General features: G+C 46.9%; 1 protein-coding gene across 2 annotated transcripts; it reads right to left on the reverse strand.

Annotated features, from left to right (window-relative positions):
• Nucleotides 1-13,774: 13,774 nt before the first annotated feature.
• On the reverse strand, nucleotides 13,775-37,061 carry LOC109778291 (uncharacterized). Of its 2 annotated transcripts, XM_020336847.4 has the most exons (5): nucleotides 36,611-37,061; nucleotides 29,773-29,810; nucleotides 29,298-29,565; nucleotides 14,476-14,756; nucleotides 13,775-14,404 (listed from the first exon to the last, which is right to left on the reverse strand). In XM_020336847.4, exons 1-5 carry the CDS (start codon nucleotides 36,887-36,889, stop codon nucleotides 13,972-13,974), a joined length of 1,299 nt encoding a protein of 432 aa, XP_020192436.1. In that variant the 5' UTR covers nucleotides 36,890-37,061; the 3' UTR covers nucleotides 13,775-13,971. The 2 variants fall into 2 exon arrangements, with proteins under 2 accessions (XP_020192436.1, XP_073359353.1); XM_073503252.1 differs by lacking the exons at nucleotides 13,775-14,404; nucleotides 14,476-14,756 and adding an exon at nucleotides 21,516-24,028 and having other exon boundaries at nucleotides 36,611-36,908.
• Nucleotides 37,062-72,089: the final 35,028 nt, after the last annotated feature.

The following is a 72,089-nucleotide window of genomic DNA, read 5'->3' on the forward strand; positions in this document are numbered from 1 at the left end:
CATCGGCCTCAGGTGACGATGTATCTTCTGGTATATGTTGATGACATTATCCTCATTAGCTCCTCGGATGCTGCTGCTGATCGTCTGATATCTTCCTTGAGTGGTGATTTTGCGGTGAAGGATTTAGGAACGTTGCATTACTTCCTTGGCCTAGAAGTTTCACGTTCTTCTGATGGCTTGACACTCACGCAGCATAAGTATTCGCTGGACCTGTTGCGACGGGCAGGTATGCTGAAATGCAAACATGCCATGACTCCTATGTCTGCTACTGACCGTCTGCCTGCCTTTGATGGAGATCCTCTCACCTCTGATGACGCCACTGAGTATCGTAGCGTTGTTGGTGGCCTGCAGTACTTAACTATCACTCGGCCAAATATCTCATATGCAGTCAATCGTGTCTGCCAATTTCTTCATGCTCCTCGGACTTCTCATTGGATAGCGGTGAAGCGCATTCTTCGCTATGTTTGCTTTACTGCCTCATATGGTTTACTCCTTCAGCCAGCACCGTCTCCTACGCTCTCTGCTTTTTCAGATGCGGACTGGGCTGGTAATCCAGATGACAGGCGATCCACGGGGGGACATGTTGTCTTCTTTGGTCCTAACTTGATCGCCTGGGTTGCTCGCAAACAAGCTACAGTGTCCAGGAGTAGCACTGAAGCTGAATACAAAGCAGTTGCAAATGCTACAGCTGAGATCATATGGGTACAGTCCTTGTTGAGAGAGTTGGGAGTTTCTCAAACTCAGCCGCCTGTTCTTTGGTGTGACAACATTGGAGCTACATATCTCTCATCTAACCCAGTGTTTCATGCTCGGACAAAACACATTGAAGTTGACTATCACTTTGTACGGGAACGTGTTGCACAGAAGCTACTCCACATCAAGTTCATCTCCTCCAAAGATCAACTTGCTGACATCTTCACGAAGCCTCTTCCACAACCTCAGTTTGTAGGCTGCAGGCGCAATCTTAACATACTTTGTACTTCAGGGCATAGTTAAGATTGAGGGAGGGTGTTAGACTGTATTTACATATAGCTTCTGTATATGTCTTGTACATTGTATCGTACACCTTGGTGTACCCTTTATATATATGAGATAGCCACACCCTTAACGGGTGTCGTGCAGTTTCTCAAAAACCTAAGTCTTACAGAATGCTTTTCTTTTCCCCTCACGCTGTGTGCAGATCCAGATTCTAGACAAACTCATAATTTCTTTGATATTTTTCACCATTGGAGGGCAATGACGATTGAGAAATGAAGTGACATAAGAGATCCACCTCCGGCGACACCGGTGAGAGCCAAGCGGCAACTTCGATGGTTGCCATTGATTTTCTCGGCAACGGGCAACATGTGGTGGCGCACGACCAATTGGTGACTACGTCTGCACTGTGGTGATGCCCTACAACCAAATATGGTCGTACGACCTATTGGTGACTACGTCTGCACTGCGGTGATGCCCTACAACCAAATATGGTCGTTGGTGTCTGCTTTCGCACGGTGGTCTATGGCTCATAGGGCGATGACAACGACGTACGATTGCAATATAGTTGCTCGCTCAACTTCATGGATGAGAACACGACCAAAACATTCATGGATGGCCGACGCCCACGATGTATATGACTCGCATCACGTTTGAATGCCTTATGTACGACTACCAGGTCAGATCATGTACTTCATACTAGATGGATCGATTCCAAGTACTCCCTTCATCCTAAAATACGTGACTTAACTTTATACTAATTTTAATACAAAGTTAGTACAAAGTTGAGTCACTTATTTCGGGACAGAGGGAGTATATAATTAAACAATATACTCTATCCGAAATGAAGAATGTATATTTTTCATACTCCTTTTATTTTGGTTCAAAAGATGGATCGACGGAGGCCCACATATACATCATCCTCGCCGGCCGGTCGGCCGGCCATGCACATATACGCTCTTTCATGATATACTCCACAATCAATAGTACATAATTGGATTCTCAAAAAAAATACTATATACTCCATGCAAAAAGTTCAAAAAAAAAACATACTCCCTGCAAAAAAAACTACATACTCCATACTTTCCTAAAAAAAGTACTCCATAGTCCATACTACATACTACATACTCATATTTTGAGTTTACGTATGGCGATAATTATGGAGATATCACCACATACTCATCGACGCCGGCAGCGCATTACACTCACGTATATGATTACTCCAAACTAATTGTTTTTTGCATGGATGATATACTACATACTTCTTTAGCGGGTTAATGATATACTACATACTTTTTTTTTGCAACATACTACTTAGACCTTACTCCATACTTTTTATTTTCAAATACAACATACTCGTTTTCGCCAAAGAATACAATAAACCCTATACTCTCCTCTTAAATATACTCCATGCACATGACTTGTTTTAAAGAAACCGAAACACACTCTCTTACAATAGTATATGCTCCTAAAGAAATATGATCGTAAATGAAACCATGCCATGCTGACGTACTTCACATATGTATATCGGTTGTAATCCATACAGTACTTGAAATATTCCATTCCATGAGAATAGCTGTAGCAAGTCACGTGATTATCCATCCAATGATGGTTCGCTGCGGCTTGCCAAGAATCAAGGGAGCCGTTCAACAAACACCTTAATTATCTGAATTGGGGGTAACTACTTTTTTTCTTCACTCGCCTAATTAGGTACAGGCTGCTAGCGGGTTAGAGGGTCCTGCCCACGTTCGCTACCCCAGCGCACCCGGTTGCCGGCGCCGGACCGGCCAGACCACCCGCCACGGAATGGGGGTAGGTAGAGGTTGGAAGGAAGACTATACCTGGCCGGACGTGGAGGGTCGCCGGAGCGAGCCGCGAAGGCAGGAGACGGCGGCCAAACCCTGGTTGCCGAGCGGCTGGGAGTTGCGCAGGTTGAGCGGGTTGCGAGTTGTATGTGGAGAGAATTCCTTATTTAACAATGTGCTTAAATTTTATGCCCTATTTGATATTGACAAATAATTTTTTCCATATCTAACAACGAGTCTAAATTTTATGCCTTTTATGATACCTCCATCCATTTTAAGCATAAATGACACTTGGAAAGACCATTTTATCCCTCATGTGGTATGTTTGTGCGCGTGTGTTGTTCGATGATTTTTTATCATCTTTATTAACAATTATTATATTATTATTTGTTGTGGATATTCGTTTCGGAGCGCAGGCTCAGATGCTCCCTAAATCTCTGCCGTCAGCTGACATGAGGATCTGTGCCTGGTGGTGTATTCATCTATGTATATGAGGTGTATGGTAAATAAATAAAACCAGCAGCTAGATGCATTAAATGCATAGACAGCCGTTGGGGCGCAGGCTTTTTGACATCCACCAGCCATTAACTCTGTACGCAGTTCTAATTTTGAAATCCAAGGCATACAACACATAAATCCAATCCAAACATGTGTGTAGAAATAAATGACATTATCACACCACCCCAAACAATTTTTGTTTTTTGAGAATCCAACCCGCCCAAAACCATTTTTGTTTTCCACCCAATCCGGTCCAAACCATTATTCATGTGTGGGCTTGCACAACCCATCCAACAACCACAAACTGTACATCAGTTCATCACATAGTTCAACTTCAAAGAAATTATGCATCAAATACACATCGAGATCCAGTTCACATTACGTCACTGTTTACAGTTCACCCATTACTTTTCCACTTATCACAATTCAACCATTGCTCTTCCAGGTTCACATCCCACTTACATAAATTGCCTTATAATTTTTGATGTAGAATCAAGTGCCTCGTGCAACTGCCACGTGCCCGGTGGGCCCACGCACTCTCCATCTTATCTTCAGAGACATCGCCCACCACGATTCTGCCAGCCCGCACCACTGATGCTGCAAAGCAGTGCCATGGCAACGACCGCTGCAAGTTGTTCCTGCGAGGAGTGCTGCATCCTGGAGGGCCGGCGCCTACCACCACCACCACACCCCCGCGCAACATGCGACATGTTGAAAAGCAGGGGGCACCACAGCATCTCTGATGCATCTGTCACCACAACACCCGCCATGTCGCAAATCGTCGGCATGGCGGGAGTGGCGGCGATGCTCCAAAGCAGCATCGATGGTGCTTCTCAACTTCTGATGTCCAATTCATGTACCACAATACCTCCGAATGAGTTGGCTGAAGCGTAGTACATGCCTTGAAGTAAAGAAGCATGATGTAGAACATGTCAGATTGGAAATGTAAATTCAATTCAGTGCATATGTTAATTCAAACTGCCATGACGCCATCGAGAAATACCAGTAGCAAACTTATCAAAAAAGAAAATTTACCAAGGTTGGTAAAATTAATCAAACTTAACAAAAAAGGGTATTTTCACCAAATTCCTAGACTGATTGATCTGAAGCCTAGTATCGTACTACTACCAAGTGCATCCAACCATGGACATGTTTGGATTGGATACAACACATAAATCCAATCCAAACATGTGTCTAGACATATAGCAATAAACTGATTACATAATCTAGTAGAAATTGACTCATGGAGCACAAGGATCAACACAAGAAAATGTGTGAAAAAAGTTAAGAGATAGGTAATATGTGAGATCGTAAGGCATTATTGCCCTCATCAGTACCAAGGAAGAAGAAAAAACTAAAGGACCTAGAACAACAACACCTGCATTCTCTTCTTACTGATTGCTACTGAGTGTTAATTTTTCACATGCTTTCTTTTACCAACTAGCCACGGCACAGCCAGACGAGCAGCAACTGTAAATATATGCATGTGTGTGTCCTCTAATGACAAAAAGGGCATCCTACTGCAGAGTAGTACTCAAAGTTCATGGAGCAGCAGGTTGTGATGCTGATTGATTGGTCTTTATTTTTTGCAGATGGGCAATCTTACAATTTTCTTTTACCTTTAGTGTCGTTGCCATCTTAAGTTGTGGTATGCTACAATTCCGTATGCATAAATTCTGAACATTCCATATCATAACTTGGCCACTGTAAAGAAAAGCATGCATATATAGCTGACCAACAGATATCATTTAGTAGACATGAAAAACCGGCAAAGAATCTTGTCTTGATATACAAATCTAATTAGAGGTGAATTGGCAGATGTGAAGTGGAAAACATTTTCCTTCTTTCGTGGATGAAAGTATGATCACTCCATGGCCAATTTGATCTTCATTGTACAATTTACCCTCTGCATTTATCATTTATTATCAAGTGTAATTTTAATAGGAACGTGATTAGGATTAATATGTCCACTAATTACTAGAGAAAACATCAAGATGTAACCTATTGTATCCCAGACTTTTATTATATTGTGATGCGGAAAGCACAAGAGAATAGTATTGGCTTATCTACTGTTGGTTTGCCTCCTAATAACAGATAAATTATCCAATAACGTTGCATGGCAATTAAGAAACTTGTGCTAATCTAATATACACGATACTGACAAAGAAACAAGTATTCCCTCCGTTCCAAAATAAAAGATCATTTTTGACACTGTGTTAGTGCAAAAAATGATCTTATATTTTGGGACGGAGGGAGTATGATTGGTGTCCAGATGTCATGTTACACAAACCTGTCTAAATCTGCTTGTATGATTTTGGACCCAACCAACAGCAGCTACTGCCTACTTAGGTACTGTATACTTGCACTTTCCAACAATTAAAGATCAACATGATAGAAATATTGAGAATTTCACAACAAGCATCAACAATCTGGATCATGATGTCAGACCCAAGGAGGACCTGATGAACTAGATTCAGAGAAACAAGTCTGAACTCGGCTATTTCATTCACTTTCGGAGGGAAGATTAGAGCATTCAAGCTTCTTACAGAGGAACCTAGCCAGCCAGGAACACTGGCGGCGCAAAGGGGGAAACCCTAGAAACTGGAAGATGGTTCTCGCGTCTCCAAACACTGGCTTTATAGCCTTACAAGCCAAGAAAAGGAAAGAGGGAAAATGGATACAGAGTGGTTGAGGCTGCAAGCCTTTTGCCGGAAAGTGAACAGCGACGCGTCCAAGTCGGGGAGCCGTCCGATGCGTGATCCACGGTGTCAGCTTCATCATAACCAGCGAAACGGTACGCGTTAAGGGGAGACGTTGGATTCGTGATGGACAACTCGGCTGTCTTCGGGCGCTCGCGGTGGCAATTCAAATTAACTGAACTTCGTCTTCAGGTGTTGATAAGTTGTAGATGGGTCCTGACAACTCCCCCCGATGAGACCAAGCCTGTCCTCAGGGTTGGAAGTGAGGAAAAACTCGTTGGATGAACGTTGCATCCTCCCATGTTGCTTCTTCCACCGGCAAGTTGCTCCATTTGATTTTCCACCTGACCACAGGGATATCGATATCCCCTTGTTTACGAGGAACCAGTTTGTGCTCCATCAGTAGTTCTGGTTCGAGCAGGATTGTTCCATCAGGGTTAAGCAAGGGAAGTTTGGCGTTAGGTATTCCTGCTGGGCCAATGTGCTTCTTCAGTTGGCTGATGTGGAATGTATCGTGCAGCTTGCAGTCGTCTGGTAGGAGAAGTTTGTAGGAAACATTACCAACTTTCTGCAGAACTCTGAACGGTCCGTAGTACTTGGAGTGCAGCTTGAAACACTTGTGAATGCTCAGTGTAGTATGTCTGTAGGGCTAGAGCTTCAAGTAGACCATATCACCCTCTTGTAAGGTTCTCTCAGATCTCTTCTTATCTGCAAAGTGCTTCATTCTGTTCTGAGCTCTGAGAAGATTTTCTTTGATGTGAGCAGCAGTTTGCTCAGCAGTGAGGACAGAGGGAAGGTTGGCAGTGTCCTCAGGTGGATAAAGAGCTGCTTCAGCTATCATATTGGGTTTTCTGTTGTATAGTGCTTGAAAGGGAGTGATCTTTAGTGAGGTGTGGTAGGATGTATTGTACCACCACTCAGCTAAGGGTAGCCAGTAAAACCATTTCTTTGGTTGCAGAAAGGCCATACATCTCAGGTAGTTCTCCATGCATTGGTTCACCCTTTCAGTTTGCCCATCGGTTTGGGGATGGTAAGAAGTACTCAGATGTAACTTAATGCCCATCCGTTTGAACAAACTTTGCCACAGCTGACTTGTGAAGATTTTGTCCCTATCGGTGACAATAACAGAAGGTAGGCCATGGAGTTTAAATATGTTTTCCACAAAAGCATTGGCTACAGTCTGCACTGTGATGGGGTGTTTCATGGCAATGAAGTGACTGTACTTGGTGAATCTGTCCACTACCACCAGGATCATATCCTTGTTTTGAGAAACCGGCATTCCCTCCACAAAGTCCATACTTATGTGGCACCAAGCAAAGTCAGGCACAGGTAGTGGCTGCAAGAGACCAGGGTACTTGCAGTGTTCTGGTTTGTTGATCTGACATGTTGGACACTGCTTGATGAAGTCAATAATGAACTGTTTCATGCCAGGCCAGTGGAACAAGAGTTTGACTCTTTGATATGTGGCTCTGTGGCCAGAGTGACCTCCCAGCTCAGAATTATGTAATGCAGACACAAGTTTGGTCCTCAGTTGTGTCTCACTGCCCACTACAATTCTATTCTTATATCTGAGTATACCCTGCTTTAGGGTGTAGTTATCTACAGCAGAGGGGTTAGTGACCAATTGGGCCATGATGGTCTTGCACTTAGTGTCATTGTTGTAACTGGCAACTACTTCAGAGATCCAAGCAGGTACAGCTGTGCTTGCAATGAGGCTGTTTATTTTGTACTGCACTCTAGAGAGGGCATCAGCTACTCTGTTTTTGTGTCCTTGCTTGTACTCAACCCTGTAATTGTAGCCCAGTAATTTGACTAGTAACTTATGTTGAATGCCTTCAGTTAACTTTTGTTCCTGAATATATTTGAGGCTTTGCTGATCAGTTCTGATAATGAGAGAAGATGCTGCAAAGTAGTGTTTCCAATATTTCAGAGCTTCAATGATAGCCAAGGCATCCTTATCATAAGTGGAGCTAGCAGCAGCTCTAGGACCAATAGTTTTGCTGAAAAAGGAAATTGGGCTGCCTCCCTGCACGAGGACTGCTCCAATGCCATAGTTGCAAGCATCAGTTTCAAGAACAAATGGTTTGGAAAAATCAGGTAGGACCAAGACAGGGGCCTCTATCATTCTGTGCTTCAAATTGTTGAAAGCATGTTGTTGTTCAGTACCCCATGTGAAACTGTCTTTTTTTAGTGAGTTGAACAGAGGTTTGCAGATAAATCCATAGTTTTGGATGGACCTTCTGTAATAGCCAGTTAATCCTACGAAGCTTCTCAGCTGAGTAACATTCTCAGGTGCTGGCCACTTAAGCACTGCCTCAATTTTTACAGGATCTGTAGCAACTCCATCTCCTCTGATGATGTGTCCTAGATATTCCACTTGTGGCTGGGCAAAAGTGCATTTGCTGAGCTTTGCATACAGCTGGTGTTGTTGAAGGGTTTCAAATACTTCTTTTAAATGTTCTATGTGTTCCTGCAGGTTTCTGCTGAAAACCAGGATGTCATCAAAGAAAATCAAGACAAATTTTCACAGATATTTCTTGAAAATTGTATTCATCAACTTCTGGAATGTAGCAGGAGCATTAGTAAGCCCAAATGGCATAACTAAGTACTCATAGTGCCCACAATGAGTGCTGAATGCTGTCTTTTCTATGTCATGTTGCATCATCCTGATCTGATGGTAACCACTTCTTAAGTCTAGTTTAGTGAAAACAGTGGCTCCATGTAATTCGTCCAGCAGATCTTCAATTACTGGCACTGGATATTTGTTCTTGACTGTTTGTTCATTGAGTTTCCTGAAATCATTGACAAGTCTCCAGGTTTGATCCTTCTTTTTCACTAGGAGAGCTGGAGAGGAGTAAGGACTAACACCGTCCTTAATTACTTTGTCCTTAATCATCTGCTGGATGATTTGTTCCATTGCATCTTTTTGGTGGTGAGGTAATCTATATGGCCTCTGGTTTACTATTTTAGCTTCAGGCACCAGAGGGATTGTATGATCTATTGCCCTGACAGGAGGAAGGCCAGTGGGCTTTGAGAAAATGTTGTTATACTTACTTAAGAGCAATTTCACTTGAGGATGCATTGGTTGTTGAGGAGGAGGAGGAGGAGTAGGAGGAGGAGGTGCCACAGTAACAAAGTTAAGCAGGAGTATAGCTCCACATACCGGGTCCTGTTCTAGTTCTTCCTCACTGTCCATCTCAGGTACAACCATGTTGGGCAGGCTCTCATCCTGGAAGATGACCTTTTTGCCTCCTGGCATGGTTATCTTTACCTGCATTTCCTCAAAGTCCAGTTCTATAGGATTGTGAGCTTTCATCCAGTCAGCTCCTAATATCACATCATAGCTTTGGAGCTGTAAGACTCTGAAATCTGAAGTGAATTGTGTCCCTTGGATAGTGTAATTGCACTGTTTTGCCATGAATTCAGTCCAGAGCACTCCACCATTTGCCACTACAACCTTTCTTTTTCTTGTAGGGGAAAGCTTGCACTGAATTTTGTTTGCAATACTGGGGGAAACAAAAGTAGCAGTACTTCCACTGTCGATAAGTGTTGTTGCAGGGGTATCTCCAAACATGAGAGTAACAGTAAATGAGTACTTGGTGGCACTCAGGCCCATCAGAGCATGCATTGAAATTTTCAGTGTCTGATCAGCACTGTTTTCTGCTTCTTCATTGTCTGTTTCCTCAATCTCTTCAGAACTTGCAGTGTAGTAAACCAGCTCTGCATCATCAGGGCATTGCTCCTGTAGAGCTTGTATTTGAGCTTGGTTGACCAGCTTGCAAACTTTCTTGTGTCCTGGGAACCAACGCTCCTTGCACTTGTAGCAGATGCCCTTTAATCTCGCTTGTTGGATAATATTAGCAGTATTGTTAGCAGCTGGTTTGCCAGGGTCAAACTGAACCTGTCTTCTAACAGGAGGCTGCACTGTTTGGGGCCACTGCTTCTTAGGTGGCTGTGCTTGTTCCATTCTTCGAGCCAACCAGATAGCCTTCTACAGATCTTGAGGTTCATGACATTGGACATAATGCTGAATGTTGTCGTGTAAGCCAGAAATAAAACTGGTTTTGTAGTAATCTTGCGGAAGAGCAGGATTGTCTCTTCGCATTAAATTCATAGCTTGCTCAAACTTGAGTATATACTCATTGACAGATCCTGTTTGGGTGAGTGCATGAAATGATCTCACATTATCACAGACAGATGTCTCAGCAAATCTGTCACCCAGGAGTCTACAAAATCTATACCAGGGCAAAGTGTTAGCAACTATTGCAGTGCCTCTCCACCACTCAATTGCAGGGCCTTTCAGGTATGTGACTGCAATTTCTGTTTTCTGCTCCAGGGGTGTTCTAGCAGCCTCAAAATACAGTTCAATAGTCTGGATCCAAGAGTCAGTGCCACTTCCATCAAATTCAGGAATGTTGTATTTGGCTGGTTTGACGAGTGCCATAGGTCTTCTGTTATCCTGTAACTGGTCTCTCTGCACATTTCCTCCTCTGGCTTCCTGTTGAGGAAGTTGCTCATCTAGCTCCAGGTCAAGCTGTATTGGCTGCTGTGTAGTTGGGCCCTGGTTACCTGCAGTAGGTGCTCTTGCATCAGGAGCAAGATTTTTGGGTGCATCAAAATGTGGATGTCTGTAAGGGATTTTGTTGCTGCCATCCAAGTTGAGCTCTTTGCCTGTGTTCTTGTCTACTAAAGTTGCAGATCCCATAGTTGGAGGGGTTTGGATGACCACAGGAGTTGCATGGTTAGGGCCCTGAGGTGTTTGCTGTTGGCCACTGCCTTGTGCAACATCTTGGGGGCTTCTCTAGGTTTTGGGAACCCAGCAATGAAATTGGATAGTGAGCCGTGTAACTCTCCCAAAGTTTTCTGCAGGGACTGAAAGTTACTGGCAACGTGCTCTCTGAAATCTTCGAAGTCTCGTCTGTCAGCCTCTCTGTTTTGCTGCAATTGTTTGACATCCAGTTGTAAGGATTGCAGCTCTAGATGGTCCGTGGACGAAGAACTTTCAGGGCCCGTCATACTGGAGTGGGGGGACAACAGGGAGGGTTTTTACACTTAGCAGGGAGCCAAGAACCTCTCTGCGTGTGATCAACCAGCGAAGGAGGGAATTTTACAACAGCTTGAGCTGCAACCCGGCCTTGGCCTTCGATCCTGCCGCCGCCTGCACCGTCGCCAACGCCGCGCCACCGGGAGTACACCGGATCTGGGAGGGAGGGAGGGATTTTACCACAGAGACGGTGTGTCTGTAACCTCTTCCCGTACCCCAAACCTGTGTACCGAATTATCTCACCGCCGCCTGTCGCCGCCTGAAATTCACCGCCGCCCAAGGTCACCGGTGAGAAGTGGAGGATTTTACGGCTCCTCCAACTCCACCTCGGCACCGGATCTCGCGCCGCCAAGGAGAAAACCTTGCTCTGATTACCACTTGTCAGACCCAAGGAGGACCTGATGAACTAGATTAAGAGAAACAAGTCTGAACTCGGCTATTTCATTCACTTTCGGAGGAAAGATTAGAGCATTCAAGCTTCTTACAGAGGAACCTAGCCAGCCAGGAACACTGGCGGCGCAAAGGGGGAAACCCTAGAAACTGGAAGATGGTTCTCGCATCTCCAAACACTGGCTTTATAGCCTTACAAGCCAAGAAAAGAAAAGAGGGAAAATGGATACAGAGTGGTTGAGGCTGCAAGCCTTTTGCCGGAAAGTGAACAGCGACGCGTCCAAGTCGGGGAGCCGTCCGATGCGTGATCCACGGTGTCAGCTTCATCATAACCAGCGAAACGGTACACGTTAAGGGGAGACGCTGGATTCGTGATGGACGGCTTGGCTGTCTTCGCGCGCTCGCGGTGGCAATTCAAATTAACTGAACTTCGTCTTCAGGTGTTGATAAGTTGCAGATGGGTCTTGACACATGACTCCATGGAAATGAAGATTAGGGAACTGGATTAGTTACCCATGGTCTCTAGTGGAGGCTGCCGGACTAGAGATCTCGTGCAGACGACCAGTACAGGAGAACGAGATGCCGTCGACCAGTACAGGAGAAAGACGACATCGGCGAGCAGCTGTCCAGTATAGGGGACCAAGGCAGAAAGGAGCGCCGGCGAGACTGAGATCTAGAGAGCAGCGGTGGCGTCGGGGTCGACGGCGATGGCGACTGGACAGTCGCAACGGCGTCGGCGGCGATGCAGCCCAGCGGCCATGGACGGACGGAGGAAACCTAGAGTGTCCTGAGTTGGCTGCTCCAAGCTGTCCGCGAACTCCTCCCTGAGTGGGAACCTTGAAAAGCACAGCAGAGTAAGCGGCGGCGGCGGGGAATCCATCGAAGCACGAAAATCCTGAGGTGAGCGCTGCGGTAGAGAAACTCACCGGTCAACTGGCTCTAGTAGGAACTCCATGCCATCGAAATCCAGCGCCGCTCCGCCACGCCCACCATTACCGTGAGATACCTCCCCACCAGCGCTCGATCTCATTGCTCGTCAAACCGCCCGTCCCGAAGCGCTCGACATGTTTGCCAGGAGGACCCCACAAACAGACGTGCAGTACAGAGACGGATAAGCACAAGTTCTGAGCCACGGCTCAGATGCCGGTACATTCTGGGCCCACGAATGCGCTATTGTACTCTACTGTATTCCACCGCACGCCTATTTTTCCACACTCCGCGTCAGATGCGTCCGACGAATTTTGCGGATCCCAAGCCATGAACAGACGTCGAGGATTTCGGGTGCATCTGGGCTCGGGCACTAAATCGCCGTATTTGTTGGATTTTCTTATGGAGCTCACGTAATATATTTTGAATGTCCGAGTTTTTTAGTGCAGGATCTCCACGGAAGAATATATGTACATGTAGATACATGATATAGTAGATGCATACACTAGATTCACCCGCAAAAAAAAAATGCTGCATACACTAGATGGTCTATCATTAGCTTTGTACGTGGTGCATGGCAAAATTGCCCACATACAATTACATGCATGCATCGAAGGCAATGCACACGGCAGTAGCATGTACGTGGCTTATGGCTCTAGCCGGTGTATGCATACTCTTCTGAATACCCATACGTCTCTGCTGCATGTACACAATACACATAGTCATGTATGTATATTTGTTCCGGTATTCGTGTACCGGCTGCCGCGCGGACATATACATATTTAAATACCTGGGCTAGCTAGCTATGTGCTCTTACAATGGGATCAATGAAATACTTGTTCGGGTATTCGTGTACCGGCTGCCGTGCGTGTGTGCTACAGTGTGTGTGTGCGTATTGCTGCTGCGTGTTTGCTACTGTCGATGCGCGTGTGTGCGCTATTGCCCCACCTATGTTGTGCGTATGCTACTGCCCTGCAGACACATATATCATATGAGGGATAAAAGAGTCTTTTCAAGTACCATTTAGACTTAAAATGAATGAAAGTATCATAAAGGGCATAAAATGTTAGACTTGTTGTTAGATAGGAAAGAAAAAGGTTTTCAGCGTTAAATAAGGAAACAAAATTTAAGATAATGTTAAATAAGGAATTGTTTCTTGTATCTGTGGTGTCGTTCGTTTCCTCTGATACTAGGAGAGAAATAGAATGAACGGGTATGACTTGGATTGGTAGTGGTGGGTAAATACATTGCAATTTTCAGGGGACGGCTAAAAACGCCATGCTGAAGTGATGCACCAACTGCTAGAATTGCACTACGGAGAAGATACAACTTTTACATTCTTTGCTTCTCATTTTCTCCCTTTGGTTAGCTTATAGCATTGAAAAGCAAAAAAAAAATGGCTGCAAAAGTCCAACTAACCACAGCCTAAGACCCACTGGCTTCAACTTTCTCACTAATCTCATTCCAAGTTGATTCAATAAATTGTTATCTACAAGTTTGCATAGACAGCACTCCAACTAATATCTGGAACTAACTGCAACAGTAAATGGTTTTGTTTTTTATTTGGACCGTCGCTTATACACTACTGTGTTGTTAAACTTCATTTCCCCCCCTTTTTCAGACAAACTCTTTGTCAAAATGGAGCACTAAATTGATCAATCCAGGAACCAGCCAAAGATGCCCAATTCAGACTGCTTTCCACGAGAAACTCCCAAAACCATAGATCCACTGCAAGAACTGAAGAAAAGATTAGCAAAGCAAGTGTTTCATATCTATTCAGAGGCCACCCTGAAACCTCAGCCATCGTCTTCAAAAATGGAAGCGATTTTTTATCTAGCTCCCGGCTTCTTATTGACCATGCTGTGACCCATTGCACATTGGATGGGACCATATTTAGCTCTTCTCGAAGACGTCTTCCAAGGTCTGGCATATGCCCACCTCCGTACAGAACCGCTATTCTCTTGTACCCTCGGTTTACCGCACCCTTTATCTTCTCAGTTGCAACTTTGTTCCTTTCCCCAATTATAACTGACTTATCCTCAGCAGGTGCAGTCATAGCATTGAAACTGCATACGAGAAAAGGAAGAATTAGTAAATAAAGAACCATAACTAGCACTACTGGTTTGAATGTACTCACTCAGAGGTCAATTGCTTAGCCAGAAAAATCTTAAGAGCAGCTCCTAAATCTAGTTTGGATAATGCTTCCAGCTCGGGATATCCATCTTGCTTATCCACTGGCAAACAAAGCCCGGTGATAACAAATAGTCCAATAAGTGGCATTGGTAGAACACGCGAGGCCCATAGCAACTTGGATCTCCAGAAATCAAGACCATCTGGAGAAGTTGGTTGTACCAAGGCTTTAGTTGATTTCAGGGTCATGTCCACTGCAAATGTGAGAAAGCTTTCACCTCTTTCAGTCTGAAAACCATAAAAGGCAGAATACATTTAGTCCACAATTTTTTGGAGGCCACGACAGAAAGAGCAGTGCACAAATGAGCTTAAGAAGCTGTTTGCTACGAAATCTGCAAATTCTGCAAATCAAGAAGCTACACCCATCAACTCCAACAGTAATAACACAATTTCACCTTGAAACTTATCCTCTTGAGAAGTTTTACATGGAAAACTGCAAACAGTGGAAAGACAAAATCTACTATTATATGCTAAATATACTTCCGAGGATGATGAAGTCCAAGATGGCGGTGCTAATGACGATCACCAGTAAACAGGCTGTTGTGGTTTAGCTGGTGTCTCTTTTTGTGTGCTTTTGAGAGTAGCTGCGTTGATCAAATAAACTTCGGTCCTGGTCTGTTGACTTGTTGCCAGCGTCGATACCGTTTTAGCTCTTCTGGGTTTTGGTTTGTTCTGGCCATAATAGTGAAGGAATACGAGATAAGGTGGGTCCCCCTCCCCCCCAAGGGTTGGCGAAATTGCCCTCTCCCTCTATAAATGCAGCCCTTAGGGGGTCGTTTAGACTCGGGTTTTGTTTAGCTAAAAAATAGCCATGGCTGCAACTTCACATACTTCGTTTGTGTCCAAGGACCAGGCCAAGACCGCTTATGAAACCCCAACTTTCATCATTCATCATTTATCTTTTATTCGCAACATCCAGATTGTAAATCTTGGTTCTTCTTTGTTCTCATTGCTTGCAGGAATTAGACCTTTGTGGTCAGGTTGATCATGCTCCGGCGTGGCCAATAACATCTCGGAGTTGGCTTAGAGATTGCTAAGGCGCAACGTCATCGCGCGTGTTAGAATTAGAGATAAACTTCTATTGTAATCTCAACAAACTCTCTCTCCCTCTCGTTCTCATATCTATCTCTGTAACTACCGTATCCTAGCGATCGGTAATTCTTGTAAGCCACGGCAGAGGCTTTCTGCCCTCGATCAATATATACCACGCGGCTCCCTTACGAGGGAGTAGGAACGCTTCCATCTGACATGGTATACAGAGCCATCCTCTTTCCATCTATCTAGCCAGAAGCTCCACCGATCGCCAGAAAAGCCATCCCATCGATCACCAAAACAGATCGCTATGTCTTCCTCCTCGGGTCCTGTCTCCCTCAACCTCGGAGCCCCTCCTGCCGAGAAGCTTACCAAGGGGAACTTCCTCCTATGGAAGGCACAGGTGATGCCCGGCCTGCGAGGAGCGCAGGTCACCGGCCTCCTGGATGGATCCGATGCAGCGCCCCTGAAGATGGTGGAGCAGCAGCAGACGGACAAAACAACGATCATGGTGCCTAATCCTCTGTATGCGCCATGGTTGTCAAAGGACCAGCAAATCCTCAGCCATCTCCTGAATTCTCTGTCAAAAGAGATCCTCGCCCAAGTTGTGAGTAAAGAAAACACTTTTGATCTTTGGACTGCTATTACCACCATGTTTGCTTCGCAGTCCCAATCTCGAATCACGAATTTGAGAATCGCCATCACCACCACCAAGAAGGGCTCCATGTCGAGTACTTCATACATCGCCCGGATGAAGAATCTGGGGGATGAACTTGCTGCAGCAGGCCGTCCTGTCTCTGATCCAGAGATGGTGGACTATGTCCTCGCCGGTCTCGATCGGGACTATGATCTGGTCGTGGCGGCCATTGGCGCCGTCAAATCCTCCATCACCGTTGACGAACTCTTCGCTCAGATCGCCGCTTTTGACCAGCGGATGGAGATGCTAGGTGATGGCTCCGACGCTGGCTTCAACACCTCTGCAAACTTGGCGTACAGGGGGCGCGGCCAGTCCCGTGGCCATGGGCGCGCACGTGGCAACAGAGGCCGCGGCCGTGGGAGGCGCTCGCGCTCTTCTTCTCCAAGCAACAGCAGCAGGCGAGGTGGTCGTCCCCAACAGCAACAGCAGCAACGACCAGTGCACCGGGACTATCCCGAGTGCCAAATCTGCCTCAAGCATCACCGCAGGGGCGCTCGTGAGTGTTGGGATCGCTATGAGGATGATGAGTACGAGGAGAAGGAGGCAAACGTCGTCACCGACTCCTACGGCATCGACACAAACTGGTATGCAGATACCGGTGCTACAAATCATATCACAAGGGAGCTCGACAAGCTAACGGTCAGAGACAAGTATCATGGACATGACCAAGTGCATATTGCAAGCGGTTCTGGTATGGAAATCACTCATGTTGGTAGTTCAATTGTCAAAAACCCCATGAAAAATTTACATCTAAAAAGAGTTCTATATGTCCCTACAACATCAAAGAATCTTCTTTCAGTTCATAGGTTTACTCTTGATAATCGTGTTCTCATTGAATTCTATCCTTATTTCTTTTTGGTAAAGGACTTGGGCACGAGGAGAGTGCTTCTTAGGGGCAAGTGCGTGGGAGGTCTCTACCCACTCATATCTTCTTCAACATCATCAAATAAACAGGCTTTTGTTGCTGTCAAGCGTTCTTCAGCAAAGTGGCATAGAAGATTAGGTCATCCTTCATCAGTTATTGTTAAATTTGTCCTTAGCAAGAATAAACTTCCCCACTCTCATGAGTCTAGTATTGAGTCTGTTCGTGATCCATGCCAGCAAGCTAAAGTCATCAGTTGCCATATCCTATTTCCTTCAGTATTTCCACTGCACCCTTGCAACTTGTATTTTCAGATGTTTGGGGGCCAGCTCCTACTTCTGTTGGTAGACACTCATACTATGTAAGCTTCATTGATGACTATAGCAAATTTACATGGATCTATCTCCTTAAGAAACGATCTGAAGTGTTTCAAGTTTTCAAGAATTTTCAGAATCTTGTTGAGCGAAAACTAAACACTAAAATCATTGCCATGCAAACCGACTGGGGAGGTGAATACAAGAAACTCAATCTCTTTTTTCAAGAACTTGGCATCTCACATCACGTATCGTGTCCTCATGCACACCAACAGAATGGCTCAGCCGAAAGGAAACATCGCCATGTTGTTGAAGTAGGGTTAGCTCTACTAGCAAACGCATCCATGCCACTAAAGTTCTGGGATGAAGAATTCTTGACTGCTACATATCTTATTAATTTGCTTCCTAGTAAAGTCATCAAATTTGAGACTCCCATCACACGTCTCTTTGGTATTACTCCTGACTACAAATCACTTCGTGAATTCGGTTGTGCTTGTTGGCCCAACCTTCGTCCATATAATGCACGCAAGCTTGCATTTCGTTCCAAGAAGTGTGTATTCCTTGGATATAGTCCAATTCACAAAGGAGTTAAATGCCTTGATGTTTCCACCGGCAGGGTTTATATCTCTCGAGATGTCGTATTTGATGAGTCCGTCTATCCTTTTGAATCTCTTCATCCTAATGCCGGAGCACTCCTCAAGAAATACTTCTTCTCCCACCACATATCCAAAACAATGATCATGGGGGCAATAATTGTACTGACCCAACTGATGATCCTACTAGCAGGACTGTGTCTTTTGGTGTGCAGGACCATGCAGCAGAAACCGGTGCAGAAAATGATCACAATTTTGTAGAAAACGATCCGGTATTTCATGTGCCAGAAGAAGACGAAGCAGACGCGAAGCACGAGGCAGATCCGGCGTCACCTAGAACTCCTGTGCGCCAGGCCGCCTCGGATCGGGCGCGCAGATACGCGCGGGTCGCGTGCCAGGCAGGAGCCCACGACGCCAGTTGGAGGGCGACGCGTCACCACGTCCAGACGGGACGCCGCATCCCGCACCGCGTCCCACGTGCGGGCCCGAGATGTCGACAGCGACAGGAGGATCGGGGTCAGCCTCGGGATCCCTGACCCACGCGCATGTGACGGCCGGCAGCGCGGGATCTTCTACGGCTGCTGCTTCTGATGGATCGCCCACACCGCAGGCTACACGGTCTGGATCGGGATTTGCAGTGGAAAGCGAATCTGAGATTTCTCCAGGATCATCTACAGCTAACCCTGCTGTATCACCTCCTGTGCCGCAGACTGTTACACGACGAAATCAGTCTCAACCAACTACAGTTTCACGTGTCACGACTCGGCTCCAGAAAGGTATACGATGTTAGGAATAAGCAACTTGTATTCCCATGAGGCCATAGGCCGATATATATACATGTACAGGTGTGGAACATATGCAGGAAACCCCTTATACAACGGGATAAATACAAAGGGGTACATGACCTATATTATAACTCTACACCCCCCCCCCCTCAAACTCATGGTGGAGGAACAACACTGAGTTTGGAGAGATAAAAGCCATGTTGTGCTCTAGTTTGGGCCTTCGTCAGGAAATCCGCCAACTGTAACTCGGAAGGCACATACTGAAGAGCAATAACCTGATCCTGCACAGCAGCGCGCACATAGAAAGCATCAACACCAATATGCTTGGTGAGCTCATGCTTCACAGGATCGCACGCAATGCTAATAGCACATGTACTGTCAGATAAGAGCAGAGTCGGTGTAGTGACAGAAACACCAAAATCCTGAAGTAACCACTGTAACCAGGTCACCTCTGCCGTCAAAAGAGCCATGGCTCGCAACTCAGCCTCAGCACTCGAACGGGAAACTGCAATCTGTTTCTTCGTCTTCCAGGCAATGAGAGAACCGCCAAGAAAAACACAGTAAGCAGAAAATGAACGGCGATCAGAAGGATCACTAGCCCACGTAGCATCCGCATAGGCCTGAAGCTGTAAAGAACTGGAGCTAGGAAAGAATAAACGGTGAGAGATCGTGCCCCGAAGATATCGGAGAACACGAAGGAGATGACTATAGTGAACCGATGTGGGAGCAGAGACAAACTGACTCGGAATATGAACCGGATAAGAGATGTCCGGACGAGTGACAGCTAGATAGACAAGACTGCCAACGAGATGACGATAACGCGTCGGGTCAGGGAGAGGATCACCATCAGTAGCACGGAGGTGAACATTGAGCTCCATAGGAGTCTCAACAATGCGCTCGTCAGTAAGAGCAGCACGAGTAAGAAGATCCTGCCATCAGAGGTAGAAGAGACTTCAATCCCAAGAAAGTAGCGAAGAGGTCCAAGATCAGACATAAGAAACTGCTCACTAAGACGAGCCTTTACAAAGGCAATATACTCGGGGTCATCCCCAGTGATGACCATATCATCAACATAGAGAAGAAGAAGAGTCCGGCCACGAGGAGAAAGGTGAATAAACAATGCTGGATCATGAGCACTTGCTGAAAAACCAGCAGTAGTGACCACAGAGGCAAAACGCTTAAACCAGGCGCGAGGGGCTTGCTTAAGGCCATAGAGAGAGCGACGAAGACGACACACCATGCCATCAGGAACAGAATACCCAGGTGGGGGCTGCATGTACACCTCCTCACGCAGCTCACCATTAAGAAAAGCATTCTTAACATCAAGCTGAGATATAGACCAGTGGCGTGCAGAGGCAACGGCAAGAAGTGTACGAATAGTGGTCATATGGGCCACAGGAGCAAAAGTCTCGTCATAATCACGACCATGTTCCTGCTGAAAACCACGAGCCACGAGACGAGCTTTGTGACGCTCAAGAGAACCATCGGAGCGAGTCTTAACCTTGTAGACCCACTTACAAGTGATGGGACGGACTCCGGGAGGAAGAGAAACAAGATCCCAGGTACCAGTGCGTTCAAGAGCAGCAATCTCCTCTGCCATCGCAAACTGCCATTCAGGATGAACAACAGCCTGACGGTAAGAAGTCGGCTCAAGAACAGCAGCACCAGCGGTGGGAAATCCAAAGCGATCAATAGGCGGACGAGGACGAGAACGCAAGCCATAAGTAGGCTGAGAGGAAGAGGACGACTCATCCAAGGAAGCATCCACAGGTCGTGAACGACGAGTGTAATGCTGAGGAAAAGATGGAACAAGAGAAGGAGGAATTGCCAAGGTAGAATCGGGGGGTGGCGACGAAGAAGTCACCGGAGATGAAGGTGTAGAATCCGGTGACATGCTAGGTGAGGAGACCGGGGAAGATGGTGGCGGCGAATCGACGAGGGGTGGAGAAGCAGAGGGAGTGGAACGAATAGGCACAGGCGCGACGGGGGTGATAGGTGAGTCAGGAAAAGTGAGGAAAGAGATATCCCCCACTGAAAACAACGAGGAAGATGGGCGTGGGTAGAAAGGACGAGACTCATCAAAAGTCACGTCTCGAGAGATACGCATCCGACGACCGAGAGGATCCCAACAACGATAGCCCTTATGCTCATCACTGTAGCCTAAGAAGACACACTCAACAGACTGAGCGGTCAGTTTGGTGCGTTCGCGAGGGGCAAGAAGAACATAGCAAACACAACCAAACAAGCGAAGCATCGAATAATCGGGAGAACGACCAAAAAGACGCTCAAAAGGAACACCACCCTGCAAAGCAGCGGACGGCTGAAGGTTGATGAGATAGGCGGAAGTGGAGATAGCCTCGGCCCAAAAATGAGGCGGAAGAGAGGCGGCGATCATCATAGCACGAGCCGTCTCAAGAAGGTGACGATGCTTGCGCTCAGACACGCCATTCTGAGCATGAGCACCAGGACAAGAGAACTGGGCAAGAGTACCCTGCTCAGCAAGGACACCACTCAACATCTTAGAGATATACTCGCCAGCGGAGTCAGCACGAAAAACACGAATGGGTGAAGAGAACTAAGTATGAACCATGGCAGCAAAACGCTTATAAATAGACAACACCTCACTACGTGAAGTCATGAAATAAAGCCATGTGTAACGAGAAAAATCATCGATGAAAATAATATAGTATTTATGACCACCTTTCGAAGCGAAAGGAGCCGGACCCCATACATCAGAATGGACTAAATCGAAAGGACGCTTAGACACTGACTCACTATGTGAATATGGTAACTGAATCTGCTTGCCAAGACGACAACCCTGACACTCTAAAGAGACATCTCCTGAGACAGACCCAGAAGACCTCGACGAACTGAAGACGATAACCGAGAACCACACAGATGACCAAGTCGATGATGCCACTGCTTGAAGGAACCAGTAACAGAGGCGACAGCAGCGGAGGGACTGGCGATGGTGATGGCAGCGGAAGGAACATGAAGCCAGTCCAACTCCCAAAGACCCTGAGAATCACGGCGGCGAGGGCCAGCCCCAACCAGAGTGTGCGTGCGACGATCCTGGACAGAACAAGAGTCAACGTCAAGGATGACATGACAACCAGAATCAGTAAGTTGACCGGCAGAAAACAGATTCATGGTAAGTCGAGGAACATGAGCAACATCAGGAACAGAATAAGGAGTGGAAAGATGGCCTCTACTAGCAACAGAAAGTGGAGTACCATCAGCAGTGAAGACATGAACAGGAGAATCCAGCGATCGAAGAGAGGACAAAGTGGAAGAATGAGAAGACATATGAAAAGAAGCTCCAGAGTCCAGAACCCATGGGGATGTACCTGACTGTGTAGAGAGCGGGTGCTCAGTGCGGGAAGCATCAGTCACAGAACCAGCAGTACCCGTCGAGGAAGAACCTAAAGCCGCGAGCAGACGCTTAAGTCTCAGAATATCCTGCTCAGTCAAAGCAATGGCTGAAGCTGTCGAGGGAGATGACGAAGTCCCTGAGGATGGTGATCGCGCCTTGCGCAGGTGTTTCCGCTTTGTGTAGCACTGGGACTCAATATGACCATCATTGTTGCAGTAGTCACAATGTGGACGGGGGCGACCTGAGCCGCCAGAAGGAGTGGGTAAGAGCGGCGGAGCACTGGAGCGAGAATGAGTCGGTGCAGCAGGTGGAGTGGAAGAAGCCCGAGTAGCGAGCACAGAGGGAACCTCCAGCAAACCAGCACCACGTAAGCGAGTCTCCTCAGCACGAATCTCCGAAAGCGCCTCCATGAGAGAAATACGGCCACGAGCAAACAACTGAGCACGCCGGGGCTCAAACTCCTTACGGAGCCGAGACAGGAACTCGTAGACGCGATGAAACTCCAAATTGGCCTGGACAGCCTGGCAGCAGGGGCAAGTACGACAACCAGCACTGCGGAGAGAATCAAGCTGGGCGCCAGATAGCAGAACTCTGTGCATAAAAGTCATCAACAGTAGAGTCACCCTGCTGAAGAGCATGCTCCTGACGAACCACAGAAAGGTATAAGGCATCACCAGAGGGCTCATAGCACTGACGAAGACAGGTCCACATCTGAAAAACAGTAGGAAGACCCAGAAACTCAGAAGCAAACTGAGGCAGAACACTAGCAGTGAGAACAGCTGCAGCACGAGCATCATCATCAAGCCACTGGGTGTAAACAGACAAAGCACCATGATACGTCTGAAGAGCCTCCTCATAGGCCAAAACCCTCTCATCATAGGCACGATCAGCAGCCTCATCAGCAAGCTTAGCCGCATCCTTGGCGGCCTGATTAGCGTCCGTAGGAAGAACCAGTGGAGTCGGCGGAGTAGGGGCCACTGGAGGAACCGGACGTGGCGGACAGCAGACCTCGCCAGAAAGAACACCCCAGAGACGAATGCCACGCATGTGAATGCGCATGAAGCCAGCGAACTCGGTGTAGTTAGTACCATCGAAGATCACCGGACAGCGAGGGACAGCTACATAGCCCGATGCAGCAGACTTTTTTTTTAGCAGAGATCAGATCTGGGCAGAGAAATCAATCGAGGCAGTCGGGCCGAGCAATCAGGGGCAACGGCAGCTGACTTCGAGCGGGAGGGAGCTTCGGCGGCGTCAGCAGCTGCGGGAGCGGGAGGGAACTTTCGGCAGCGGCTGACTTCGAGCGGGAGGGAGCTTCGGCGGGAGGGAGCTTCGGCAGCGTCAGCAGCTGCGGGAGCGGGAGGGAGCTTCGGCGGCGGCTGATTTCGAGCGGGAGGAAGCAGCGTCAGCAGTTGCGAGCTTCGAGCGGGAGCAGCCGCGGCGACGGCGGCTTCGAGCGGGAGGAAGACGAGCCGGGCTCGATCGGGACGGATCAATAGCACGAGTTGCAGCGTGCAAAAAATTGACCTAGCTCTAATACCATGTTAGGAATAAGCAACTTGTATTCCCATGAGGCCATAGGCTGATATATATACATGTACAGGTGTGGAACATATGCAGGAAACCCCTTATACAACGGGATAAATACAAAGGGGTACATGACCTATATTATAACTCTAACATACGAAACCCAAAGGTCAGAACTGACGGCACTATAACATATGGCATGTTGTGTATCACAGGAGAACCAGCAAAATTAGAAGATGCATTAGGGGATCTAAGGTGGAAAAATGCAATGGATGAAGAGTACTCAGCTCTCATGAGGAACAAGACTTGGCATCTTGTACCTGAGAAAAGAGGTAAAAATATCATTGACTGTAAGTGGGTCTACAGAATCAAAAAAAGGGCAGATGGCACAATTGACAGGTACAAAGCACGTTTAGTTGCAAAAGGTTTTAAACAACGTTATGGTTTAGACTATGAAGACACCTTTAGTCCTGTGGTTAAAGCTGCAACTATTAGGCTTGTGCTAGCTATTGTTGTGTCCAGGGGATGGAGCTTGAGACAGCTAGATGTTCAGAACGCGTTTTTGCATGGTGTTCTGGAAGAGGAGGTTTACATGAGACAACCACCTGGGTATGGAAGTAAGAAAACACCTCATTATGTGTGTAAGCTTGACAAGGCGCTTTATGGTTTGAAACAAGCATCAAGGGCATGGTATTCAAGGTTGAGTTCTCAGTTAAGGCATCTTGGTTTTGTTGCATCCAAGGCTGACACATCACTTTTCATTTATAACAAAGCAAATACAACTATATTTGTGTTAATATATGTTGATGATATCATAGTTGCAAGCTCTTCACAAAGTGCTACTGATGCTCTTTTGCATGATCTGAGTTCAGAGTTTGCTTTGAAGGATCTTGGCGATCTACACTTCTTCCTAGGTATTGAGGTTAAGAAGATTCAAGATGGCATAGTACTGAACCAGGAGAAATATGCCACTGAACTTCTAGCTCGTATGGGGATGAAGGACTGTAAGCCCTCACCCACACCGTTTTCTTCTTCAGAAAAACTTTCAGCTTTTGAAGGAGAGCCACTTAAGGAAGAAGAGAGCACAAGATACAGGAGTGCAGTAGGAGCCCTACAGTATCCGACATTGACAAGACCAGATATATCCTTTATTGTTAACAAGGTTTGTCAGTATCTTCGTGCACCTACTACTGTACACTGGACAACTGTTAAAAGAATTGTACGGTACATAAAGCATACTGTGAGCTTAGGTCTTCAGTTCAGAAGCTCTAACTCTTCCCTTGTTAGTGCTTTCTCTGATGCTGACTGGGCAGGATGCAGTGATGACAGGAAGTCAATTGGAGGTTTTGCAGTTTTCTTTGGCTCTAATCTTATTTCTTGGAGTGCTAGAAAGCAAGCCACAGTGTCCAGGCCAAGTACTAAGCTGAATACAAGTCGTTAGCCAATGCTACTGCTGAAATCATTTGGTTAGAATCATTGCTTAATGAATTGGGAATCAAGCAACGTCGTGTGTCTTGTCTGTGGTGTGACAATTTGGGAGCCACATATCTCTCTGCGAATCCAGTCTTTCATGGTAGAACCAAGCACATAGAAATTGATTTTCATTTTGTATGAGAAAGAGTTGCAGAGAAAAAGTTGGACATACGATTCATTCCTTCCAAAGATCAAGTAGCAGATGGTTTCACTAAAGCCTTGCCAGTCAAGTTGTTTGAAGAATTCAAGAAGAATCTTAATAGAAGATAGTTGAGATTAAGGGAGGGTGTTAGAATTAGAGATAAACTTCTATTGTAATCTCAACAAACTCTCTCTCCCTCTCTCATATCTATCTCTGTAACTACCGTATCCTAGCGATCGGTGATTCTTGTAAGCCACGGCAGAGGCTTTCTGCCTCGATCAATATATACCACGCGGCTCCCTTAAGAGGGAGTAGGAACGCTTCCATCTGACAGCGCGTTGTAGCCCGATCATCAAAGTCTGACTCTACCAAAATCAATAGCTACCATCTAATGGAGAGACCGGGACACCCTTGCTCCTATTACCACAATTGCTCCTCCTCTCCCGCTGGAAACCACTGCCCCTGCATCTCTAGATCCCGTGCCCTTGGTGGAGCAACGCCAGGGAGTCGGGGATCAGCGGCGAGGCGGAGCCGCGCTTGCTAGGAGGCGAGCGGCGTGATGGAGGGGTTGTTGGCGCCGCAGAGCCACGCTCGGGACAAGCTCGTAGGAAAGGATAGAGGGAGCCGCCGGGGGAAGCTGTGGTGCCTTAGAGGCGCTTGGTGGCAGTGGCCGAGCACGGTGAGACCTCGACCGGGTCGTGCCGCAGCGTGCGGCAGAAGATGGCGGCCAGGTGGCCGCGGAGCACGCAAGGAAGGAGTTGGAGGACGGCGCTAGCGGTGACGAACTCGGCAAAGGTGAGGAGGGGCAGGTCACGAAGGAGCGGGCCATGGATGGCACCGTGGTGGCCATAGCGCTCTTGGTCTTGCACATCTGATGCATGTGGACGCCACCCATTTGGTGGTATTCCGGGAGGTTACCGGGCTGAGTGAGAGGCCGCCAACAGCCAGGCTGGAGTGGGGATGCCACACGGTGGTGGACCAGCGGGAAGGAATGAGGCAGAGGGAGCCGGTCATGGGTGGCGGTGGAAGGATGGATGTGTCTAGGTCAATTCATCAACATAACATCCGAACATGAAATTGGCATTGCCTACTTTGTTGGATTCCAACAAGCAGTTTCATTCGCAACCAAACAATAGATTTGGTATTGTGGCCTATTTCCAAAACAAGGCTAATTTTATATTGGACCCAATGCAATTCGTTGGCTCTCAATACGTACATCCTAACGGAGCATTATGTAATACGGATCACAATATATATTACCTTGATGATATGTATTTGATTATCCAAATTCAAGCCTAGACTAATATTAATCCACTAGTATGTGGATTGTGTTACACACAGTTGATTTTGTATTCAATTTGTATTAAAAAAAACTTCCATATGGTTCTGATTTCTTAGCTACTCCCTCCGTCCCACAAGCTATGTTAGCTTGAAAAACGATCTTATATTGTGGGACGGAGGGAGTATTAAAGATGTTACTCCCTACAATCCATACTAAATCAGCGACAATTAATATGGATCGGAGCACAAAAAAGTTGCAGTTACAGCTTGAACTCAAACAGTGAATTTATTTTATATTTCTGGACAAAGAGAGCAATATTATAGTAGTTCTCAACTTTGTAGTAACACCACCAACGTGAGTTAGTTCTTAAAATATGTTCAGTAATATAAGGATCATTTGACTTTCCAAATTGAAGCTTTAACTAAAATTTAATCCAATAATAAAAGGGTTATGCAACATCAAAACATGGCAGGCAAGGAAGTGACCTACAACCATGCACATTATTAAGAATAGGCATGACGCACGAAGTGAAGATTGCTAACATGATTATGGATGGCTAGATAGGTCTAAAACTGTAAGCACTGGTATGGTGCAAGAAAGGTCACTGTGTTATTTAATTATGACAGAAAATCACTATTCACTATCGGACATAAGAGACATAACTAATGGTAATCTAATCCAAAGTTAGCTACCATACCTACAGTTAGCAAGGGTGAAGATGCACAAACGAGTAATTTCTGCAGTAGCAAATGTACATGTTCTTAATAACACTTTTGCTAATGCTCAGTTGCCTTCTTTAAATCTTGGTCACCCAAAATTACTCACTACTAAGCCTAGATTGCTCCGTTGGAAGGTGTGAAACTTTAATGATATGTTACTGCATTTTCTGCTTGTAGGTTTTGTATGGAGTGACTTGGAGATGAAGACGCCTTAATGTTGATTCAACAGATTAGAAATGTGGAAATTTATGAATAGATAACCCCTTTGATAATAACAAACAGAACTCATGACCCTAAGTTTTCCACTTATTTCTAACTCCCACAGTGTCTTCCATTAATACATGTGTGCAATAATATTTATTTATTATGCCTCACTACTAGCAGCGCAGAAGCACGGACAGGTGATGTTCTTGAGTGTATCATCGTGATATTACATAATTGAGTAAAATATATAATTGAACTACTTCCTTGAGCAACTAACATGAGCTCTACCTCTTCGTTACAAGTGGGAAAAGATCGACCAGTTCTAGTCGAAAATCGATTCAAAATTTTCAATCCTCTTGGTAAACTAGGCCCGGAGTGTACACACAGTGGGAACATATATTATGTTACTGCATTTTTTGTTCGTAGGTTATATATGGAGTGACTTGGAGATGAAGATGGCTTAATGTTTATTCAACGGATTAGAAATGTGGGAATATATGAATAGATAACCCCTTTACCGAATTTGTCAACATAATGAACACTTGAAGTTGAGATAATTGTCTAATCTCACATATGCAGTTCAGGAATTGAGAGAAAGTCCCAATACATTTGAATTGGAAAGAGCGCCCTTATGTGCTCAACACATTGATGCTTTATGAACCCAAGAGGCATTGGTTCTTTTGTTCCACCATTGCTAAAATGGTGAAATTCCGTCGTTTGGCAATTGTATGAACAATATTAAAAAGAATTAGTCAATTCATCAATTCACGACCAAGATCTTCTGGTATTTAAATATTTCTCTTTAACTATCCAGAAAAACAATGTACTGATGTTTGGATTATCATCATAATATGGCTCAGTGCAGTATAATGGAAAATATGACAGTATGTAGGATGAAAGGATGCACTTAGTTGTGTTGATGTAGAACAGGCAAAGCATATGCTTTCTAGCAACAAAGAGCAAGCAAAATTGATACTATGGCTAAGATAATTCATATTTATGCTGATGTGCAGCTTACTCGCTAGATGATGCATGGAGGAATACATATAAGATTTTGGTTGAACAGATTACATGCATCCTGCTTTAGATTTTAAGTTGAAAACATATGTGTTGTTTGATTTATTTGTTTTGCCAATATAATAAACGCTTTATGTACCTTTGACTTCTCATTTACCCAATATAATAAAATTAGTTTGTTGCTCCATTATTAGTTTTATATATTCTCAAGATAAATCAAGTTGTAGTGTTTTTAGTTGGCTCCAACCTCGGCTCGCATGGGCTCCTCCTCTATCATCCAGCTTGTGGCTTCGTGCATTATGGAGCATCATCTTCGACAAAGCGTGGCTCAGTTTGGACCGCCTCTTCGACACAATTAAGTGGGAGGCTAGGCCGTGGACTTTGGCAGGCACGTGAGAGCTTGCAGCTATGATTCCAGAGGGGTGCACGACTAGCGTCTAGGGGCATCTTGTTGTACTTTGGGTGTACCCTTCTTAGGGCTTTTGTACCGTGGGTGTGTCCTTCATAGGGCTTGTAATGATTCTTCTCTCTATCAATGCAGTGAAATGCAAAGGCTTTTGCATTTTCGAGAGAGTGAAAAAAGTGTTTTTAGTCGAACTTACTGGCAGGACTATTATGATCTACTAAATACATATGTCTCACATATTCAATATGACTATCTGAATCATGATAATGAAAGTCAATGTTTCATGATCAAGGTGTTGCCAGCGCATGTGTGCGGGCCACTGTGCTAGTGTAACTAAATTTATTACCTGAAGCAGCTTGAATGTCTCATAGTCAAGGTCAGCATGTTGCCATTTCTCATCGCCATAATCAAGGCAATCTAGCTGGTAATCCAATGAAAGGATACGAGCCATTTGTTTCTGTATGAAACCAAGAATACTGAAACCTTTGCGCGAAGATCTCATCTTCTTCGCAAACGTTGGGTCCTGCTGGTTATTTAAATTATCCCGACTTATCACCATTTCATACAGAACACAATCATAGTCTTCAAGTGCTTGTTGGAGTTTATCGAAATATCTGAACAGAAATAATATGTCTTAGATAGTTCACTTAGTTGGCAACTTCTATCAATTATAGAATGTGCCAACAGACAATAAGTGCAAGGATCTTGTGATGAGGAAACGATGTTAGTGATAGTCTGATAGACATGTTTGTCGATTCATAGAGCTGTTAATGCCAGCAGAATCTAATGTTTAAACATGAAAAGGGGCCCATAGAACATACTCTTTGTCAGCAATGTGTACAGTAGAAACCAAATCAACCTGCAACAAATAAAAGTACACAGCCTATATCAGAGATCAGCAAAAGCTAATAAAGACTTGCAGACTATTATTCAATACATGATATCGGACTGTATACATGATATACGAACAGACCTTATTTCCATTTGATATACGAACAGACCTTATTTCCATTTCATCTCATCATTGTTCACAAGGACGGCATAATAAATACATGGTACATGCACGATATTAGTGAAAACGCAATAGTATTTGTGCTTTCTTCGAGTTTGTCCGTGACGAGGTGCTTGCCTACACGATCACATCCTTCTCCGAGTTTGCTACGGACGCCGCCTCCGTCGTGACGAACATCTATACCCCTTCCACTCCTAAGCTTCGCTCGGATTTAGTGGCAGAGCTGCCTGTGGTTGCAAGCATGTGCACCCTTCCATGGATCTTCGTGGAGGCTTTCAACATGGTTCCTCTACAACAAGAACTCGCCCCGGCGCGACTATGCCGCGGCGGCCGCCTTCAACCTTGTGGTCGACAGCCTCACCCTCCATGAGCTACCACTCGCGACAGGCGGTACACTTGGTCCAACTGTCGAGATGACCCCACCTTTGTGTGCCTCGGCTGCATATATATCAACCTGCCTTGGAGTCACATTCTCTTCAACTCGATAATGTTCCTTTGGTGATTGAAGCGGTCTCGCGCACGCCGGCCAGCTAGGTTTTTTGTTTTGAACGATGGTGGGCGCGTCCAAGGAATACCACTTGTTGATCCAAGCGGTTTGGCTTCTCTTCAACTCAACTCTGCAGTCGGCGGCGCGCGCCACCGACGATCTTGTTCCTTTGGTGATTGAAGCGGTCTCGTGCACGCCGGCCGGCCAGGTTTTTTGTTTTGAACGAAGGTGGGCTGCGTCCAAGGAATACCACTTGTTGATCCAAGCGGTTTGGGCCAGGAAACAAAACCGCGTCACGGAAGCTTCCATGCCCGCCGTCTGTCACATACACTCAAGTGGGCCCGGGATGAGTCTAAACGATGGTCCTGCGCACTTTACCAGCCACCAGAATTGGCGCCAAACTGTCGGGCTTTCATTGAGGTGATTGATCTGGTGGAGAAATTTCACTTGCTCACCACCCCAGAGTCACTCCACGATGTTAAAAAACGGCTCTCCATTGAACTCAAGAGGTTGGATGCATACTGGCGGCAGTTCTACATCTTCAAACTGTTCAAGTTGGGTGAAAACATACCGTCTTTTTTCATGCAAATACCACTGCCCTTCTCTGACGTAACAAGATTCAGGTTATCCAGACCAGGGCGTCCCCTACTTTAATCATGTTGTCAAAGAAGGCGCCATCAGTGGTTTCTTCTCAAAGTTGTTGGGGACGACTACCTCATCTTCATGGGTGGTTCCTCTGTAGTTAGTGTTGCCACGTGTCCTTGGGCTGCCTGAGCTTAAGTGCCCTTTCGGCATGGAGGAGCTCAGGTCCACAGTCTTCCGGATGCGCTCAGACAACAACCCAAGCCCGAGCGGCTTTGGTCCATGCTTCTTCAAGCTCTTCTGGGACCTGGTGAAAGATGATCAATTGAACTTCCTTGAGGAATTCTACCATGGACGTGCACATCTTGCAGGTATCAACCAAGTTTGCATTGCACTTCTGCCGAAAGCTGTGTCGGTGCTCCTGGAGGACAGCTTCAGACCTATCTCGCTCTAGAACTGCGCCATTTTTTTTAGAAAAGGAGGATCACCCCCCGGTCACTGCATCAGAATGATGCATGCAGCCCTATTATTAAGCCAAGTATCCGAAAGGTTCTGCGGTCTAGTACAAGCTCGGTCTGAGCTAAAAAAGTTTTAAAAAGGTAAAAGTTGCCACAACCGGCACAATTAGGACGAGATGACTAAACACCTAGCCTATTATTGGACCGCCATCTGCGTCATGAAAGTTGTAACTAGGATCTTGGTGTGTCGTCTCTAGCATTTCATTGAGCTCCTGGTTCCTTTCAAGCAAACAGGTTTCATCAATGTGAGGTGTATCACTGGCAACTCTCTCTATGCCATGGATCTTGACCAAAGTTGTCACTTTGCGCATCGCCCCCACAATTGCTCTTAAATTGGACTTCAAGAAGGTGTTTGATTCTGTCAGCTGGTCTGCGTTGGATGGCGTCCACCGAGCACGCGGTTTCAGGGATAGATGGTGCGGGTAGATTCACTCTATCCTTGCCACTGGGAAGATGGTGGTGCTCCTGGATGGTGTCCTTGGAAGATGGATCGAATGCAAGAATGGCCTTCGGCAAGGGGATCTGTTGTCCCCTAACCACTGATCATCATTGATCCCCTCTCAGGAGATCGCGTGGGATACATCCCCGTAAAGGCTACGACACCCTCTTGTGGACAACCTTCCTTCCCTGTGACTCAATATGCGGACGACACTCATTCTAGTGAAGGCGGATATGGAACAGATCTTGAAGCTAAGGTTGATCTTGAAAATTTTATCGATGCTATTGGTTTGGAGATCAATTACTACAAGAGCACTTTCGTCCCTGTCGGTGTCGGTGTTGCTGGAGCGTGCGGCTGATCTTGCAACTGCTCATGGACGTACCTTGGGCTCCCACTTTCTGACCCGAAATAGCCTGCCTGCACCCTTGGCTTCTAGCATTCAAGATTGAGAGACGCACTCCCAGCTGGCGTACGCGCCTAGCCTCGCTTGAGGGCAGGCTCATTCTTACTACAACCATGATGTTCTCCATGCCGACCGATGGCAGTCCCTTTCCGCAAAGGGATCATTAGCAAATGGACCGTCCCCTGCCACCCTATGTTTTGGAACGACAAGCAAAATGTTTGGGGGCTTCTCCTTCGGCCTATTCATGGCCCTTCACCAGGGTGCAAAGTCCATAGACGACATGGGTCCGGAGAAGGTACTTTGGTTACTCATCTGCCTGGCGTCCCCCTCCTCGAAATGTTTTGCCACGCTAATCCCGCTATACCGATCCATCATTGCGGTGTTTGTGCGAGACAGATTGAGCACCTCTATCTGGTACGATAACTACACCTCGCTAGGCCCCCACGCAGCTGCACTCATCGCAATGTACTCCTTTAATCCAAACCAGGGTGCTTGCATCCCTAACCCCCTCCGCCTCAACACCATTGAGATACCGGCATGTGGCCGGAAAAGCTTGAGAGCAAAAGCTGAGTTCGGCCTATTCACGAATGCACTCTCTTTGGGAAGCGGTCCAGACGTGCGCAAGCTTGCTTGGGCGATGGCAAAGTGTTCAATTTCAGTGTAAAATATGCACTATTAGTCTAGAAAATGAATCGAACTTCAAGATGTGGACTGCCCCTCCACGATCTCAACAGGGAGAATTCCATGCCTTTGAAGGTCAAGGCCTTCTTGTGGATCCTCCACTGCCGCAAGACAAGAACTCGGGCTCTCCTTCACCGCATTGGCTGCCTCGACCACCCCGAATGTCCTTTCTGCTCCGGCATGTTATGTGGACCAGCTCATCAAATGCGGAGTCTTGTCCCTTAATTAGAGTACTAATTTTTTTTACATCATAATTAGTGTACTAGTTGGTTAAGCATCCTTGTTAGGAAAGAGTCTAGTGAGTTTAGAGATTGTATTAGAGTTTGGATAGATTTATCGACTTGTTGGTCAAGTCTTTTCTATTATATAAAGGGGCCGACCTCTCTCAATAAAGCAGAGAAGAATATTGTCATTTACTTTTATCTACTTCTCAATAATTAGGGTTAGGTCAGCAGTAAATTCTTCCAATTTGGTATGAAATCCATCTACGATGGTGGACAAAGATCGAGACTATGGAGCAGATGAAGATCATCACAAAGCAATTGGAGGCCTTTGCACGCCAACAAGCGGAGGACCAGGTGCTCCTCGCCGGGCTGGTGACTCTGGTGTACCGTTTCTAGCGGGGGGATCACCACTGTCACCGCCGCCACCGGACCTCCACCCGTCGAGCAGTTTGCCCACCCCCACCATCCCCTTACTTTCGCTGCCAACCACCATCAGCCGCCAGTACCCTTTTCCACCTCCAGCCATGTCCTTGCTCGCCACAACCACCTACCCTCACCCTACAGCCCAAATCCCACCCCAATTTTGCCATCCACTACCAGCAGTAGCCCTACCATTAGCAGCAGCAACCTACCATCCGCATCAACAACCCTACCATTAGCAGCAGGAACAGATTTTCGTCGCCGCCTCCATGTCTCCACCTGGCAACCAATTTTATACGCCGCTATGGCCGCGCCCCTACACAACCAATCTATGGATCCACCCCGCCCATCACCTCCCTCCCAACCCCCCAACCCCCACCTAACAATCACCTCAGCTCAGTTTTTGGTTCAGGCGTGCCTCGCTTGCACAAGCTCGACTTCCCAACTTACGATGGTTCGGTCGATCCTCTTGGTTGGCTCCATAGATGCGAGCAGCTTTTCCTCCGTGCGCTGACAAGGTCTGCACTGCAACGTACCACCTCACCAATGATGCTCACTTCTAGTACTTAAAGCTCGAGCGCGATTTCGGCATGCCAACATGGGGGCAGTTCAAGGAAGCTTGCCATGTTCAATTTTAGCCGTCACTCCGCGCCAATCCTTTGGGCGAATTGGCACGCCTGTTGTTCACTTCCTCGATTGCCGACTACACCAGCAGGTTTCTAGCACTCATGTGCCACAACAATGAGTCGTTAACACCATCCCAACAATTGTTTCTATACATAGCAGGGCTAGGGCTGCCCGATGGTCTTCGTGTTAACGTCGAGCTTCAGCAGCCATGTGACCTCCAAACTGCCAACTCCTTCTCCAAGGCCTATGAGCAGCAGCATTTCCCACAAATAACGTCACCACACCAACCTTCTAGTCCAATAGGCCCCTTGTTACCCTCTGATCTTCTTGCGGTCAACGTAGCTAAAATACCTTCCCCGCCAGCGCCACTAGCACATGTTCTGCCATCATCCACTCCAAAGCGAACCCCACCACGGCAGGTTCGGCACCTCACTCTAGCCGAGTTAGCAGGACGTCATCTCCAAGGCATTTGCTTCAACTGCGACGAGATTTATGTTCGGGGTCACCAATGTGCGTGGCTCTTCTTCATCAAGGTTGATGACTATGACCAAGATAGCTCCACATATGCTAGCACCCAAGGGCCCCTGGGAGGCAATTGACAACATACAGCTTGTCCGCAAGCTGTTTTTCAAGGGAGAGATGTTATGTGGATCAGCCCATCAAACATGGAGTCTTATCCCTTGATTAGAATCCTAGTTGATTAAGCATCTTTGTTAGGAAAGAGTCCAATTAGTTTAGAGATTGTGTTAGAGTTTGAATAGATGTATTGGCTTGTTGGTCAAGTCTTGTTTATTATATAAAGGGGCCGACCCCTCTCAATAAAGCAGAGAAGAATGTTGTCGTTCACTTTTATCTACGTTTCAGTAATTAGGGTTAGGTCAATAGTAGATTCTTTCACTGCACCTGTGAAACGCCCAGTCACCTTTTCTTCGACTGCCCACAAATTCGAGACATTTGGTTTCGCTCTGCCGGTAGTCTAAGTATCTCGGGGCATTAGCCCATTGAGGATGCCTAGCAGGCTTCCTCATCTTGCCAACGTTCGTGTGTGTGTGGGGGGGGGGGGGGGGGGGGGGGGGCTGTCTCTCCAAGGAACCACCATGGCTGCAATCTTGGGGTGTATTTAGATGAACAGGAACCGCATGATGTTCGACAAGATGCGGTCATCAAATGAGGATCTTCGGCACATGATCATTGATCACCTCAACCTGGGTACAGTTTGCTGCCCCCGTCATCTTGATCCTTCCCCCACCAACCTCTTGATCCTTCCCCCATCAACCTCTGGTGTGCCACCCTTGTTTGAGTGTGTTACACCGCTCATGTTGTGGCGCGCTTGTTTACCTCCCCACCGAGGGACACTGTGTGCGCGCATAAGTGTGTCCCACCGCGGCTGTGTGTGTATACGTAATTGCATGTGTTTCCAGCCTTTCTAGTAATGGAATTTAAATGGGCAATCTCCCTCCATTGTCTTCGCTCAAAAAAAAGAACCCAAATGATAAGTGCCACACATGTGGCATGAAGCACTCCGGCCCTGGCATTTTTTGCAACTAAATTTACCATCCGAAAAGAAAAAAAACCGAAACTTGCCATCCGAAAAGAAAGTTGACATGCTTGACAACTAAAGTTGTCATCCTCGCGTCACTAAACTTGCCATAGAAAACATTCGGAGTTGCCATGTGTTTGTGCCACACGTGTGACACTTATTAGGGTCCAAAAAGAATACTGCCTCCATTCTAAAATATATGACGTTTTGGTAGGCTAGTCATATATTCTACTCCCTCCGTTCCTAAATATAAGTCTTTTTAGACATTTCAAATGGATTACAACATACGGATGTATGTAGACATATTTTAGAGTGTAGATTCACTCATTTTGCTCCGTATGTAGTCACTTGTTGGAATCTCTAAAAAGACTTATATTTGGGAACGGAGGGAGTAGAACGGAGGTAGTATAAGTTAGCCGGCAAGCTTCAGCGAGTTGAAATCGTCATTGTTGTTGAATTGCAGTATACAGATGTGCCTGCAAACAATAGTGTAACACACTTCCAACTCATGAATCCGAAGAAAGTTTTACACGTTACCAAACTGTTTGAACCATTAACATAATCCACGGCTTCTAGCCATAAGTTACACGGCTAGCTATCATGAAAGTAATAGTCAAATTTAAACATTTCTAGAGAAATTCGAAATAAATATTCGATTCTACAACAATTAAATCTAAAGCAAGCAGCAAGCAGCAGAAGAGAAGACATCCACCATGCTGGACTTACGAGGAGAAAAGGGTGGATGAGCGACCATGGAAACCGCTTCTCGTACCGCACCACGGCCGTCTGCAGCTTGCCGCCACCCCCTCCCACCGAGAGGTCCCCGGACATCGGGCGGCGGTACCGGAGGTAATCCGCAATGGAGCTGCTCGCGGCGAACCGCTCCGCCCCGTCCGTCGCCGCGGCGAACGGTAGCAGAACGCGGCGGTGCCGGTGCCGGCGCCGCGCGAGGGTGGGAAAGGCGGCGAAGGAGGTGGAATACGCGGCTGGTGCTGTGGAGAGCATGGCAAGCGCCGGGTTAGCTAAGGCTAGGGTTCGGATGGGAGCGTGTGTGTATAATGGTCCTCACGGAAGGAGTGGGCGAGCACGGAGCTGAGGTTTCCCCGAGGATTGGCTTGGTCTCTCGTACGCGTCCTCACTGAGCGCGAGGCCCGATGGACTGCTGACGTCACAGTCCTTCCCTTCGAGCTGAGCAGTGCGCGTGCGGATGGCTCGCTATCGGCCACGATTCCCTCGGCGGGACAAGCTAAGGGCCAGTTATTTTCGGCGATTCTCTCAGAATCATCCCTCCCAGTATTTCCAGAATCGCCACTTCATTTTTTTTTACAATCCTAGTTAATTATACGATTAACTAGGATTGTAAAAAATATATGAAGTAACGATTTTGGGGAAAGCTGAGGTGGGAGGCGATTCTCGGAGAATCACCCAAAAGAACTGGCCCTAAGGCCAACTCCAAGGAGCCGAATACTTCACCCGCATCCGTTTGAAGATAAACAGACACAAAACGCAACTCAACACGTGGAGCAAATATACAAGCATCCATTTTTTGTTCACTTTCGACCTCGTTTCCCAATCAAATTTGGGCCGCATTTGCATTGAAACGGGCACGTGGGGACAGAGGGATGCATGCCCTTGTCCTCCCCTGGTCCGCCCGTCAGCGACACAGATGGCCTTTTTTCTATTCCCCTCCTCCCTCGAGTCCCCGCCCCCTCCCTCCAGTCCCCACCTCCTAACTCCGCCATAGTCGCTGCCATTTTCTTAGCCACCTCGATGTCCAGCCCGGCAGCCCCCCGCCTCCTCCGGTGGCCATTTACTTGGCCACCTCGCTATCCAGCCCGTCCGTCGAATTTGAGGAGAGCGCATCCGGCCACCGGTTTGAGCGCATCCAGCCGCGGAAGGCTGCACCTTGCCATGGATTGGCCGGGTACCGAACCGCACGGCCCCGACAACGCCCGCATGCAGGTATTGACTCCGCCTCTAGCCGCTCAAATCTATCACATCGTCGGTTCGTCACCAGACACACCCGGCCGTCGTCCGGGCTCGGTGCGGGCCCATCGGCTCGTCGGCTCACCGTTGCCGCTCATAAAGTGCGACGACTGCCCATGACAGGTCATTCGCCGCACAACGCCGGAACATCTCGGATGTGTGTTCATCAAGTGCAAAAACGATGGGGTACGTGCTTGTTTTCCTTCGGTTGTGCTCTCGGATTCGACACATTTTCGATAGCTCTTTGTGAAGGAAATATGCCCTAGAGGCAATAATAAAGTTGTTATTTATATTTCCTTATATCATGATAAATGTTTATTACTCATGCTAGAATTGTATTAACCGGAAACTTGATACATGTGTGGATACATAGACAAAACACAATGTCCCTAGTGAGCCTCTACTAGACTAGCTCGTTGATCAAAGATGGTTAAGTTTCCTAACCATAGACATGAGTTGTCATTTGATGAACGGGATCACATCATTAGGAGAATGCTGTGATGGACAAGACCATCCATTAGCTTAGCATAATGATCGTTAAGTTTTATCGTTATTGCTTTCTTCATGTCATATACATATTCCTTTAACTCTGAGATTATGCAACTCCCGGATACCGGAGGAATACCTTGTGTGCTATCAAACGTCAAAACGTAATTGGGTGATTATAAGGATACTCTACAGATATCTCCGAAGGTGTTTGTTGGGTTGGCATAGATCGAGATTAGGATTTGTCACTCCGAGTATCGGAGAGGTATCTCTGGGCCCTCTCGGTAATACACATCATGATAAGCCTTGCAAGCAATGTGACTAATGAGTTAGTTGCGGGATGATGTATTACGGAACAAGTAAAGAGACTTGCCGATAACGAGATTGAACTGGGTATGAAGATACCGACGATCGAATCTCGGGCAAGTAACATACCGATGACAAAGGGAATAACGTATGTTGTCATTAAGGTACGACCGATAAAGATCTTCGTAGAATATGTGGGAACCAATATGAGCATCCAGGTTCCGCTGTTGGTTATTGACCGGAGAGGTGTCTCGGTCATGTCTACATAGTTCTCGAACCCGTAGGGTCCGCACGCTTAACGTTCGATAACGATTTTGTATTATATGAGTTATCTGATTTGGTGACCGAATGTTGTTCGGAGTCTCAGATGAGATCACAGACATGATGAGGAGTCTTGAAATGGTCGAGAGGTAAAGATTCATATATAGGACGATGATATTCGGACACCTGAAGTGTTTTGGGGGTACCAGGTACATATCGGGTCACCAGAAGGGGTTCCGGGCATCCCCCGGCAACTACATAGGCCTAATGGGCCAAGAAGAGGACAGACCAGCCCCTAGGGGGCTGGTGCGCCCCATGTAGGACAAAATAGGTGTAAGGAAAGAGGATAAGAGAGAAAGGAAGCGGAGGGATTCGGCCTCCCCCTTTCTTCTCTCCTCCCTCCTCCTTCCTTCCCCCTCCGGATGAATATGAAAGGGAGGGAGGCCGAATTGGGAGGCGCCCAAGTAGGATTCCTCCTACTTGGGGCGCCCCCTTGGCTGCCTCTCCTCCCCTCCAACCTATATATATGAGGGGGGACACCGCTAGAACACACTACAACATCTGTTAGCTGTGTGCGGCGCCCCCCTCCACAGTTTACGCCTCCGGTCATATTCACGTAGTGCTTAGGCGAAGCCCTGCACGGATCACTTCACCATCACCGTCACCATGTTGCCGTGCTGACGGAACTCTCCCTCGACACTTTGCTAGATCAAGAGTTCGAGGGACGTCATCAAGCTGAACGTGTGCAGAACTCGGAGGTGTCGTACGTTCGGTGCTTGATCGTTCGGAATGAGAAAAAGTTCGACTACATCAACCGCGTTGTCAAACGCTTCCGCTTTCGGTCTACGAGGGTACGTGGACACACCTCCCCCTCTCGTTGCTATACATCTCCTAGATATATCTTGCGTCAGCGTAGGAATTTTTTTGAAATTGCATGCTACGTTTTCCAACACTTTGCTTATACTCAAATTTGTGTGTGGGATGGATGCAAGTTTGGTATTGGGAAGAAGAATACATTGATATATTGCTAAGACCAAATTTGATAGATGTTTCGCGCACTCGTTGTGAGAATAGAGGCTAGAGATGAGGCTAGATGCCAAGCAACGTCTACTTCTTTAGAATCGAAGAAGAAAGACGTATGCAAGATCGAGAAGCCCTATATTCGCCCTACGTTTGGGCTGGATATGAGGGGCGCCAAACAACCTAGAGCTTTGAGGCCGATTCGAGGCGCCCATCTGGGTCGTGTTTTTTACCGGTTAGTGTCCGGGTCGTTCATCCGGGCGTATAAGGAAAGTTTGGGGCGCCCGGGTGTAGATGCTCTAAGGCTTTGTTCGGTTCCAAGGCTGTAAGGCAAACTTGCTGACACTGATGCATTTGATCCACATGTCCATTTGATCGAAATGAACAGAAACAATGGTCCAACGCACCGACGCATCCCCAAATGTGGTCCTCTTAGTGTTCTTCTGGACGTATTTCCGGTTCGAATTTACGCCTGCTTTGCGTCCACGCAGACATGAGACGAACGAGACACGTGTCCCCTCTGTGTCCGCCTTAGGCCCACGTGTCGGCCGACCAACTACCCACCCTAGTCATAGTAAATTCCACGCATTCGTTCGGGCTCGTTCATCAGCCACAGGAAACATCTAGGCCTCGTCCTTTTTAAATGGCAAGCATACGGGGTGCCTGAGGGAGTCCTGGACTAAGGGGTCCTCGGGCGTCCGACCTGTTAGCCATGGGCCGGACTGATGGGCTGAGAAGACATGAAGACCGAAGACTGCACCCGTGTCCGGATGGGACTCTCCTTGGCGTGGAAGGCAAGCTTGGCGACCGAATATGTAGGTTCCTTTCCTTTGTAACCGACCTTGTGTAACCCTAGATCCTCCCGGTGCCTATATAAACCGGAGGACTTAGTCCGGAAAGGACAGATACTCATTATCATAGTCATACAGGCCAGACTTCTAGGGTTTAGCCATTACGATCTCGTGGTAGATCAACTTCTGTAATACTCATATCCATCAAGATCAATCAAGTAGGAAGTAGGGTATTACCTCCATAGAGAGGGCCCGAACCTGGGTAAACATTGTGTCCCCTGTCTCCTGTTACCATCGACTTTAGACACACAGTTCGGGACCCCCTACCCGAGATCCACCGGTTTTGACACCGACATTGGTGCTTTCATTGAGAGTTCCACTGTGCCGTCGACGAAAGGTTCGATGGCCCCTTCAATCGTCGATAGTGACGCTGTCCAAGGAGAAACCTTCCTCCCCGGACAGATCTTCGTGTTCGGCGCCTTCACACTGCGGGCCAACTCGTTTGGCCACCTGGAGCAGATCGATAGCTACGCCCCTGGCCATCAGGTCAGATTTGGGAGTTTGAACTACGTTGCGGACGTCCGTGGAGATTTGATCTTCGCCGGATTCGAGACCGCGGCGACCGCTCCCGGTCACCTTGACGAACATGAACTAAATCTGTCGTCAGACCGCATCCAGGAGATAGCTCCTATGACCACTCCGGCCTTAGATCCAGAGCACACTGCTGCATCCAAGGATTGGAGGCTCAACCCCGCCACGGAGGCCACAGATTCCCCGGCGTTGGAGCCGCACATGGACGTAACCTCACACAATACTCGTGTCACCAGAATTCCGGACTCTCCTCCGGGTATAAGTTCCGAACCGTGTGAATCCGTGGATGCCGAACTTGATCGCTTATCGATTTTTGAGTTCAGCGCCGCAGACATATTCCAGCACTCGCCCTAGGGCGATGTGCTGAACTCATTAAAGAACTTGTCCTTGGCAGTGGACTCACAGCCGAATTATGTCCGATTCGAACTGGAGGCTGATGATGAAGGAGAATTTCGCTTCCCACCCACCACCCACTTCATAGCCACTGTCGAAGACTTAACCGACGCGCTTGACTATGACTCCGAAGACATCAACGGTATGGACGACGATGCCGGAGACGAGGAGGCCCAAAACCCGCCGTTCACTAGACGATGGACGGCCACTTCCTCGTATGACGTCTACATGGTAGATACGCCAAAAAATAATAGCGGCGATGACAAGGAAAACCCAGCAAAGGAGGACCCTCCTAAAACACAACCAAAGCACCGGCGTCAGCGGCGCCGCTCTAAATCCCGCCGTAGCAGGGATAACAACACCGGCACAGGAGACGACAACACTCCGGATGGTGCCGAAGACACGGAAGAACCTGATGAACACACTGCCGAACAAGGCAATCGGGAATCATGGCATGCAAGCTCTGCCGAACAGGCCATAGAAGAAGACTCGAAGGACGGTAGTTACCGTCCACCCTCCGAGGAGGAGGTGAGCCTCGACAACGAAGACTTCATCGTGCCTGAGGAGCCCCTGGAGCAGGAGCGCTTTAAGCTTCAGCTAATAGCCACTGCGAGGAGCCTGAAAAAGAAGCAGCATCAGCTTCAAGCTGATCAAGACCTGCTCAATGACAGATGGACCGATGTCCTGGCAGCCGAGGAATACGGCCTTAAACGCCCAGCCAAAAGTTACCCGAAGCGCAGATTAGTACCTCAGTTCGACGATGAGGCGCCAGATCCCGCACCAGCATCACACAATGCGGCTGATCGGCCACCGCGCGGCCGGGATAAAATTGCAACCCGAGCCGAAAACCAGACTGTCCCACGCCGCCGTAGAGGCAGGGATAAAACAGCTCGGGGCGATACATATGACCTCCGTCAAGACCTGGATAGTAGAGCGGAACATACAAGATCGACCTACGGATCGCGAGGACGTGCCTTAACGTGCGGGGACAGCTATCTATTCGGACGTGACAAACCCAGTCACGCCCGAGCCGAAAACCGCAGGCGGACTCCATCAGAGCTACGTCGCGACGCGGCCCAATACAGAGGCACCGCACACCCTCTTTGCTTCACTGACAAAGTAATGGACCACGAATTCCCAGAAGGGTTTAAACCCGTAAACATCGAATCATACGATGGAACAACCGATCCCACGGTATGGATCGAGGATTTTATTCTCCACATCCACATGGCCCGCGGGGATGATCTTCACGCCATCAAATACCTCCCACTAAAACTTAAAGGGCCAGCCTGGCACTGGCTAAACAGTCTGCCCGTGAATTCTATTGGCAGCTGGGAGGACCTGGAAGAAGCTTTTCTCGACAACTTCCAAGGTACATATGTTCGGCCGCCAGACGCCGATGACTTAAGTCACATAGTCCAACAGCCTGGAGAGTCAGCTAGGAAATTCTGGACTAGATTCCTAACTAAAAAGAACCAGATCGTTGACTGTCCGGATGCCGAAGCCCTAGCGGCCTTTAAACATAGCATCCGTGACGAATGGCTCGCCCGCCATCTCGGCCAAGAAAAGCCCAAATCTATGGCAGCCCTCACGGCAGTCATGACCCACTTTTGCGCGGGTGAGGACAGTTGGCTGGCTCGTAGCAAAAACACAGCCAGCGAGGCGGGCCCCTCCGAGGTCAAAAACAGCAATGGCAAGCTCCGACGAAACAGACACAAGCGCCGAAGCAATGGTGATAATACCGATGACACTACAGTTAATGCCGGATTCAGCGGCTCCAAGTCCGGTCAGCGGAAAAAGGCGTATAAAAGGAGCGGTCAGGGACCATCCAGCTTGGACCGCATACTCGATCGTCCATTGTCGGTGTCAAAACCGGTGGATCTCGGGTAGGGGCTCCCGAACTGTGCGTCTAGGATTGATGGTAACAGGAGACGGGGGACACAATGTTTACCCAGGTTCGGGCCCTCTCTATGGAAGTAATACCCTACTTCATGCTTGATTGATCTTGATGAATATGAGTGTTACAAGAGTTGATCTACCACGAGATCGTAATGGCTAAACCCTAGAAGTCTAGCCTATGAGTATATGGTAATGAATCTGTCCTATCCGGACTATGCTCTCCGGTTTATATAGACACCGGAGAGATCTAGGGTTACATGGAGTCGGTTACATTAAGGAGGGAATCTTCATAATCGATCGCCTAGCTTGCCTTCCACGCCAAGTAGAGTCCAATCCGGACACGAGTGTAGTCTTCAGTCTTCGTGGCCCATCAGTCCGGCCCAATGAGTAATAGGCCGGACACCCGAGGACCCCTTAGTCCAGGACTCCCTCAGTAGCCCCTGAACCTGGCTTCAATGACGAGGAGTCCGGCGCGCAGATTGTCTTCGGCATTGCAAGGCGGGTTCCCCTTCTTCCGAACTCCAAGATGGTCTTCAGATGTAATGATTATATCCGGACCTGTCACACACCACACACAATCGCAGAGAGAACATAATATTTGTACGAATCTAATCTATCGACAACTTCTCCACAACACGACGCTGCGTCTGTCCGGTTATAATTTCGAACCTTTTTCTTCTGGCATCCCACGTTTCGAGACGCGGTTGCCATTGGTATGTCTTGTCGAAGTAGAGATCGTGTCCCCTTATTACGGGATTCTCATCAATGCGGGCATGGGTAACCCAACCGTGCCGTTTGCACAGTCCTTGAGAATAGGCGAATCTCAAGGCGAGCGAGGAGGCTTTTAATGTTTGCTGCCTTTATAAGAGGATAAGGATCCCCTCTTCCTCTTCTCATGCTTTCTCTCTGTCTCCGCCTTCTCAAGCTCCAGCGCCTAAGTCCCAATCTCCTTTCCACTCAAGCAACCATGTCCGGATCCGGTGGTCAGGGCAAGTGGATGGTCTCCTCCGTCAAGGAGGAGGACATTACTGAGCTCCGGGCAGCCGGATATTTGGCGACGGGAGTCGCCCACCGCTTGCCGGCCGAGGGACAAATCGTCCCCACGCCGGAGCCCAACGAGAGGGTAGTATTCCTCCCTCATTTCTTCCGCAGGCTGGGGTTTCCACTCCACCCTTTCGTCCGCGGGCTAATGTATTATTACGGGGTGGATTTCCATGATCTATCCCCGAATTCCTTCCGGCATGCCTCCTAATTATGATAATTATAATGATGAAAGTGGGTTTGAAAGAGTGTCAACTCTAGAAAATCATGACCTTTTTGTAATAATTATGAAAGTGGATTTGGAGAGGTCATGACTTTATTTAATGAAGAATCCACTATTTTGGAAGAGGTTTCATATGATACTCCCACTATTACAAATGAGAATAAATTTGCTTATGTGGAAAGTAATAAATTTCCTATGCTTGTGGATCATGAAAAGAGTGCTTTATGTGATAGTTATATTGTTGAATTCGTTCATGATGCTACTGGAAACTATTATGAGGGACGAATATATGCTTCTACGTATCTCATTAATATCAAGTGTCCTCTCTATGTGTTGAAAGTTTTGAAGTCATGCTTTGTTTGCCTTCCTATGCTAGTTAATTCTTGCTCCCATAAATTATTTGCTCACAAAATCCCTATGCATAGGAAGTGGGTTAGGCTTAAATGTGCTTTCCATGTGATCCATGATGCTCTCTTGCATGCTTCAATTACTATTCTTACGTGAGCATCATTAAAATCATCATGCCTAGCTAAAAAGGAATTAAAGAAAAGCGCTTGTTGGGAGACAAACCAATACTTATACCTATGGTTTTTGTGTGTTAACATGATTAGGCTACTATAGTAATCATGTTTTATAGCTTTTGTTTCAATAAAGTACCAAGTAAAGCCTTTGGTATAGTGTGGATGATAGTTGACTTGATTCTGCGCAAAAACAGAAACTTTTGCCTCCAGTAACAAAATTGTTTAATACCACTAGAGCGTAGAAAAATTCTGATTTTTTACACATGATTGATATACAAATTTCCTATGTTGTTCTAAGTTTTCATAATTTTTGGAGCTACAGAAGTATGGTTGTTGTTCCGATCATTACAGACTATTCTGTTTTCAATGCATAGTTTGCTTGTTTTCTAGTTTCTATGGCTTATTGGTCAATATAAATTGTAGAAATGATAGGGTATAGTAGGTATTATGTGAGAAAAAATTTAATCTTGTCTTGACAATACCAAAGATAAGGATTTGCTCTTTATTATACTAACCTACAGTAGGTATTATGTGAGAAAAAATTAATCTTGTCTTGACAATACCAACGATAAGGATTTGCTTTTTATCATACTAACCTATCTCACGAAGTTTCATTAAGTTTTGTGTGATTGAAGTATTCAAGTTTTGTGTGAGATATAGATATGAGGAGAATAAGGAGTAGCAAGACCCTAAGCTTGAGGATGGCCAAGTCACCCTAAGGTAATATTCAAGGAATACCAAAGCAACTAAGCTTGGGGATGCCCTGGAAGGCACCCCCTCTTTCATCTTCAACATTATCAGTAATCTGACTTGGAGCTATATTTTTATTCATCACATGATATGTGTTTTGTTTGGAGCGCCATTTTCTTTTGTTAAGTTTTACTTGCTGTTATTTAGAGTAATATTGGTGTATTAAAAGTGTCAAGTATAGCCATTACCATGCGAAGTTTACAAGTATATGAGTTGCTGTTTGAAAATAGAAAGTTTTCTATTATTGTCCGAGTTCTTCAGAAAAGTTCGAACGTTATAGAATCTTTAAATTTTTACACAATAAGCTACGACAAATTTTCTACAGGGTGGTAATTTTAAGAATTTTTGGATTTAAAGAAGTATGAATCGTTATTCCTCCTTTACATACTCGTCTGTTTAGGCAGATTGCTGTTATGTTTGCATTGTTTGCATATGTTTGCTTGTTTAATGATTCTATTTGAGGATAGGAGTATTATATATGCAGAGGCATTTAGTATGCGATGTTAAACTATAATTTTAGTAATTTGTTACAATAGGGAATGATAAGGTTTTGTATTGATTTATACTAATTTATCTCACGAGTTCTTGTTGAGTTTTGTGTGGATGACGTTTTTAAGATTTAGGGAAACCGTGATATGAGAGGAATTAAGGAGACAAAGGAGCTCAATATTGGGGATGCCCAGGGCATTCCAAGATAATTTTCCAAGAAGTCTCAAGTATCTAAGCTTGGGGATGCCCCGGTAGGCATCCCACCTTTCTTCTTCAACAGCTATCGGTTAGTTTTGGTTGAGCCTAAGTTTTTACTTGTTCACATGATAAGTGCTATCTTTGGAGTGCCCTTTTATATTTGTTTGATGTTTGAATAAAATACTTATATCTGAAATTTTCAAATGAGAGAGAGTCCTCACATAGCTACTTAATTGTTTGACTACTCATTGATCTTCAATTATATCTTTTTGGAGTAGTTTGTCATTTACTCTCGTTCTTCACTTATATCCTAAGAGTAAATTGTTGAATGAATTGAATATCACAAATTTGACATTATACGGGCTTCATATGCTTGTATCATGCATAGTAGTAGTTTCGCATTGGGTTTAGAAAGTAAAATCTATTGAAGCTTGACCATCACAATATTAGTCACACAAGCAATTCATGAATAATTAGTATAAGGAAGAGAACTTTCACATATAAAAATATTATATTGGACATCTTTTATGATTGTGAATACCCATTAATTATTTTCACTTGAGCAAATTAGTTGAAGTTGGATAAGGAAGAAAACGTAATGAGTTATTGTTGGGTATATTTGCATCGAAGTTATATTGTTATGGATCCTCCAACATGTGGTGTTTGTTTAGCATCTTTTGCTAGACAAATTTATGTACTATTGTTACTTGTTACTTGTTACAAATTATCTTGCTATCAAACTACTTGTTACCGACAATTTCAGTGCTTGCAGAAATTACCTTGCTGAAAACCACTTGTCATTTCCTTCTGCTCCTCGTTGGGTTCGACACTCTTACTTATCGAAAGGACTACGATTGATCCCTTATACTTGAGGGTCATCAAGACACTTTTCTGGCACCGTTGCCAGGGAGTGAAGCGCTCTTGGTAAGTGGAAATCGGTAAGGAAAAATTTATACTACATGCTAAAATTTATTGTCACTTGTTACTATGGAAAACAATCATTTGAGGGGTTTGTTCAAGGTATCTTCAGCTCGACCGGAAACACAAAGAGTTGCCCCTCAACCTTCTGCACCTACTTAAAATATTAGTTATGAAATTCCTTCGGTTATGATAGAACAACTGCTAGCTAAACCTTATGCAGGAGACGGAACGATGCATCCTGATATGCATTTGATACATGTGGATGAAATTTGTGGATTATTTAAGCTTGCAGGTTTACCCGGAGATGAAGTTAAGAAGAAGCTTTTCCCTTTATCTTTGAAGGGAAAAGCATTGACATGGTATAGGATATGCGATGATATTGGATCGTGGAACTGGAATCGATTGAAATTGGAATTTCACCAAAAGTTTTATCCTATGCATCTAGTTCATCGTGATCGGAATTATATATATATATATATATATATATATATATATATATATATATATATATATATATATATATATATATATATATATATATATATATATAGGCCTCGTGAAGGAGAAAGTATTGCTCTATCTTGGGGGAGGCTTAAGTCAATGTTATATTCATGCCCCAATCATGAGCTCTCGAGAGAAATTATTATTCAGATTTTTTATGCTCGGCTTTCTCGTGATGATCAATCCATGCTCGATAGTTCTTGTGTCGGTTCTTTTATGAAGAAGACTATTGAGTTCAGGTGGGATCTTTTAGAAAGAATTAAACGACTGAAGATTGGGAACTAAGCGAAGGTAAAGAGTCAGGTATTAAGCTTGAGTTTGATTGTGTTAAATCTTTTATGAATACCGATGCTTTTCACAAGTTTAGCACTAAATATGGACTTGACTCTGAGATAGTAGCCTCCTTTTGTGAATCATTTTCTACTCATGTTGATCTCCCTAAGGAGAAGTGGTTTAAATATCACCCCCCTATTAAAAAAGAAATTAAAGAACCGGTTATAACTAAAGATGAAACTATCATTTATAACATTGATACAGTTGTGCCTACTGCTTATATTCAAAAACCACCTTTCCCTGTTAGGATAAAGGAACATGCTAAGGTGTCAACAGTGGTTAACAAAAGTAATATTAAAGCACCTAGACCCTCTGAACAAATTAAAGTAGAACCTAGTATTGCTATGGTTAAAGATCTCTTGGTTGAAAATATTAATGGGCATGTTAATTACTTCTGTGATGAAGCTGCTAGAATGCCAAACCTGATACTAAAGATAAGAACAAGCCTGTTGTTGGCATGCCTGTCATCATAGTTAAAATAGGAGATCATTGCTATCATGGTTTATGTGATTTAGGTGCTAGTGTGAGTGCTACTCCTTTTACTTTATACCAAGAAATAATGAATGATATAGCACCCGCTAAAATAGAAGATATTGATGTTACTATTAAACTTGCTAATAGAGATACCATCACACCACTTGGGATTGTTAGAGATGTTGAAGTCTTGTGTGGAAAAATAAAATACCCTACTGATTTTCTAGTTCTTGGTTCCCCACAAGATGACTTTGTCCCATAATTTTTGGTAGACCTTTCTTGAACACTGTTAATGCTAAGATAGATTGCCATAAAGAATTTGTCAGTGTTAATTTTGGTGATGTGTCTCATAAGTTTAATTTCTATAAGTTTCCTAGACAACCTCACGATAAAGAATTGCCTAGTAAGGATGAAATGATTGGTCTTGCTTCTATTGCCGTACCTCCTACTGATCCACTAGAACAATATTTGCTAGACCATGAAAATGATATGCACTTGCATGAAAGAAATGAAATAGATAAATATTTCTTCGAACAACAACCTCTCCTTAAACACAATTTGCCTATTGAAACTCTAGGAGGTCCTCCTCCACCTAAAGGTGACCCTGTGTTTGAATTAAAGCAATTTCCTGACACTTTGAAATATGCTTATCTTAATGAGAAAAAGATATACCCTGTTATTATTAGTGCTAACCTTTTAGAACACGAAAAAGAGAGATTATTAAAAAATCCGAGGAAGCACCGTGTTGCTATTGAGTATACTCTTGATGATGTTAAGGGCATTAGTTCCACTCTCTGTCAGCACAAGATTAATATGGAACCTGATGCTAAACCCGTTGTTGATCACCAACGACGATTGAATCCTAAGATGAGGAAGTGGTAAGAACTGAAATACTAAAACTTCTGGAAGCAGGTATAATCTATCCCATAGCTTAGTAGATGGGTAAGTCCTGTTCATTGTGTCCCTAAGAAAGGAGGTATTACTGTTCTTCCTAATGATAAAAAATGAACTTATTCCACAAAGGATAGTGACTGGCTATAGAATGGAAATTGACTTTAGAAAATTAAATAAAGCTACTAGAAAAGATCATTACCCTCTGCCTTTCATTGATCAAATGTTAGAAAGATTATCTAAGCACACACACTTTTGTTTTCTTGATGGATATTTTGGTTTCTCTCAAATACCTATCTCATAACCTGATCAAGAGAAAACCACCTTTACTTGTCCTTTTGGAAATTATGCTTATAGACGTATGCCTTTTGGTTTGTGTAATGCACCTGCTACCTTTCAAAGATGTATGACTGCTATATTATCTGATTTTTGTGAAAAGATTGTTGAGGTTTTCATGGATGATTTCTCCGTTTATGGAACTTCTTTTGATGATTGCTTAAGCAACCTTGATCGAGTTTTGCTGAGATGTGAACAAACTAATCTTGTCTTGAATTGGGAGAAGTGCCACTTTATGGTTAATGAAGGCATTGTCTTGGGGCATAAAATTTCTGAACGAGGTATTGAGGTGGATAAAGCTAAAGTTGATGCAACTGAGAAAATGCCATGTCCTAAAGACACTAAAGGTATTCGTAGTTTCCTTGGTCATGTTGGTTTCTATAGGAGGTTCATTAAAGACTTGTCTAAAATTTCTAGGCCTCTTACTAATCTTTTACAAGAGGATGTTCCATTTGTTTTTGATGATGATCGTTTAGAAGCCTTTGAAACACTTAAGAAAGCCTTAACTTCAACACCTATAGTTCAACCACCTGATTGGAACCTGCCTTTTGAAATTATGTGTGATGTTAGTTGAAAGTGCTAGTTATCGACTGGAGGGGGTGAATAGGCGATATTTATGAAAGTCTTCAAGACATGAAATGTCTTGAAAGACAAGCAAGCAAATAAGACCTACATAGTATGCAGCGAAAGGTAAACTACACTAGACATTCCATAGTCAAGAAACAGAACAATGACAGCATGAAGACAAATGGCAACTAGGTAGAATAGATTAGAATAGGAAGATAGTGTGAAGCCAGATAAGCAATCAGAGAGAATCACTACAAAAAAAGACACATCCGTGACATTTTGGGCCGAACGAATTTTTTTCTGTCATACATATGACACTTCTATGATGATAATTGTGACAAAACCCGGTATCATCGTAGATGTGGTGGGCTCCTACTTCTATGACAAAAAATCATGACAGAAAATGGGCTTTTCGTCCTGGGTGGGCCGGAGACGCAGCTGCATGACATTCTTTGGGCCGTCCATGATGGAAAAAACCGTGGTAGAAGCGAGGGCGAGGAAAATTTCGGGAGTTCCCGGTTACGGTGGGAGGTCGGGGGCCGAGTGATGCGCGTTTCTCTCGTACACGTACGCGCGTGTGTGCGAGGCGTTGGCTCTAACAGAACCCGAGCGAGGCGTTGGGCTCTAACTGAATCCGAGTGATTGCACTGCAGGCTACGCGTTACTGAACCCGAGCGATCGATCGATGGCTGTTAACTGAACCCGATCGAGCGATTCCTTCGCCACTGCTGCTATGTGACGCCCCCGATTTGACCGTACACTAATCATGCACGCAAATGTGTACGATCAAGATCAGGGACTCACGGGAAGATATCACAACACAACTCTACAACATAAATAAGTCATACAAGCATCATAATACAAGCCAGGGGCCTCGAGGGCTCGAATACAAGTGCTCGATCATAGACGAGTCAGCAAAAGCAACAATATCCGAGTACAGACATAAGTTAAACAAGTTTGCCTTAAGAAGGCTAGCACAAAAGTAGCAACGATCGAAGAGGCAAGGCCTCCTGCCTGGGACCTCCTAACTACTCCTCGAAGCCGAACTCCATGCAGAATCATCCTCGGGATCTCTAGCTCCTGGACTCCAGCACCTGGTTGCGACAACCAGGTATAGAAAGGGGAAAATAGGGAGAAAAGCAACCGTGAGTACTCATCCAAAGTACTCGCAAGCAAGGAGCTACACTACATATGCATGGGTATATGTGTAAAGGGTCATATCGGTGGACTAAACTGCAGAATGCCAGAATAAGAGGGGGATAGCTAATCCTGTCGAAGACTATGCTTCTGGCCACCTCCATCTTGCAGCATGCAAAAGAGAGTAGATGGTAAGTTCACCAAGTAGCATCGTATAGCATAATCCTACCCGGCGATCCCCTCTTCGTCGCCCTGTTAGAGAGCGATCACCGGGTTGTATCTGGCACTTGGAAGGGTGTGTTTTATTAAGTATCCAGTTCTAGTTGTCATAAGGTCAAGGTACAACTCCAGGTCGTCCTTTTACCGAGGGACACGGCTATTCGAATAGATAAACTTCCCTGGAGGGGTGCACCACATAACCGAACACGCTCGATCCCATTTGGCCGGACACACTTTCCTGGGTCATGCCCGGCCTCGGAAGATCAACACGTCGCAGCCCCACCTAGGCTCAACAGAGAGGTCAGCACGCCGGTCTAAATCCTATGCGCGCAGGGGTCTGGGCCCATCGCCCATTGCACACCTGCACGTTGCGTACGCGGCCGGAAGCAGACCTAGCCCCCTTAATACAAGCGCGAGCTTACGGTCCAATGCAGCGCGCGCCACTCAGTCGCTCACGTCAAAAAGAGCTTCGACTGATACCACGACGCCGAGTGCCCATAACTGTTCCCGCGTAGTTGGTTAGTGCGTATAGACCAAATGGCCAGACTCAGATCAAATACCAAGATCTCGTTAAGCATGTTAAGTATCCGCGAACGCCGACCAGGGCCAGACCCACCTCTCTCCTAGGTGGTCACAACCTGCCCTGTCGCTCCACCATAAAGTAACAGTCGGGGGCCGTCAGGAACCCAGGCCCACCTCTACCGGGATGGAGCCACCTGTCCTTTCAGCCCCCTCATCAGAATCACTTGCGGGTACTCAACGAGCCGACCCGACTTTAGTCACCACATGTGTCATGTATATAAAGTATATAGTATATACCCGTGATCACCTCCCGAAGTGATCACGGCCCAGTAGTATAGCATGGCAGACGGACAAGAGTGTAGGGCCACTGATGGAACACTAGCATCCTATACTAAGCAGTAGGATAGCAGGTAAGGGTAATAACTGTAGCAACAATGACAGGCTATGCATCAGGATAGGATTAACGGAAAGCAGTAACATGCTACACTACTCTAATGCAAGCAGTATAGAGAAGAATAGGCGATATCTGGTGATCAAGGGGGGGGGCTTGCCTGGTTGCTCTGGCAAGTAGGGGTCGTCAACTCCGTAGTCGAACTGGGGGTCGCCGGTAGTGGGGCCCATATGTCATAGGCCCCAGGGGCCTAAGCGGGTGCGGGCATCGGGTAATACCCGAACAAGCGACGGGCGCCAGCGGGCAGTGGGCGCCCGAACGGGCAAAACCATGGCGCGGGCGGGTGGCTTGCCAGAGCCCGGCCACGGATGGCACCGGCGGACGGCGGCGGGTCGGCGAACGGAGGCGATGCTGGGCAGCGCACCGGGGGGGCTGCAGACGAGGCCAAGGGAGCGGGGGCGTGTGCGCACGGTGGCAGCGGCGGGGCTCGTCCCCGACCGAAGTGCAGGGAGCGAGCGGAGCGCTGGAGTGCGCGGGGTGAGCGCGTGCTGCCCAGAGCGTGAGCTCCGGCACGCGGGCGCGTGTGCGCGCGGCGGCGCACCGAGGGAGGCGCGGACGGCGCGGGGACAGGGGAAGGAGGAGGGCGGAGGCCGTGGCCTCACCGTGATTTGTTGGGACGGGGGTAGCGGGTGGGGGGCGAGGAGGTCGTCGGGGACGACGGTGACGAAGAGGAGGCAGGCCAGCGAGGTGGAGTCGGCGAGGCGCGACGAGGCGGAGGAGCTCCGGTCGTGGAGGAGGACGAAGACGGGCGGCGAGGCGCGGGGAGGTCCGGCGACGGTGGTGGGCGTCGAGGCGCCGGCGAGGTGCGACGGGATCGGGGTCGGTGACGAGGCGAGGCCACGGCGTCAGGCGGGCGCCGCGCGAGGGAGAGGAGGGGCGCAGAGGAGGTCCTGGGAGGGCGGCACCGGTGCCGGCTGCGGTGGCCATAGCGGAGTGGTGGCTTGCGTCGGGGGCGGCCGTGCGGGAGGAGGGGATCGAGCAGGGGCGCCCCTCCCCTAGGCACGATGCGTGTGTGTGTGTGGGTGTTGCGTGTGGTGGCGGCGGTGTGGGTGAACGAGAGAGCGGTTGGGGGTCGTGGGGGTAGTGGGGATTAGGGTTACGGTGGGGGAAAGGGAGGCCTTGTAGGCCAACGTGCGGGGGTGGGCCGGCAGGCCGCTTGGTCGCAAGGCCAACTGGGCCAAGGCCCAGTCGGGGGGGGGGTATTATTATTGTTATTATTTTAGTATTTTTTTCTATATTGTTCTATCTGTATTCCCATTTGTTTTTGTTTTACAAAATACAAACAAGAGCACCTAAATTAGTGTGACTAGGTTTACCACTGCCACAAAAGGTTTCACACCAAATTAAAATAGTTTAAAATTTTATAAATTATAAAAGGCATTTAATTTAATGTGTAAGCCACTGTTTTATTCACCAAAGGGCATTTAAACTCTTTACCAAATGTGGTTTTCAACATGACAAATATCTAGGGATTATTTGCCATACTTTGAACATTTTAGTTTTTATGTTTGAAAACTTTTATTGTTTGACTTTAATTCGAATTTGAATTTGGATCGGTTCTGAACTAACACGAGATTAGCAATGGTAATCGTGGTGATGTGGCATCATACCAGAGGGTTACTGTAGCTTAATTACCCGGGCGTCACAATTCTCCTCCACTATAAGAAATCTCGTCCCGAGATTTAAGAGGTGGAATAAGGGGGAAAGGTCTGGTTACGAAATCCTAACGAATCTTCTCGGTCTTGGTTGCTCTTCTCGAAGAGGTCGATCCATTACATTAATGTCTTCATTTCTCTGCTTCAGGTAATCATGATGAAGTTATCATTTTCTTCGGGAACTGCAACGTCCTATGAATGCGACCAAGGGGAAAAACTTCGGAAGAACGCATCTCCACAAAGCTGGGCATCTGACGGTGAACTCAATGGAAATACACAAGGTATCCCACGAGTTGTATTTCAGTGATTTCGTTGAGTGCAATATACGATGGTACCAAAGTTTCAAACGGTTAGGCAATCATTCGATGACTAGACAGAAGCTGGAAATGGGGGTTTGAACAACAAGAATAACATGGTATTTGATTCCAGGATGAATAATGGTATAGCATTTAGCTCGTGAATCACATACGAAGCCAGGTGCAAAGGATACACTAGAATCCAGGTTGTAACGAAGAGTCAGGTTTCGATCCAGTGGACCTGTGGGTTATGGGCCCACCATGTGGGTTAAAAGTAGAAAGGGCGGAGACGCCTTGTGTGATCACGTAAGCAAGGCATGTCAGAGGATAGCCTGTCTTTTATGTCGGCAACAACATCGGTACCAAGGGCGAGGGATGAAGAGAACCATTTTCTTGCTCGTCGAAACGAGGCGGACCAATAGGCAAAGTTCTCGTCCATCGGTGGTTACCGGAATATCATCGACAATAGTAACAGGGTCTTACTGATAGAATTGTACACCGAGGTGTTTACATAAGTAGGAGAATACTACTGCTTAGATCATATAGATCACCAGAAAGGTTAAACCAAACAATGGAAAGGAAAATATGATTATCAGATTAAACAGAACAATGGAAAGGAAAATGTGTTTAAACACATATTTCAAGGGTATATCCTTCCCAAGGACAAGCAGAGCATGATATCCATGACAGGATATAATGTAGAAAACTTCTTTAGGTACAGGAGAGAATTTTCATGACATTACCCATACAACAGTGTTTGGATAATTGAGCGAGAAACATTTAGCATTGGGCTTCAAATGTTCTTGTTGAAAATTGGATTACCACAGACATGCTTCGGGATAACATTGTCATGGTCTTCAAGCAAAAATCGTACTTTGGATACACAAAGGATCCATCAGGATAAACTTATTAAACAAGGCATTCAATTTCCTCATGGAAAAATGATTAACCCTGTTAAAAAGGAAACTATAACACTAGGTCCTCTGGTCAGGCGTGCTAGGCATGACATCACCTTACCGGGGCATATAGGGACCAATGTTATAACTCTTGAAAATATGTTCCAACCATCATATCTGACCGAGATTCAGATCTGATTGGTGTCAAAATACCTTAGACTCAGGATGCCTGAGAAGAAAGGTGCAACACAAATTGTCGAGGTGACATTGTATGATTCTCGAGAATTGAACCATGGAAGCGAGTTCCGAAACAAGAGTTCACCATTAAATCAAGGAGAGGTGAGGAGGTGGCTGATGGACTCAGCGACATTCCATTGAGATTTCCAAAAGATGGATTTCCACAACTATGTGAACAAGGAGATAACATTAGCTAGATCGAATGACTTAATGATGTATGCTCGAGGAAAACATACACAGTTAAACATTGGTTGAACTGTGCACCCGAAATATGGGCTAGGTAGCACGATCAATGTTCGAATGATGATTCATTAAGTCATAGACGTAGAATGAAACTATAGACCAATAACTTCAAAGCAATAGGGTTGCTAGAAGTTTAGAATTTACACATCACAGACCATTTGTCGGTATTTCATTTAGAAACAACTCGGGGACCAAGAAAGAATGGTGATGGTGAGAAGTACCACTGTACCAAGAATTCTTAAGAGGTGGAGTAATGCTCACGACATTCTTGACATCAAAGATGGTAATACTCCACGGTAGAACATAACATAGGTTGTAGCAGGGAAATCAAGATACAACACAAAATATGAACAAGTTTGTGTTGAGGGGAGGCAAGAATCTTGTCGATGGTAACACAATTCATCGAGGGGCAAGGATGGTATTTCTCATCCTGAATTTCAACACACAACTTGGAAGAAGTCAAATTGTTGACAATGATCACGACAAATTTGTCGAGAGGTTTTCAAGAAGATGTAATTGATCGACGATGACATCAAGTCAAAGGAATGATGAAAGCGAAAGGTTATTGGAACCACGGTTAGGACACAAACTCGAAATCAAGTTTGCTGTTCAAGGAGAAGTGATATGACGAGGAAGATTGACGCAAGATTAGCTCACTGTCGAAATTTGTGCGCTGGGAAGGTCCAGGTAGCACAGTTAAAATTCAGCACGATAATGATGTAGCCAATCAGGCTAGGAATGACGTGATCGGGTACAAACTCATAAGTAAAGAAGATTACTAAGAGTTGTTTAATCGCAGTGCGGACTCGATTCAGTTATCGGTGGTTTTGAGTGTTTAAAAACTCGAAGCCCGTGAAAAATTGGAATCAATGAGAATGTAGCACTTGATGGAGAACTCATAATAAGTTATGCAGTTCCGTGATAATCTCGAGATACCAGGGGGGTAATACTCGACGACAAACCAAAGTAGAGGTTGGACTGCGGTATTGCTCTGCAGAAGACAAGTGCTTAAACTTGCACGAGAAATGGTATTTAAAAGAGAACATGGTTGGAACCACGATTGCAAAATGCCAGATCCCAGATATAAGATGAACTTATACCAAGGGAATAATTAATTTAAGAAAAGCTTTAATGATAAGATCTACATCGTGTCCATGGGCATGAACGCAAAGTTCAAGGTCGACTCCCACTTCTTCAATGCATAACCTTTCATTCACTTCTCGCGTTTGATGAAGTTGCAGTGTTGAAAAAAAATTATCTGGCAAAATACCAGAAGAGTATGACTCATGAAAACTTTTGAGTTCACACATATTATGAAAGGCATAGGTTCAACCCATCGGGGCATCGTGGAAACATATACCACAAGCTTCAGGGGTAAATAACTCAAGCTCGATAGTAGAGCATGGGTGTCAAAACGAGAGGATACAATTTACTAAAGGCATTATGTATCAGGGAAAGAACTCACAAGGTGATTAAATATGAGGGCACTGTCGGATAATAATCTAACAAAGGATTTGGTGGTCCACAAGGGATCAGATGTGAGCATCGGTACTCAACTAGAGGAAGAAAGAATGCAAGGGGATCAGATTATAGAAACAACTGGCTAACTCAAAGCCCAAATGCAAAGGAATTATGATTTCCAAATCAAGGGATCAGATGCAAACGCTCTGATTAAGGATGGATAAGTTGAATAGCCTTAGGGGTACAATCGATGGCAATTTGATTGGTCGATACCAGCTCATGTTTAAAATGACGTTTGAGCCAGAAGGAAGAATCCTAGGATCTGATTGAGGATTGTGAGCATTCGCAATATTTTGAATCAACAGACTCAAAATGATAATGACAAGGAATGACAATAAGATTACGAGACTTATGGGATTAACCATAATGCAAGCAAGCAAGAATTTCAAGAGCAATAGGCTGCTCAGGATTTTCGGTAGATCGAATGGTATTTTGAACACTTTTGTGAAATACTTGAATCAACTGGGGATGAGCGGATACTCGGTAAGTGCGAGAATTATCCGTAGGGGTATTCAGGTGACAAAGAACAGCAAGCCAGTAAGCTCAAAGGATTCTCGGAACAACAGAGAGAATTTTGGGGTATCTTGTAATAACAAGATCAACTGGGGAAACATTGTATGAATGGCGAGTATACATGGTTATCCATAGGAGTTTATCGATGAAAGGGAATTGCAAAAGCGATGAACACAAGTTCTCGGGTTATCAGCGGAGAGTATCTTCAGGGTCTTCACGTGCAGCAGACGATCATCAGTAATAAGGGGCTCTCCGGGTGAAAGTGATAACGAGATCCTAATGTTAGATTTAGCAAAATTCACTTAACCCGAATAGAAGAGAGATCAGAGTCCCAGAGTATAGACAAGGAGTAAAAGATCCTAATACCACCCAATGGCGACGTGGGCCCGTAAGCCACACAGCCATGTTAGTAAAAGTTTTTCAATGACTAGACTCGACTTCGGCCAAGGAGTTGGAAAGGGGGATTCCTACAGGCAGTTGGCTCTGATACCAACTTGTGACGCCCCCGATTTGACCGTACACTAATCATGCACGCAAATGTGTACGATCAAGATCAGGGACTCACGGGAAGATATCACAACACAACTCTACAACATAAATAAGTCATACAAGCATCATAATACAGTGCTCGATCATAGACGAGTCAGCGGAAGCAACAATATCTGAGTACAAACATAAGTTAAACAAGTTTGCCTTAAGAAGTCTAGCACAAAAGTAGCAACGATCGAAGAGGCAAGGCCTCCTGCCTGGGACCTCCTAACTACTCCTCGAAGCCGAACTCCATGCAGAATCATCCTCGGGATCTCTAGCTCCTGGACTCCAGCACCTGGTTGCGACAACCAGGTATAGAAAGGGGAAAAGAGGGAGAAAAGCAACCGTGAGTACTCATCCAAAGTACTCGCAAGCAAGGAGCTACACTACATATGCATGGGTATATGTGTAAAGGGTCATATCGGTGGACTGAACTGCAGAATGCCAGAATAAGAGGGGGATAGCTAATCCTGTCGAAGACTATGCTTCTGGCCACCTCCATCTTGCAGCATGCAAAAGAGAGTAGATGGTAAGTTCACCAAGTAGCATCGTATAACATAATCCTACCTGGCGATCCCCTCCTCGTCGCCCTGTTAGAGAGCGATCACCGGGTTGTATCTGGCACTTGGAAGGGTGTGTTTTATTAAGTATCCAGTTCTAGTTGTCATAAGGTCAAGGTACAACTCCGGGTCGTCCTTTTACCAAGGGACACGGCTATTCAAATAGATAAACTTCCCTGCAGGGGTGCACCACATAACCCAACATGCTCGATCCCATTTGGCCGGACACACTTTCCTGGGTCATGCCCGGCCTCGGAAGATCAACGCGTCGCAGCCCCACCTAGGCTCAACAGAGAGGTCAGCACGCCGGTCTAAATCCTATGCGCGCAGGGGTCTGGGCCCATCGCCCATTGCACACCTGCACGTTGCGTACGCGGCCGGAAGCAGACCTAGCCCCCTTAATACAAGCGCGAGCTTACGGTCCAATGCGGCGCGCGCCACTCAGTCGCTCACGTCAAAAAGAGCTTCGGCTGATACCACGACGCCGAGTGCCCATAACTGTTCCCGCGTAGTTGGTTAGTGCGTATAGACCAAATGGCCAGACTCAGATCAAATACCAAGATCTCGTTAAGCGTGTTAAGTATCCGCGAACGCCGACCAGGGCCAGACCCACCTCTCTCCTAGGTGGTCTCAACCTGCCCTGTCGCTCCGCCACAAAGTAACAGTCGGGGGCCGTCAGGAACCCAGGCCCACCTCTACCGGGATGGAGCCACCTGTCCTTTCAGCCCCCTCATCAGAATCACTTGCGGGTACTCAACGAGCCGACCCGACTTTAGTCACCACATGTGTCATGTATATAAAGTATATAGTATATACCCGTGATCACCTCCCGAAGTGATCACGGCCCAGTAGTATAGCATGGCAGACGGACAAGAGTGTAGGGCCACTGATGGAACACTAGCATCCTATACTAAGCAGTAGGATAGCAGGTAAGGGTAACAACTGTAGCAACAATGACAGGCTATGCATCAGGATAGGATTAACGGAAAGCAGTAACATGCTACACTACTCTAATGCAAGAAGTATAGAGAAGAATAGGCGATATCTGGTGATCAAAGGGGGGCTTGCCTGGTTGCTCTGGCAAGTAGGGGTCGTCAACTCCGTAGTCGAACTGGGGGTCGCCGGTAGTCTCGGGGTCTACCGGAAAGAAGTAACGGAGGGGGAACACGATAAATAACAGAGCAATCAAAGCAACACATAGCGTAACATGACAATACGCGGTGCTAGGTGTGCCCTAACGCGGTAGTAGGTGATACCGACGAAGGGGGAAACATCCGGGAAGGTATTCCCGGTGTTTCACGTTTTCGGACAGATGAGCCGGAGGTGAAATGTTACAGGTTCACTATGCTAGGGACGCGTGGCGGACGAACGGGCTGCGTATCTCGTCGTTCTGAGCAACTTTCATGTACAAAGTATTTTCATCCGAGCTACGGTTTATTTTATATGAATTTTAAAAGATTTAAAGTAATTTTAGCATTTATTTAATTAATTTAATACAACATTATCCAGAACAGTGCATGCTGACGTCAGCAGGGCGTTGACTGGGTCAAACTGACGTGCGGGTCCCGCATGTCATACACTGCTTAGTTTAATTCGGGTTTAGCTAATTAATTACTGTTTAATTAAATTAACTAATTAATTAGATTAATTTAAACAGTATTAATTAACTTAATTAATTTAGTTAATTAATTAAATTTATTTTTATTATTTATTATTTTATTATTATTATTATTTTCTTTTCGTTCTGGGGTGGGGCCCATATGTCATAGGCCCCAGGGGCCTAAGCGGGTGCGGGCATCGGGTAATACCCGAACAGGCGACGGGCGCCAGCGGGCAGTGGGCGCCCGAACGGGCAAAACCATGGCGCGAGTGGGTGGCTCGCCGGAGCCCGGCCACGGATGGCACCGGCGGACGGCGGCGGGTCGGCGAACGGAGGCGATGCTGGGCAGCACACCGGGGGAGGGGGGCTGCGGATGAGGCCAAGGGAGCGGGGGCGTGTGCGCATGGTGGCAGCGGCGGGGCTCGTCCCCGACCGAAGTGCAGGGAGCGAGCGGAGCGCCGGAGTGCGCGGGGTGAGCGCGTGCTGCCCAGAGCGTGAGCTCCGGCACGCGGGCGCGTGTGCGCGCGGTGGCACACCAAGGGCGGCGCGGACGGCGCGGGGACAGGGGAAGGAGGAGGGCGGAGACCGTGGCCTCACCGGGATTTGTAGGGACGGGGGCAGCGGGGGGGCGAGGAGGTTGTCGGGGACGACGGTGACGAAGAGGAGGCAGGCCGGTGAGGTGGAGTCGGTGAGGCGCGACGAGGCGGAGGAGCTCCGGTCGTGGAGGAGGACGAAGACGGGCAGCGAGGCGCGGGGAGGTCCGGCGACGGTGGTGGGCGTCGAGGCGCCGGCAAGATGCGACGGGATCGGGGTCGGTGACGAGGCGAGGCCGTGGCATCAGGCGGGTGCCGCGCGAGGGAGAGGAGGGGCGCAGAGGAGGTCCTGGGGGGGCGGCACCGGTGCCGGCTGCGGTGGCCGTAGCGGAGTGGTGGCTTGCGTCGGGGGCGGCCGTGCGGGAGGAGGGGATCGAGCAGGGGCGCCCCTCCCCTAGGCACGATGCGTGTGTGTGTGTGGGTGTTGCGTGTGGTGGCGGCGGTGTGGGTGAACGAGAGAGCGGTTGGGGGTCGTGGGGGTAGTGGGGATTAGGGTTACGGTGGGGGAAAGGGAGGCCTTGTAGGCCAACGTGCGGGGGTGGGCCGGCAGGCCGCTTGGTCGCCAGGCCAACTGGGCCAAGGCCCAGTGGGGGGGGGTATTATTATTGTTATTATTTTAGTAATTTTTTCTATATTGTTCTATCTGTATTCCCATTTGTTTTTGTTTTACAAAATACAAACAAGAGCACCTAAATTAGTGTGACTAGGTTTACCACTGCCACAAAAGGTTTCACACCAAATTAAAATAGTTTAAAATTTTATAAATTATAAAAGGCATTTAATTTAATGTGTAAGCCACTGTTTTATTCACCAAAGGGCATTTAAACTCTTTACCAAATGTGGTTTTCAACATGACAAATATCTAGGGATTATTTGCCATACTTTGAACATTTTAGTTTTTATGTTTGAACACTTTTATTGTCTGATTTTAATTCGAATTTGAATTTGGATCGGTTCTGAACTAACACGAGATTAGCAACGGTAATCGTGGTGATGTGGCATCATACCAGAGGGTTACTGTAGCTTAATTACCCGGGCGTCACATGCTAACTGAAGCTGGTCGATGCTGCCTCTGGATGAACAGTGAGCGTTGCTGGGGGGGGGGGGGTTTGGATGAACAGTTCCCGGTGGGGGTGGATGAACAGGACCCCGTGGTGTTGCCTCTGGATGAACAGGACCCCGATCGATCGAGCCGGTTGGGGCTGGATGAACAGGACCCCATGGAGGGCAGGATGAACAGGACCACCCCGTGGAGGGCAGAATGAACAGTAGACGGTGGAGGGCTGGATGAACAGTAGCCCGTGGAGGGGTGGTTGAACAGGAGCCCGTGGAGAGGGCTGGTTGAACAGTAGCCGCTGGAGTAGCGCGTGGTGGAGGCTGGATGAATAGGAGCCCGTGGATGAACAGTCGCAGGTGGAGGCTGGAGGAGGTCGACGGTGGATGAACAGTAGCCCGTGGAGGCGGGAGGGGGTCGACGGTGGAGATGAACAGTGTCCCGTGGAGTCCCGTTTTGTGGTACGCCACACCCCTTCCGATCAACAGGACCCCCGTTTCGACCGTAGCGCTCCAACACAAGTCCGTTTCCTCCGTTTTGCGGTACGCCACACCCCTCCCGATCAACAGGACCCCCGTTTCGACCGTAGGAGGTCCGTTTCCTCCGTTTTGCGGTACGCCAGACCCCTCCCGATGAACAGGATCCCGTTTCAAACGTGGCCGGTCGAACACAAGGCCGTTTCTTCCGTTCTGCGGTATGCCAGGCCTCGTTTCCATCGGCTGTTCCGTCCAAGCCCTCCCGATGAACACGACGACGCATTCCGTTCCGACCCAGCCGGTTGGATCCCCATGAACACGACGACGACGCTGTTTCTCCGTTCCGACCCAGCCATGTACACGAGCCCTGGCCGTACGTATGCGCGAGTAGGCATTCGAGACCCTGCCCGTATGTACGTACGTGGCCGTATTTTCTTTCTTGCACACTGGCCGCTGTACGTACGTGTACATGCTACGTGTGCGCCTCTACTACGACACGTGCGTGCCTCTACATCGACCAGTATGTACGTACACGTTCGCGACCAGAATGACAATGCTACGTACACTTCGACCAGGTGGGTCCCGACTGTCAGGCACTTCCTTGCCTGCGAAGATGTAGCTGGTGGGTCCTAGCAGTCAGGGGGCAAATCGTTTTTTTTGCCCGGACGCACTTCCTTGCGTGCGAAGATGTAGCTGGTGGGTCCCAGCAGTCAGGGGAAACATTTTTTTCGCCAAATACAGTGGTCCGTCCGGTGGGTCCCAGCTGTCAGGTGGAGGAATCATTATTTTCCGCGTAATAAGGAGGCACTTCCTTGCTGCGGCCGTGGAACCAGCTGTCAGCCTCTCCACGTATAGTCCACGTCCGATGGAAGTCGTTCCTTGACCACGTTGACCACACCGCGCCGACAGCACCAAGGCGGTGGACGACGGCGAGGCCTAGGAAGGGGACGACGGGGAGCCGGGGAAGACACGGCAGTGGAAGCCCACGCGGAGAGGAGTACGAGGTTTCACTGGTTCGGCTGCGGTGTGAGGCTGCCGTCGCCGCAGGGCCTGGCCAGCGGTGGGAATAGTAGGAGGCGGTGAGGCCTCCGTGGTAGCACAGCCGGCCACGGGAGGCAGGAGCATGCGGCACGACAGGCGCTGCTTTGGGCGGCTGGAGCAAGAAGACCAGAGGTTGAAGAAGCACTACGGCCGTTGGATGGACATCGTACGGTCACTGGAGCTAGAATCGTTCATATTGACTAAAGTTGACAAAGGCCCCCCTCCCAGTCAACTTAGTAGGCCCACAAGTCAGCCTCCCACCATGGTGGGTCCCAGCTAGCAGGGGGAGTATTCATTTTTTTGTGCGTAATAAGGAGGCACTTCCTTGCGTGCGAAGATATAGCTGGTGGGTCCAAGCTGTCAGCGGCGGTAACGTTTTTTTCGCGAAATACAGAGGCCCTTTCGGTGGGTCCCTGATGTCAGGTGGAGGAATCATTATTTTGCACGTAATAAGGAGGCATTTCCTTGCGTGCGGCCGTGGACCCAGTGTCAGCCTCTCCACGTACAGTCCACTTCAGATGCATGTTGGTCGTTGACCATGTTGACCAGGCCGCGCCGAGAGCACAAGGGCGGTGGACGACGGCGAGGCCTAGGAAGGGAACGACACGGAGGCAGGGAAGACTCGGCAGTTGTTTCCCACGCGGAGGGGAGTACGACTGTACGAGGGTTTACTGGTTCGTCTGCCGTCGCTGGAGAATAACAGCAGGTGTGGGTGAGTAGAGGGATGGCTAGGCCAGCGATGGGAGTACGGTGGGGCGGTGAGGCCTGCGCGGCAGCAGAGCCGGCCGCGGGGAGGAGGGAGCAGGCAGTCCCGCCGGCGCTTGTTTGAGCGGCTGGAGCAGGAAGAGCAGAGATTGAAGAAGCACGACGGCCGTTGGATGGCCATCCAACAATCACTGCTTGTGCGTCAACCTTTTTTAAGGAAAGCCTCAAATCTGTGGAAAACAGCATACAACCCATCTGCCATTATTTCTAATAATTTACAGCCCATTTGCTAATTATTAAGGTTTTTTTGGAGCCCATATTCTTTTTGTTAGCATTACAGCCCATATTGTGGCCACGGTTAAAAAATTATACGAAATTTTGCATATTTAGGTGCTGTCCGAACTGTTTTTAATCCCGAAATTTCGACTCACATTCAAACTGATTTTAAAAATAAATGTATATCAATATAAAATCCAACAAATTCTCCATGCATAAAAATTAATGTAATTTAAAATCTCGAAATGAAAAAAAAGATATTTGAAACTAATCGCCGGTTTGATGTGTTTTAAAAATGTACAACCCATTTCTCATTACTGATGGGCCATTTTCTCGGCCAGCCGAATGAAAGCTCTCCTCGTCTTGAAAGATTTGCAGCCCAACAGGCCTAACAAAGCGACTTACTTGGCAAATCACAAAAAAACTGGGCTGTGGCCGTGGACCCAGCTGTCAGCCTCTCCACGTACAGTACTCTTCCGATGGAAGTCGTTCCTTGACCACGTTGACCATGCCACGCGGAGAGCACCCCGGCGGTGGACGACGACGCGGCCTAGGAAGGGGACGACGCGGAGCCGGGGAAGACACGGTAGTGGAAGCCCGCGCGGAGAGGAGTACGAGGGTTCACTGGTTCGGCTTCGGTGTGAGGCTGCCGTCGCCGCAGCGCCTGGCCAGCGGTGGGAATAGTAGGGGCGGTGAGGCCTCCGCGGCAGCACAGCTGGCCACGGGAGGCAGGAGCATGCGGCACGACCGGCGCTGCTTTGGGCGGCTGGAGCAAGAAGACTAGAGGTTGAAGAAGCACTACGGCCGTTGGATGGACATCGTACGGTCACTGGAGCTAGAATCGTTCATATTGACTAAAGTTGACAAAGGCCCCCGTCCCAGTCAACTTAGTAGGCCCATAAGTCAGCCTCCCACCATGGTGGGTCCCAGCTAGCAGGGGGAGTATTCATTTTTTTGTGCGTAATAAGGAGGCACTTACTTGCGTGCGAAGATATAGCTGGTGGGTCCAAGCTGTCAGCGGCGGTAATGTTTTTTTCGCGAAATACAAAGGCCCTTTCGGTGGGTCCCTGATGTCAGGTGGAGGAATCATTATTTTGCGCGTAATAAGGAGGCATTTCCTTGCCTGCGGCCGTGGAAGCAGCTGTCGGCCTCTCCACGTACAGTCCACTTCAGATGCATGTCGGTCGTTGACCACGTTGACCAGGCCGCGCCGAGAGCACCAGGGCGGTGGACGACGGCGAGGCCTAGGAAGGGAACGACACAGAGGCAGGGAAGACTCTGCAGTTGTTTCCCACGCGGAGGGGAGTACGACTGTACGAGGGTTTACTGGTTCGTCTGCCGTCGCCGGAGAATAACAGCAGGTGTGGGTGAGTAGAGGGATGGCTAGGCCAGCGATGGGAGACGGTGGGGCGGTGAGGCCTGTGCGGCAGCAGAGCCGGCCGCGGGGAGGAGGGAGCAGGCAGTCCCGCCGGCGCTTGTTTGAGGGGCTGGAGCAGGAAGAGCAGAGATTGAAGAAGCACGGCGGCCGTTGGATGGCCATCCAACAGTCACTGCTTGTGCGTCAACCTTTTTTTAGGAAAGCCTCAAATCTGTGGAAAACAGCATACAACCCACCTGCCGTTATTTCTAATAATTTACAGCCCATTTGCTAATTATTAAGGTTTTTTTGGAGCCCATATTCTTTTTGTTAGCATTACAGCCCATATTGTGGCCACGGTTAAAAAATTATACGAAATTTTGCATATTTCGGTGCGGTCCGAACTGTTTTTAATCTCGAAATTTCGACTCACATTCAAACTGATTTTAAAAATAAATGTATATCAATATAAAATCCAACAAATTCTCCACGCATCAAAATTAATGTAATTTAAAATCTCGAAATGAAAAAAAGATATTTGAAACTAATTGCCGGTCTGATGTGTTTTAAAAATGTACATCCCATTTCTCATTACTAATGGGCCATTTTCTCGGCCAGCCGAATGAAAGCTCTCCTCGTCTTGAAAGATTTGCAGCCCAACAGGCCTGACAAAGCGACTTACTTGGCAAATCACAAAAAAACTGGGCTGTGGCCGTGGACCCAGCTGTCAGCCTCTCCACGTAAAGTACTCTTCCGATGGAAGTCGTTCCTTGACCATGTTGACCACGCCGCGCGGAGAGCACCACGACGATGGATGGCGGCGAGGCCTAGGAAGGGGACGACGCGGAGCCGGGGAAGATGCGGCAGTGGAAGCCCGCGCGGAGAGGAGTATGAGGGTTCACTGGTTCGACTACGGTGTGAGGCTGCTGTCGCCGCAGGGCCTGGCCAGCGGTGGGAATAGTAGGGGGCGGTGAGGCCTCCGCGGCAGCACAGCCGGCCACGGGAGGCAGGAGCATGCGACACGACCGGCGCTGCTTTGGGCAGCTGGAGCAAGAAGACCAGAGGTTGAAGAAGCACTACGACCGTTGGATGGACATCGTACGGTCACTAGAGCTAGAATCGTTCATATTGACTAAGTTGACAAAGCCCTTCGTCCCCGTCAACTTAGTAGGCCCACAAGTCAGCCTCCCACCAAGGTGGGTCCCAGCTAGTCGGGGGAGTATCCATTTTTTTGTGCGTAATAAGGAGGCACTTCCGGTGGGTCCGAGCTGGCAGCGGGGGGAACGTTTTTTCACGAAATACGGTGGCCCGTCAGGTGGCTCCCAGCAGTCAGGGGGCAAACGTTTTTTTTCGCAAAATACGGTGGCCCATCCAGTGGGTCCCTGTGGTCAGTTGGAGGAATCATTATTTTCCGCGTAATAAGGAGGCACTTACTTGCTGCGCCCGTGGACCCAGCTGTGACTCTCCACGTACAGTATACTTCCGATGGAAGTCGTTACTTGACCACGTTGACCTCGCCGCGTTCCGTTGCATGCATGCGTCCATGGGCGTGGTGCGTCCCCACTGTCAGCCTCTCACGTACAGTCATCTTCCGATGACTCTCGGTTGTTGACCATGTTGACCACACCGTGCCGAGCGCACCCAGACTGGAACGACCCGGAGATGCGGAAGACGGGCGGTGGAGTCGCAGATGGAGAGGAGTGGGAAACTTCACTGGTTCGGGTGCGCGGCAGCACAGCCGCGGTGCCGCCCACGGGAGACAGGAGCAAGAATAGAGGTTGAAGAAGGAGCACGGCTGTTGGATTAACATCCAACGGTCCAGCTGCTAGAATCATTTGTTGATTAAGTTGACAAAGCCGTGCGTACACGTCCGCTTAGTAGGCCCACAAGTCAGTCACCAAATCTGACGGGTCCTAGCTGTCAACGGGATGAATAATTTTTTCGCAAAACAAGGAGGCACTTCCTTCCGTGCGAAGATACAGCCGGTGGGTCCCAGCTGTCAGGTGGAGGAAACACTCATGGGTCCCAGCCGTCAGGCTCTCCACGTACAGCCCTCTTCCGATGACTCTCGTTTGTTGACCATGCCGCACCAAACGCAGCGAGGCGGTGGACAACGGCGAGGCCCCAGACGGGAACGACTCGGAGATGGGAAAACACGGCAGTGGAGTCGCAGATTGAGAGGAGGAGAAGGGTTATAACTGGTTCTGTTGCGGCGTGGGGCTGTAGTCTGTGGAGAATAACAGGAGGTGTCGAGGGGTGGAGGGATAGCCTGGTCGGCGGTGGGGTAGCGCTTCGCAGCGATGCATGCTAAGCAGAGCCGCTAGCCGCCGGAGGCCGGACTAGGCGGTCCCGGCGACGCTGGAGGAAGAAGACGAGAGATTGAAGGTGCATGCCGGCCGTTGGATATAAATCCAATGGCTGTGGATGACACAATCATTTGTTGACCAAGTTGACAACGCCCTGCGTAGGCTTCGACCTATTGGCCCACATGTCAGCCTGCAAAAATGTGGCATATATTTAACCCATGTTTTCTAGAATGTACAGTCCATTTGCTGGGCTGGGTGAACAAATAATTTCGCGTCAATCAGGCCCATTTATATTTTCTAAGAAAACCCAGCCCATTTGCACTTCCTTGAAATACACGTATTAGGTGGGCTCGTTATATATATAATGTTAGGTTAGAAGGAGCAATTAATATCAAAGAATAAACCGGAGAGGCACATTATATATATATAATTAAGAAATTAGCAAGTTATTGCTCAAAATAAAAATGAGCGCGTTATTATTAAATTGGTCCTTAAAATCTTCGCAAGCTTTTATACGCAATCACCAGGATTTTCCTTGCCTGTGAGTCAAAAACAACCAGGATTTTCCTTTCCAACTTCCGTTAAACATTTACTTTTATAAGTTAATAATATATAAGTCTCTATAAAATATACGATAATAGTAATAATATAAATATATATAATGTGGTTAGAAGGGAAAACATAAATTGGACACAGCATTACTTTTATAAGAGACCTGCGTTTTATACCCCACAGTAGGCATACTAACAAGTTCACACACAAATACAACAGAAAAGGTAAACATTCATATCAAACTCAGGTTCACAGGACACGTTCATATTCATAGCCAACATTCACTATCAACAACTCAAAAGATTCATATATACACAAGCTCAGCATATCTATGCATCCAAATGATTGATAGATCACACGACAATATTCATACATAATTCACAAAAAGATTCAGATATACACATGTTCAGTATGTTTATGCATCCAAATGATTGAGATCACAGCCAATATGATCCATGGACGAACTTTAATTACTTAGGGTACAGACTGGTAAATGGTGTTCAATCGGAGGTACTTCTTGCTAAAATTAGTTCTTGTATGAGTAAACTTTCGAGTACATAAGAGGCAACACAGACAATCTGAACTTTGCTTGTAGGTTTATCCTCAAATAGTGGCCTCGTGCCGAGGGAGGTTTGAGCAACTTGGCCACTACTTTCATCCAACTAGTTTACTGGCTCATCTTGGTCCTGTATCTCGCCAAAATTCTACATTGCAGACGAGAAAGGAGGCGGTTGAGAAAATGAACCACCCAATTTTTTTGTGCAGTTCAACTGAAATGGAGCATCCTTGGCGTGCAGACTGATTAAGTGCGAGATGAATATACGCGTCAACCAACTTGTCTGGAATCTTTAGACTCCATGCCATATAGTTCGCTACCATATGTGCCGATAACCAAAACGCACAAGTTGGGACCAAAGACTGGACTGCGTTTTTCTGGGCTATGCACCAAGCAATATTTTTGGCGTTCACTCTCCTAATACTTGGAGTTTGACAATTGGTTTGCCAGTTGATACTCGAATGAATATAGGCACTTCTTGTCAACATCGATGCTTGTCTGAGTGAACTTTGGAGTACATAGCAGCAGCATAAGTACCTGTCCATCTGATCATTTTGTGCAGTTCTACTGAAATCACCCGATGTAATGATTTGCGTGCGAGTTCAGGCTCCAAATTACTCCTTTATGAAATCGGCAAACAGTAGCACAATACCAAATTACCAATACATATGACAGGCACAATAATCAGGATAAAGACCAGTACCAACCTGTGTGAGGTAGCATATCAATTACTATTTCCTTTGACTGGAAGCCGAGATAAGCCAAGCGACTGACAGCAAAGTAAGAAAGCAAGCGGAGATTAGCGACTGACAGGAAAGGACGGAAGCTGTCGAGGCAATGAAGCACCCAAAGTTTTTGTGCAGTTCCACCAAAATCGAGCATCCCTGTTGGCACATATATTGAGAGAGTGAGATTACTGTAATAGTGGGACTAGTTGATGAAACAGACACTAACAAATAGAAGCACCCTCATTATCTTAATGGGTAAAGTTAGCAACATAGTAGTCTTGCTTAAAGAGAGGTATTAGTTTATTTAATCAGTGCCAATTAGCTCAACTCAACACTCAAAGCATTGCCATTTATCATAGGTTGCAAAACTTTAACGTGCAAAGATAAAGGAGTTTCTCATGACAGTAGCACGATACAAATAGAGATGACAGCAAACTAATATGGATGAAGGCCTTAGGCCCGTACCAACCTGAGAAAAAAGCTTATTCATGTAGTCCCATAAGAGATGATAAAGCACTCACTGGAATCACACAATAGTATATATTTTTGTGCACTTCAAATGTATGGTTGAAATCACTCTTGTTTACCAGTGCTGAGATTATATCGAAAGATTATCAAGAACTTCCAGCAGAGTTAAAGCACTGGCTGGGATACAGTTCATTGTATTGTCTTGTGTAGTTCCACTAAAATGTATGATTGGCACACCATGATCCCTGTTTGCACAAGTAGGAACAAGGTGAAACCTTCGTTAGCTTAGTGAGAAAGGATAGGAAGACATTAGCATATTACTCAAACAGTAGCATCAAATTCATGATGGACAATACGCAAAACATTGCCTCATTGAACCAATGGCAATAAATTGACATGCAAAACAATAGCACTATTATGTCATGACACTAATAATATTCCCTCCCTGCTCCACCACATGATTCACCTCCATAGACAAACATACACATGTACATGATTCAGCATAGGGTCCTACTAAAGATTTGTTTAACTCCAACAGGAAAATTAGGCAGTAATAAATTAGTGTTACTTAAGTACTCCTAATTAATTAAGTGAGACAGCAGAAGTGGAAGGGCTCCCTGGAGGATCGTCTCACACGTAAGGTAGTCGTTGCCGGAGCCCTTGAATGGCCTCGACTGAGGCCTCTGGCTTCAGCAAGATCTCCTTGGCACTGTTTATTCTTCTTCTTCTTCTTC

The sequence above is a fragment of the Aegilops tauschii genome, chromosome 7, assembly GCF_002575655.3.
Source record: "Aegilops tauschii subsp. strangulata cultivar AL8/78 chromosome 7, Aet v6.0, whole genome shotgun sequence".
Lineage (NCBI taxonomy): Eukaryota > Viridiplantae > Streptophyta > Magnoliopsida > Poales > Poaceae > Aegilops > Aegilops tauschii.

Excerpts from the sequence above, each read along its gene's own strand:
- LOC109778291 (XM_073503252.1), bottom strand. The coding sequence starts at position 23,275 with ATGGTACTAACTACACCGAGTTCGCTGGCTTCATGCGCATTCACATGC.